Genomic DNA, 67,694 nt, shown 5'->3' with positions numbered 1-67,694 from the left:
GACCATCATCCCCGAGTCCACTGTCGTGGCCTCCCTCACCTGGGACGTGGAGAAGACCGTCCGGGAGGCCCTGGCAAGGAGCCCGGACCTGGGGACCGGCCCCAAGAACAGAATGTACGTCCCACCAGAGGCAAGAGCTGCCGTACTGGACTTCTGTCACGGGTCCAAGCTCTCCTGTCATCCCGGAGTGTGTAGGACCGTGGCAGTAGTCCAGCAGCGCTTCTGGTGGGCGTCCCTGGAAACCGACGTCCGGGACTACGTCCAGGCCTGTACCATCTGCGCCAGGGGCAAGGCAGACCATCGGAGGACCTCGGGACTCCTCCAACCCCTGCTGGTGCCTCACTGCCCCTGGTCTCACATCGGCCTGGACTTCATCAAGGGCCTCCCGCCGTCCCAGGGCAACACCATTATTCTCACGATAGTGGACCGGTTCTCCAAGGCGGCCCACTTCGTGGCCCTCCCGAAGCTCCCGACGGCCCAGGAGATGGCAGACCTCCTGGTCCACCACGTCATGCGGCTGCATGGGATACCATCGGACATTGTATCAGATCGTGGTCCCCAGTTCTCTTCGCAGGTGTGGAAGAGTTTCTGTAAGGAGCTGGGGGCCACCGTGAGTCTCTCGTCCGGGTACCACCCCCAGACAAACGGCCAGGCAGAGCGGGCTAACCAGGAGTTGGAACCGGCCCTTCGCTGCGTCACCTCCGCGCACCCGGCGGCCTGGAGTCACCATCTGGCCTGGATCGAGTATGCCCATAACAGCCAAGTCTCGTCTGCTACCGGCCTCTCCCCTTTTGAGGCATGTTTGGGGTACCAGCCCCCATTGTTCCCGCTGGTGGAGGGAGAGGTCGGTGTGCCCTCGGTCCAGGCCCACCTCAGGAGGTGCCGCCGGGTGTGGCGGACCGCCCGCTCTGCCCTGTTAAAGGCCCGGACGAGGGCTAAAACCCATGCGGACCGCCGGCGTTCCCCAGCCCCCACATACCAGCCCGGGCAGGAGGTGTGGCTCTCGACTAAGGACATCCCTCTCTGTGTGGACTCCCCAAAACTGAAGGACAGATTCATCGGACCCTTTCGTATCCTCAAGATCATCAACCCGGCCGCAGTGAAGCTCCAACTCCCAGCTTCACTGCGGATTCACCCTGTGTTTCATGTGTCCCATCTTAAACCACACCACACCTCGCCCCTCTGTGCTCCGGGACCTACGCCGCCTCCTGCCAGGCTCATTGACGGGGAGCCTGCCTGGACAGTCCGCAGGCTCCTGGACGTCCGTCGTAAGGGCCGGGGGTTCCAATATCTGGTGGACTGGGAGGGGTATGGACCTGAAGAACGCTCCTGAGTGAAGAGGAGCTTCATCCTGGACCCGGCCCTCCTGGCCGATTTTTACAAAAGTCATCCGGACAAGCCTGGTCGGACGCCAGGAGGCGCCCGTTGAGGGGGGGGTCCTGTTATGTGGGCCGCTGAAGAGGAGGTACTGCTGGCCCACAACCACCAGAGGGCGCCCTGCTTGGAGTGCGGGCTCCAAGCACGAGAGGGCGCCAGACCCAGAAGAAGTGACAGCTGTCATTCATCCTCTGCACCAGCTGTCACTCGTTCATCATCATCATCACCATAAAGGCCGGACTGCAACTCCACCTCCTCGCCGAGAAATCGACTACCGAAGAGGTAATTTTCTCTGCTGACTCATACGTTGAGTAATAATCTGAACTTCTGTTGCAGCCGTTTTCCTGGTGCTTTCCTTATCTGTGGGATTGCCGTTTGGTGTGACAGCGACGGCTTCGCCTCACACCCCAAACCAGATAAGTGGATTAAACAGGAGCTGCACGAGTGTGTGACTGGAGGTGGAGGTGCTCCCTCCTAACTGTGTGCAGACTGTGGATTACTGAGTGTGCAGACTCACACTCATTCATCTTGTCTTTGCTTTCTGCCAGCAGTACCAGGGTCGACAGCCGAAGACAGAGGCCACCTGGGGACTCGGGACTTGGCGGCTCCGGTGTTCTTCAGACCGTTGGTGGTGGAAGCCGTGTGGGACGCGGCTTCTCTCTCGTCGGGGGTCTTCTATCTTCGAGCCTGCCCACACGTCACCTGGTGTTAATTGACTTTGCAAATTTTGTGTATTTAGTTGTGTATTGTCACAACATTAAATTGTTACTTTTTGGCTTATTCATTGTCCGTTCATTTGCGCCCCCTGTTGTGGGTCCATGCTACGACACCTTCCCAACAGCAGATAGCCGATAAATCAGCCGATATATTTTTTTTAAATGAACAAAATGTTCTTTTTTGGACCCTTAACAAAAAAGGTATGAACTAAAAGCTGAAGCTTTGTCCTCATATTGATTAACTTATAACAGAAGAATTTTCAAGTTCAAAAAATACAAAAATGCAATTAGAGCAGTTAGGGGGCTATTCAAACGGGCCAACTAGTAAGATATCACTCCTGAAAACGATATATAACATGATATTGCCATATCACGTGAGGAAAATCTGCCCTACGATTGGATTTTGGAAAACCATGTGATGGAGAACCAATTCCGATTGGACACTCACATTGCGCACGTCATCACACATCTTCTAAGAGGTGTACAAAGATGGGCAATGGTGGATCAAAATTCTGCAGAGTTAACTTTTCAGCAAAAAAAAAAAGAGTAAGTTTCTATCTCATATCATTAAAAAGTTATTTACAATTTAGTAAAGCTTGGTCCCAGCCAGCATATACGACGGTGTCAGCCCCAGAGGGTTTATGGCGAACGGCAGTAGTTCCCAGAACCCTTCCGGACGACCAGTGAATCTGAATGTTTCAACCTCTTAGCAGTAAATGAAAGTTTTTCATGCTAGAAATAAGGTCTACACAACGTGGGCTTAATAAAAAGCGTAACTGACGCAATGAAGCACATTTGACACATTACTACATAAACTGAGTTAATCAAACTGAGTTTAACTGAAACGGGAGAAATGTGGGGTGAATGTATTCGCAAAGTTATTACAAACATCCTTATAAACTTACTTGTATGCTTTTGTCAGCCGATCAGTGCAGTGTGACAGCAAACTACGGGGGCCGGTGATGAACACATTTAAGCAGGGGTGTAAGCAGCTCTCAGTTGAATGGAGTCAGAGCTCCATCTACTGAACAAACGGTGCAAGGATATTTTACATTGCCGACACAAACATTATTTCAGTAACTGTTCTGTTTATGAAAAATTATCGGCGTTCTGTCGGCAAAATTTCGGCCGATAGTGAGTACTTTGAAAAGGGCTTATATCGGCTTATAATATCGGCTGGCCAATATATCAGCCGGGCTCGAACAAACAGGATGGCACTCTATGGTAAATCTGCATGGAGTAGACAGTTCACAAAAACTGAGTGACTGTGCAAGAAGGAGAAGAATGAGGAAAGCCACCAAGAAACCCAGACAACCCAGAAGAAGTCTTTATCCAAGGGGAGGTTGCTGCTGATGGTGGATGTGAGGTATTGAAGTGGTTCACAACCTGCAGTTCATAGTCATCAGTGGTGATGACCGGTGGTGTTTCTACACCCTGGCCCAGGATTTCCGTCTTCTCAAAGCTTATAGTCAGTCCAAATTCCTTGCATGACTGGGAGAAGCGGTCCATCAGGGACTGGAGTTACGGCTGTGTATGGGCTATCATCAGCAAACAGCATGTCTCTGATCACGACCTCCTGTACTTTTGTTTAGGCCTTGAGGCGGTCAAGGCTGAATAGTCTGCCACTGGCTCTTGTACAAAGGTAGATTCCTTCTGTTGTGGTGCCAAAGGCATGCTTCAGGAGCAAAGCAAAGGAGATCCCAAACAGCATGGGGGCGAGGATGCAGCCTTGTTTTATGCCGCTGCGTATGTCCAATGGCTCAGATATTTTTCTGTCATAGCACTGTCCTCTTCATGTTGGAAGGATTTATTTAAGGCTTTGCAGCTTTGGTGAACAACTTGGGTAGGATCTTGAAGAGGCCTTCTCACTGGGGAGAGGATTAATTGTGCATGAATTGAGTATACAAATTACAGGTGTTTGTTGTTGTGCAACAAAACTGGCCAAAAATGACAAATGTCTCAGTATGAATTCCGGATATATTAATAATGTATAGCGAATATATGACAAACAATCACAGATGTATACGCATGTATTGAGAATGCATTGCGCACGTGTGGCGGCAACAGCGGTTGTAATGCGCGTGCGCAGCATCTGCATTGCAGTCATAACAGAAGTGCACTCGGGCCCGTCGGCATCACTATTCACCAACACCACAGCACTGGAGCAATTACTGGACTTGAACACGTTGATTGGTGTGTTGTTGGATGGCAGCAACTATCACACTATGTCTTTGGGGATCCATAACTACATCTGTACGTCTCCACAGCTGGACTGGCAATGACTGGCAGGTATGTCAATTTCTGTTTGTTATGCATTCGCAAATTGTTCGCAAATCAGATGCAAAGCAGATGTAATACAAACGCTTTATTCTTGGCCAATCTGTATGCATTCGCCAGTTTGTGATGTGGACGTGATAAGCACGCTATATATCCGTTTTACACACTGTCCCAGTCCACTGCCAAGCTGCAAATCCCCGTCAGTTGCGGATAACGGCGGATATACAGCGCATAGATTATGTATTGAGTATGTAAGGCGGATGTCATCCTCAACCAAAATTTTGTGCAGCTCAAAAATCCTGGCAACGGAAAAACGTGCCTCTGTGGATACTTGCAGATGTGTGCGGATGTCGGCCGACTCATACAAGCATGTTTCACGGATATTGCGGATGTTTAGCGAATATGAACCAATTTTGTGCGAATTCCATACGCAAATCCTCCTAAATGCCAGTGGGACCGGGCCCTTAGTGAGGTCAATGAAGGCAACAGACAAGAAGAGCATGTTCTGTTCTCTGCATTTCTTCTAAAGGTGGCGAAGAGAGAATTCCATGTCTGTTGTTGATCTGTTAGCGTAAATACCACACTGTGACTCGGGGTATACACATTCAGTGAGTTCCTGTAATTGAACCAGGACAACTCGTCTGTAGACTTTGTCAGCTACACTGAGGAGTTATATGCCTCTGTAGTTGTTGCAGTCACTTCTCTCGCCCTTCTTGTTGTAGAGGGTGATGATCTTGGAATCCCTCGTGTCCTGTGGTACTGCACCTTCCTTCCAGCACTGACAGAGGACTTCATGCAGTGGAAGCAGTAGGGCCGTCTGCAGTGTTGGAGTCGAGTGGGATTTCATCACTGTCATCCAAGACTGGTTCAGTGTCGAGTTCATCCATGATTGGCAGACACTCAATGACATCAAGAGCTGAGGGGGACACAGTGTTCTGTCTGGAGTAGAGGTTGGAGTAGTGTTCCACCCATTCCTCCATCTGTTGGCCAACATACACACTTACACACACACATACATACATACATGCACACATGCATACGCACACACACATGCATACACACATACACGCATACATACACGCATGCATACACACATGCATGCATGCATACACACATGCACGCATGCATACGTACACACATACACGCATGCATACACACTGCATACACACATAGACACTGCATACACACATACACGCATGCATATACAGTGAGGAAAATAAATATTTGAACACCCTGCGATTTTACAAGTTCTCCCACTTAGAAATCACGGAGGGGTCTGAAATTTTCATCTTAGGTGCATGTCCACTGTGAGAGACATAATCTAAAAAAAAATCCGGAAATTACAATGTATGATTTTTTTAATAAAGTATTTGTGTTGTGAAATGCACAGACCCACATCAGGGGGCGTAAATGAACGGCCAATAGAGAATCCAATAAATACAATTTACTGCTGCAAATGTGCACAAACAGGTCAAAATATGCTTTTAGTCTGTCAATGTCAATATAACCAAAGATGATGCGTGGGCAGGCCCGAGGGTAGGAGACGCCTAACCAGAGAAGAGCCGGGACCCAAGATGTTCCACCGCCAATGGAGACCTGCAACACACCGGAGCCGCCAAGTCCTGAGACCCCAGGTGGCCACCGCTTCCAGCTGTCAGATCCGGTACTGCTGGCAGGAAAAGAGACAGGTTACGGGGTGGGTGTGTGAACACCCAGCAAACAAGTCAGCAGAGAAATACAGTTCCTTTCTGGGGGGAAAACCTCCACCTCCAAACACAGGAACACAGAGTACGTGCAGTGCCTTATGTATCACTTAATCAAGTCTGAAGTGAGGAGTGGAGACGCCAACTCCTCCAACTTCCACAAACTCGGCTTAAGCTGCAAGTGTACAAAAGGTTAATGACTGCAAAAAGCTCTGTTGCAAAAAACATGTGCGTACGGCACAGAACGGGTGAGTAAGTTTACCTTGAGGGTATACTGATAACTCGGCAGAGTTCTGATGTCTCTCCCAGGCTTTTATGGGTGGTGGTGATGATGTGATGAGTGACAGCTGTCAGCTCCGGACTCCTGGTGAACTCCTGCGGCAACTGCGCCCTCTGGTGCCTGAAACCCGACAACAGGCAGGGCGCCCTCTGGTGGTGAGCCAGCAGTACCTCCTCTTTGGGCGACCCACACAACAATTTGTATGTTACTGGTGCAAATAAGTATTTGAACACCTGCCAACCAGCAAGAATTCTGGCTCACACAGACCTGTTAGTTTTTTTTTAAGAAGCCCTCTTATTCTGCACTCTTTACCTGTATTAATTGCACCTGTTTGAACTTGTTACCTGTATAAAAGACACCTGTTCTCACACACAGTCAATCACACTCCAACCTGTCCACCATAGCCAAGACCAAAGAGCTGTCTAAGGACACCAGGGACAAAACTGTAGACCTGCACAAGACTGGGATGGACTACAGGACAACAGGCAAGCAGCTTGGTAGAAGACAACAACTGTTATGATTATTTATTAGAAAGTGAAAGAAACACAAGCTGACTGTTAATCTCCCTCGTTCTGGGATTTCATGCAAGATCTCACTTTGTGGGGTAAGGATGATTCTCAGAAAGCTCAGAACTACACAGGAGGACCTGGTCAATGACCTGAAGAGAGCTGGGACCACAGTCACAAAGATTACATTAGTAACACATGATGCTGTCATGGTTTAAAATCCTGCATGGCAGCAAGGTCCCCCTGCTCAAGCCAGCACATGTCCAGCACCGTTTGAAGTTCACCAGTGACCATCTGGATGATCCAGAGGAAGTATGGGAGAAGGTCATTTGGTCAGATGAGACCAGAATAGAGCTTTTTGGAATCAACTCCACTTACCATGTTTAGAGGATGAGAACAAGCCCAAGAAAACCATCCCAACCGTGAAGCATGGGGGTGGAAACATCATACTCTGGGGGTGCTCTTCTGCACAGGGGACAGGATGACTGCACCACATTGAAGGGAGGATGGATGGGGTCATGTATTGCGAGATTTTGGCAAACAACCTCCTTCCCTCAGTAAGAGCATTGAAGATGGGTCATGGCTGGGTCTTCCAGCATGACAATGACCCCAAACACACAGCCAGGGCAACTAAGGAGGGGCTCCGTAAGAAGCATTTCAAGGTCCTGGAGTGGCCTGGCCAGTCTCCAGCTCTGAACTCAATAGAAAATCTTTGGAGGGAGCTGAAACTCCAAACCTGAAAGATTTGGAGAACATCTATATGGAGGAGTGGACCAAAATCCCTGCTGCAGTGTGTGAAAACCTGGTGAAAAACTACAGGAAATGTTTGACCTCTGTAATTACAAACAAAGGCTACTGTACCAAATATTAACATTGATTTTCACAGGTGTTCAAATACTTATTTGCAGCAGTAACATACAAATAAATTATTAAAAAAATCATACATCGTGATTTCTGGATTTTTTTCTTTTAGATTATGTCTCTTACAGTGGACATGCACCTAAGATGAAAATTTCAGACCCCTCCATGATTTATAAGTGGAAGAACTTGCAAAATCGCAGGGTGTTCAAATACTTATTTTCCTCACTGTACATATACACATACACGCATGCATACACACATACACGCATGCATACACACATACTTGCATGCATACACACATACACGCATTCACACATACATACACAAATGTACGCATGCATACACACACGCATGCATACATGCATGCATACACACTGCATACACACATACTCGCATGCATAAACACATACACGCATGCACACATGCATGCACACATGCATACACGTATACATATACCCATGCATACACACATGCATACACACATACATGTATACACACACACATACACGCATGCACACACACATACACGCATGCATACATACTGCATACACAAATACTCACATGCATACACACATACACGCATGCATAGACACATGCATACACACATGCATACACACATACCCGCATGCATACACACATACACGCATGCATACACACTGCATACACACATACACGCATGCATACACACTGCATACACACATACATGCATGCATACATGCATGCACACATACATGCATGCATACACACATGCTTACACACATACACGCATACACTCATACATACATGCATGCATTCACACATACATACACACATGCATACACTCATGCACACATACATGCATGCATACACACATGCTTACACACACGCATGCATACACACTGCATACACACATACTCGCATGCATACACACATACACGCATGCATACACGCATGCACACATACATGCATGCATACACACATGCTTACACACATACATGCATGCATACACACATGCATACACATATACACGCATACATACACACATGCATACACGCATGCATACACACATACATACACGCATACATGCACACATACATACACACATACACTCATACATACATGCATGCATACACACATACATGCACACATGCATACACACATACACACATGCATACACACATACACACATACATACACACATACACGCATACATACACACATACACGCATGCATACACGCATGCATACATACACGCATGTATACATGCATACACACAAACACATGTAAATTCGCACATACACACATGCATACACACATACACACATGCATACACACATACACACATACATACACACATACACACATACATGCACACATGCATACACACATACACACATACATACACACATACACACATGCATACACACATACACGCATACATACACACATACACGCATGCATACATACATGCATGTATACATGCATACACACAAACACATGTAAATTCGCACATACACACATGCATACACACATGCATACTCTACAATTATTATGGTACAATATCCTCAGAAAATCCACCTTGCAGGATGACGTATTGGGGTAATATCAGACAAATACATTCTGGGAGTTATCCCGGAGAGCTTTGTGGACATGTATGATGTAAAAATGCAGTGCCAGGCCATGCTCTGATTCCGCCGCTGTTTCCTGCTCAGCTCCCTGCAGAAAGCTTGTCATCATTTTATCTGGACTCAGCTGTTTCTGCCTCTGGCTCCTCAGCAGTGTAATGACCTCTTTTATTCCAGCCTGACCAGAAGAGTCACTCGCCGTCCTCCACTGCAGCCTGAAAAATCCATCTACCAGAGCAGGATGTCATGTCACCCTCTGGTTTCCTCTGTGCAACTTCACGACATGCACTTCCTGTTCTGAGATGAACCTTTTCAATGACCAGCAATGAGTCATTGCTCTTCTATGGCTCTGTGAAGAAGATACAGCATCAGGAGAAATGTTTGAATTGTGCAATGTCATTCACAATCAAATATGTCGAAATATTAACATCTGATGTTGCTGCAGTCAATTAAAGTGCTGCAGACACACACACACACACACACACACACACACACACACACACACACACACACACACACACACACACACACACACACACACACACACACACACACACACACACACACACACACACAGTGTGTTTTGGTGGAAACGTTGGTTCCTGTGAGACTGGTGGTGACTTTTACTGAGTGCATCAGGTCAACAGTTGAACTCGAGAGTTTCCTTGTGTGAGTCAAATGTGCACAGCGGCATGCTGACTCACACACTGATGACATCATTTATTTAATGGTGCGCTGCATTAAACACCAGTGCATCAAAACATTAGATGTAAAAGTACCTGTGATCCTGGTGACCTTGACCTTCACCCAAATGATTGACCTCTTGGCGATCATGACAGAGCAATTCTGGAATCCACCTCTGTGTGTGTGTGTGTGTGTGTGTGTGTCAGGAAACGGACCCATGAGGACAAAAAAAAACCCCACTTTAAATCTTGATCTTTGACCCCAGTGGCTTGACCCCACTGATTTTGCTGTGGTACATTTGATTTTGCTTGGACAATTCCAGAACCCATTTACACGTGTGCCACACTTAGTGCAAATCAGAGAGAAACACTTGAAATGTTGACCTTGACCTCAATGATTGACCTTTTGCAAATTTGACCTTGTTTGGACAATTCCAAAACCCACTTCCCACATATGTGTGTGTGTGTGTGTGTGTTTGCTGCAAATCAGCGTGAAAACCCCCCCCAATTTGAACTGAAATTAAAAATGGGTAAAAAAAAAAAAAGCGAAAGGACCAGTAAAGAACAGAATTTAATGGTGAAATAAATTCTTGGAGATCAGCAGTAGTTAGCGCCGAGTTAACCTGGTGTCATTTCTGTCAATCAGTGTGTCTGTAGCTGAAGAGAAGTTTGTGAATATGGTTATGAAGAGATTAGATTAGACAGAACTTTATTCATCCCTTGGGAAGACTCCCTCAGGGAAACTGAGGTTCCAGCAGCATTGTATAGCATTAACGTCAGCAAATCATCAGACACAGCAGGCTTACTCCCATTCTAATCCAATTCCATTGTTTGCACGTTTTATTTTTCTGTAAGTAATTTGGTCGGTGAAGCTTACCATAGCAACAGCATCTTCATGCCAAATCTCGCTCTCAGCTGGCAGCGCCATTATTGACACCTGAACAGCAATGCATTCAGGGCACTGAGTAATACATCAAATGTGAAACGGTCGAATATTTTTCCACCATCTACTCGATATTTTATGGTCTGAAATCTCACACGATTAACCAATCACATTTGCAGAACAAATGTAATTGGATTTGAATATAGTTTTGACAATGTATTATACAACCCCTGGCAATAATTATGGAATCACCGGCCTCGGAGGATGTTCATTCAGTTGTTTAATTTTGTAGAAAAAAAGCAGATCACAGACATGACACAAAACTAAAGTCATTTCAAATGGCAACTTTCTGGCTTTAATTGTGGCAGTCAGTAATGGTTACTTTTTTAGACCAAGCAGAGGGAAAAAAAATATGGACTCACTCAATTCTGAGGAATAAATTATGGAATCACCCTGTAAATTTTCATCCCCAAAACTAACACCTGCATCAAATCAGAGCTGCTCGTTAGTCTGCATCTAAAAAGGAGTGATCACACCTTGGAGAGCTGTTGCACCAAATGGACTGACATGAATCATGGCTCCAACACAAGAGATGTCAATTGAAACAAAGGAGAGGATTATCAAACTCTTAAAAGAGGGTAAATCATCACGCAATGTTGCAAAAGATGTTGGTTGTTCACAGTCAGCTGTGTCTAAACTCTGGACCAAATACAAACAACATGGGAAGGTTGTTAAAGGCAAACATACTGGTAGACCAAGGAAGACATCAAAGCATCAAGACAGAAAACTTAAAGCAATATGTCTCAAAAATCAAAAATGCACAACAAAACAAATGAGGAACGAATGGGAGGAAACTGAAGTCAACGTCTGTGACCGAACTGTAAGAAACTGCCTAAAGGAAATGGGATTTACATACAGAAAAGCTAAACGAAAGCCATCATTAACACCTAAACAGAAAAACACAAGGTTACAATGGGCTAAGGAAAAGCAATCGTGGACTGTGGATGACTGGATGAAAGTCATATTCAGTGATGAATCTTGAATCTGCATTGGGCAAGGTGATGATACTGGAACTTTTGTTTGGTGCCGTTCCAATGAGATTTATAAAGATGACTGCCTGAAGAGAACATGTAAATTTCCACAGTCATTGATGATATGGGGCTGCATGTCAGGTAAAGGCACTGGGGAGATGGCTGTCATTACATCATCAATAAATGCACAAGTTTACGTTGATATTTTGGACACTTTTCTTATCCGATCAATTGAAAGGATGTTTGGGGATGATGAAATCATTTTTCAAGATGATAATGCATCTTGCCATAGAGCAAAAACTGTGAAAACATTCCTTGCAAAAAGACACATAGGGTCAATGTCATGGCCTGCAAATAGTCCGGATCTTAATCCAATTGAAAATCTTTGGTGGAAGTTGAAGAAAATGGTCCATGACAAGGCTCCAACCTGCAAAGCTGATCTGGCAACAGCAATCAGAGAAAGTTGGAGCCAGATTGATGAAGAGTACTGTTTGTCACTCATTAAGTCTATGCCTCAGAGACTGCAAGCTGTTATAAAAGCCAGAGGTGGTGCAACAAAATATTAGTGATGTATTGGAGCGTTCTTTTGTTTTTCATGATTCCATAATTTTTTCCTCAGAATTGAGTGATTCCATATTTTTTTCCCTCTCCTTGGTCTAAAAAAGTAACCGTTACTGACTGCCACAATTTTTTTTCCTGATTTCTTATAAAGTTTCTTAAAGCCAGAAAGTTGCCATTTGAAATGACCACCTGTACAGGAAAGGACAGAGCAGACTGCAGCTGTTTAACATCTGCAGGAAACTTCTGCGGATGTTCTACCAGTCCGCAGTAGCCAGCGTCCTCTTTTACACTGTGGTGTGCTGGAGGTCAGCACATCCAAGAAGGACACATCCAGGCTGGACAAACTGATCAGGTGGGCTGGCTCTGTGGTTGGCATGAAACTGGACTCTCTGGTGACGGTGGCAGAGAAGAAACCATTGGACAAACTGCTGGACATTATGGGCGATGCCAGTCAGCTTCCGCACAGTCATCAGCAACCAGCCACAGACTGCTCCTTCCCAAGTGCAGGACCAACAGACTGAAAAACTCCATCAAACTGTAGAACTCCTCACTCAGGGGGAGGAGGAGCAACAGGAAGACAGAGGACGGGAAGGAGAGGATGTAGCCAGTAAACCAGTAGCGAGCAGTATGTCTGGCATTTATATTGCAAAATGCTTTTCTTTTTACTTTCACTTTTGAAGGTCTGTGTGCTTCTTACCCTGTGTGCTGCTATACAATGCTGCTGGAACCTCAATTTCCCTGAGAGAGTCTTCCCAAGGGATCAGTAAACATCTATATAATGTAATAAAGTTTCTTTCAAATTACGACTATTAGCTGCAATGACCTGAAGTGTCCGTTAGATGGCACTAAAAGCACATGAAATAATTAAATGAAAGCCAGGGAATATTAAAAACATTTAAAAACCGTCTTATAGAAGGCAGAACAAGATACTAATGCAACTTTTTCCACTTCTAAAAACATATCTGGGCATAAACAAGTAAAAAAAAAAAAAAAAAAAGCCTGATCCAGATTATAGATTTTGTGGCCATTTAAGTTAATGTATATTTTACATTATATCTTTATCAAACGTGCTCCAATCACTCTCATATTTGAAAGTGAGGTGCAGAATGGCACTCACTGTCACCTGACAAAGCTTGATCCAGATCTGATCCGGATTGTGGATTTTGTGGACATTTTTATCATTGAAAAGCCCATTTGGTTTACATTTTGCATTATATCTCAAACAAAAGTGCTTCAATCACTCTTATTTTTCTGTTATGTATTTACCTACACCACCAAAATTGGATGGAGGTTCCAATTTTATGCCTATTTGTTTCCCAGTTATCAGTCAGTAACCAAGTGCCAAAAAGCAATGACAGATTGTGAACAAATTGAATTGTGACAAATTGCAAAGAGAGAACCAATATTCAAACACCAAGATTCCCTGGAAAGTAAGGTGACTTCCTGGAAAGACAGTGTACTTCCAATTCTAAGGAATGACCATTCAGAAAGACGACAACCACCTTGGACATGGGTTAGTCTCCCATGCCAATAACATTTGACTTCGGGTACAAGCACTGAGCCATGCCCTCAGGGTGACTGTAGTGGAGAGGGAGAAGATATCACCCAACAGACTGAACCAACTGTTGATGACTCAAACTCACCACAGGCTACAACATGCTGCTGCAGCAAGAAGTTCAACACTTTGCAGGGAATCCATATCCACCAGTCTAGGTAGTGCAACAAGCACAGGCAACGCAAGCCCCTCCCGGGAGCCAATAAGTCAAATAATGGGAGAGCTTGGACTTAAACCACAGTGCTCAGGAACTCCTCGCCAATGAACATCAACACCCAGGAACCATCCAGAGTAAAGTCAGAATCCACTGGCCTAAAGGCAACCAACAAGCAACCTGGTCTAAACTTGACCAAGTTCTAGCAACAACACTCCTCTGTCACTCATCATCATCACCATAAAGGCCGGACTGCAACTCTACCTCCTCGACTACCATTGGAAAGGTAATTTCTCTGCTGACTAACACTTTGTGTGTAATAACCTGAACTTCTATTGCAGCCATTTTCCTGGAGTGTTGCCTTATCTGGAGGATTGGCGTTTGGTGTGACAGCGACGGCTTCGCCTCACACCCCAACCCAGATAAGTGGTTGACCAGGAGCTGCACGAGTGTGTGTTTGGAGGTGGAGGTGCTCCCTCCTAACTGTGTTTGGGCTGTGGATTACTGAGTGTGCGGACTCACACTCATACATCTTATCTCTGCTTTCTGCCAGCAGTACCAGGGTTGACAGCCGAAGACAGAGGCCACCTGGGGACTCGGGACTTGGCGGCTCCAGTGTTCTTCAGACCGTTGGTGGTGGAAGCCGTGTGGGACGCGGCTTCTCTCTCGTCGGGGGTCTTCTATCTTCGAGCCTGCCCACACGTCACCTGGTGTTAATTGACTGTGCAAATTCTGTGAATTTAGTTGTGTATTGTCACAACATTAAATTGTTACTTTTTGGCTTACTCATTGTCCGTTCATTTGCGCCCCCTGTTGTGGGTCTGTGCTACGACACCTTCACAACAGGATTTCTCGGCCAATCGTCATGGACTCCGAGGGGCGTCAACCCGAGTTTGAACGGCCAATGGAAGAACCAGGAGCGCAGGTGTCAGCGGGAGGCGTGTTGAGTGAGCTGCAGCAAATCTTAACCGCCTTCACAGCTCGGCTGGATTTAGTGGCCGAGCAGAATGTTCTCCTTAACCGGAGGGTGGAGGCTCTCACTGCCAGGGTGGAAGCGCGCGATCAGGGCGCTGCTGCAGCCACTCCTCTGGCTGGTCCTGGGCCTGTAACAGACGTTCCACTGGTCGTTCAACGACCCCCCCCCACCGTCCTCTGAAGCATACATAAGCCCTCCGGAACTGTACGGAGGCTGTGTTGAGACGTGCGCAGATTTCCTCATGCAGTGTTCGCTCGTCTTTTCACAGCGTCCTGTCATGTACGAGTCAGACGCCAGCCGGGTGGCTTATGTTATTAGTCTGCTTCGAGGAGAGGCACGCGCCTGGGCTACGGCGCTTTGGGAGCAGAATTCACGGCTCCTAACGTCTTATGCTGAGTTTATACAGGAGTTCAAACAAGTTTTTGACCATCCCAACAGAGGCGAGACCGCTTCGAGCGTGCTGCTGTCAATGAGACAGGGGCGCCGCAGCGCAGCCGAGTATGCAGTTGAGTTCCGCATCGCGGCAGCGAGGTCCGGCTGGAATAACGTTGCGCTCCGCGCCGCCTTCGTAAATGGACTGTCTCTGGTCCTGAAGGAGCACCTGCTGGCTAAGGAGGAACCGCGGGATTTTGACGGGCTTATCAATTTGGTTATACGCTTAGACAACCGTTTGAATGAGCATAGTCGGGAGCAGGCCGGGGGGCGTGACCGGGCACGAGCCGTCCCTCCCCCTTCCGGTTCCGAAAGGGTGACGTCGTCCCCACGCTTCACTGCCAGAGAGCTCCGTGTGGCTACAGCTCCCCCTGCTGAGGAGGCTATGGACACGAGCAGGGCCAAAATAAAAACAAACGTCAGACAAAGGAGGCTGGCCCGCGGGGAATGTTTTGTCTGCAGCTCTTGTGAGCATATGCAGAAGGACTGCCCCAAAACGGTCAAACTACAACGCCCGTCCTTAGAAACTGGGCTAAGGGTGGGTCATAACACGCACGCGGGGAAACCCCGCAAATCTGCACGAATCCCAGTAACGATCCTTTGTGGGGATTTAACCCTTCACGCCCCAGCACTGGTAGACACGGGGTCGGAAGGGAATCTGCTGGATAGCGGATGGGCAAAGGAAGTAGGGCTCCCCCTGGTGGCTCTGCCGGCACCATTGCAGGTGCAAGCACTAGATGGCACCCTGCTTCCATTAATTACACATCAGACACAGCCAGTGACCTTGGTTGTGTCTGGAAATCACAGGGAGGAGATCGTGTTCCATGTAACACCTTCTACCTCCCGAGTGATTTTGGGATTTCCATGGATGGTGAAGCACAATCCCCGGATAGATTGACCGTCTGGGGTTGTGACGCAGTGGAGCGAAACCTGCCACCGGGAGTGTTTAGGATCCTCGGTTCCTCCCGGCACGACGGCTAATGAGGAGGTTAAAGTCCCCCCCAATCTATCGGCGGTGCCAAAGGAGTACCACGATCTTGCTGACGTTTTCAGCAAAGATCTGGCGCTCACTCTTCCCCCGCACCGACCGTACGACTGTGCCATTGATTTGGTCCCGGGCGCTGAGTACCCGTCCAGCAGGCTGTACAACCTCTCACGTCCGGAATCAATGGAGACCTACATCCGGGACTCTTTAGCTGCCGGGCTGATCCAGAACTCCACCTCCCCGATGGGTGCTGGTTTCTTTTTTGTGGGCAAAAAGGACGGCGGACTCCGTCCATGCATTGATTACAGAGGGCTGAACGAGATCACGGTTCGCAACCGATACCCGTTACCTCTGTTGGATTCAGTGTTCACGCCCCTGCATGGAGCCCAAATTTTCACTAAATTGGATCTTAGAAACGCGTACCACCTGGCTCGGATCCGGAAGGGAGACGAATGGAAGATGGCATTTAACACCCCATTAGGTCACTTTGAGTACCCGGTCATGCTGTTCGGCCTCACTAACGCCCCCGCGACGTTCCAAGCTTTGGTAAATGACGTCTTGCGGGACTTCCTGCATCGGGTCGTCTTCGTATATCTGGACAATATACTCATCTTTTCCCCGGACCCTGAGACCCATGTCCAGCATGTACGTCAGGTCCTACAGCGGTTGTTGGAGAACCGGCTGTTTGTGAAGGGTGAGAAGTGCGAGTTCCACCGCACTTCTTTGTCCTTCCTGGGGTTCATCATCTCCTCCAACTGCGTCGCCCCTGATCCGGCCAAGGTTGCGGCGGTGAGAGATTGGCCCCAACCAACAAGCCGCAGGAAACTACAGCAGTTCCTCGGCTTTGCAAATTTCTACAGGAGGTTCATTAAAGGTTACAGTCAGGTAGTTAGCCCCCTGACTGCCCTGACCTCCACCAAGGTCCCCTTCGCCTGGTCGGATCGGTGCGAAGCCGCGTTCCAGGAGTTGAAACGCCGGTTCTCGACTGCACCACTTCTGGTGCAGCCTGATCCTGATCGCCAGTATATAGTAGAAGTGGACGCCTCTGACTCAGGGATAGGAGCCGTGCTGTCCCAGAGCGTGGAGGCTGATAAGGTTCTCCATCCTTGTGCCTATTTTTCTCGCAGGTTGACCCCAGCTGAACGGAACTATGATGTCGGCAATCGGGAGCTCCTCGCGGTGAAGGAGGCTCTTGAAGAGTGGAGACACCTGCTGGAAGGGGCATCGTTGCCCTTCACGGTTTTCACGGACCATCGGAACCTGGAGTACATCCGGACCGCCAAGCGGCTGAACCCCAGGCAAGCCCGCTGGTCTCTGTTCTTCGGGCGCTTTGACTTCCGGATCACGTACCGCCCCGGGACCAAGAACCAAAAATCAGATGCATTGTCCCGGGTGCACGAAGAAGAAGCCAAAGCGGGGCTGTCGAACCCCACCGAGACCATCATCCCCGAGTCCACTGTCGTGGCCACCCTCACCTGGGACGTGGAGAAGACCGTCCGGGAGGCCCTGGCAAGGAGCCCGGACCCGGGGACCGGCCCCAAGAACAGACTGTACGTCCCACCAGAGGCAAGAGCTGCCGTATTGGACTTCTGTCACGGGTCCAAGCTGTCCTGTCATCCCGGAGTGCGTAGGACCGTGGCAGTAGTCCAGCAGCGCTTCTGGTAGGCGTCCCTGGAAACCGACGTCCGGGACTACGTCCAGGCCTGTACCATCTGCGCCAGGGGCAAGGCAGACCATCGGAGGACTTCGGGACTCCTCCAACCCCTGCCGGTGCCTCATCGCCCCTGGTCTCACATCGGCCTGGACTTCATCACGGGCCTCCCGCCGTCCCAGGGCAACACCGTAATTCTCACGATAGTGGACCGGTTCTCCAAGGCGGCCCACTTCGTGGCCCTCCCGAAGCTCCCGACGGCCCAGGAGACGGCAGACCTCCTGGTCCACCACGTCATGCGGCTGCATGGGATACCATCGGACATCGTTTCAGATCGTGGTCCCCAGTTCTCTTCGCAGGTGTGGAAGAGTTTCTGTAAGGAGCTGGGGGCCACCGTGAGTCTCTCGTCCGGGTACCACCCCCAGACAAACGGCCAGGCAGAGCGGGTCAACCAGGAGCTGGAGCAGGCCCTTCGATGCATCACCTCCGCACACCCAGCGGCCTGGAGTCACCATCTGGCCTGGATCGAGTATGCCCATAACAGCCAAGTTTCGTCTGCTACCGGCCTCTCCCCTTTTGAGGCATGTTTGGGGTACCAGCCCCCATTGTTCCCGCTGGTGGAGGGAGAGGTCGGTGTGCCCTCGGTCCAGGCCCACCTCAGGAGGTGCCGCCGGGTGTGGCGGAGCGCCCGCTCTGCCCTGTTGAAGGCCCGGGCGAGGGTCAAGACCCATGCGGACCGCCGGCGTTCCCCGGCCCCCACATACCAGCCCGGGCAGGAGGTGTGGCTTCAGACAAAGGACATCCCTCTCTGTGTGGACTCCCCAAAGTTGAAAGACAGATACATTGGACCATTTACAATCCTCAAAATCATCAACCCGGCCGCAGTGAAGCTCCAACTCCCAGCTTCACTGCGGATCCACCCTGTATTCCACGTGTCCCGTATCAAGCCACACCACACCTCGCCCCTCTGTGCACCTGGACCTACGCCGCCTCCTGCCCGGCTAATCGACGGGGAGCCTGCTTGGACAGTCCGCAGGCTCCTGGACGTCCGTCGTAAGGGCCGGGGGTTCCAATATCTGGTGGACTGGGAGGGATATGGACCTGAAGAACGCTCCTGGGTGAAGAGGAGCTTCATCTTGGACCTGGCCCTCCTGGCCGATTTCTACAAAAGACACCCGGACAAGCCAGGTCGGGCGCCAGGAGGCGCCCGTTGAGGGGGGGGTCCTGTTATGTGGGCCGCTGAAGAGGAGGTACTGCTGGCCCACCACCACCAGAGGGCGCCCTGCTTGGAGTGCGGGCTCCAAGCATGAGAGGGCGCCAGACCCAGAAGAAGTGACAGCTGTCACTCATCGCACCAGCTGTCACTCATCATCATCACCATAAAGGCCGGACTGCAACTCCACCTCCTCGCCGAGAAATCGACTACCATTGGAAAGGTAATTTCTCTGCTGACTAACACTTTGTGTGTAATAACCTGAACTTCTATTGCAGCCGTTTTCCTGGAGTGTTGCCTTATCTGGAGGATTGGCGTTTGGTGTGACAGCGACAGCTTCGCCTCACACCCCAACCCAGATAAGTGGTTGACCAGGAGCTGCACGAGTGTGTGTGATTGGAGGTGGAGGTGCTCCCTCCTAACTGTGTTTGGGCTGTGGATTACTGAGTGTGCGGACTCACACTCATACATCTTATCTCTGCTTTCTGCCAGCAGTACCAGGGTCGACAGCCGAAGACAGAGGCCACCTGGGGACTCGGGACATGGCAGCTCCGGTGTTCTTCAGACCATTGTTGGTGGAAGCCGTGTGGGACGCGGCTTCTCTCTCGTCGGGGGTCTTCTATCTTCGAGCCTGCCCACACGTCACCTGGTGTTAATTGACTGTGCAAATTCTGTGAATTTAGTTGTGTATTGTCACAACATTAAATTGTTACTTTTTGGCTTACTCATTGTCCATTCATTTGCGCCCCCTGTTGTGGGTCCGTGCTACGACACCTTCACAACACCTCCTACAGAGAAGACAGAGATCCTTGAAATGCCAGTTCAAAGAAGCACCAGCGCATGAACGGGCAGGCATTCAAAATCTGCTTGATGACATCAAAAAGCAGATTCTCATTCTTTCTCGAGCTGAAAACCAGTGGAAACAGAAGAGACAGACAAGAGGCATTCTATAAGAACCCCTATGCCTTTATAAGAAGCATAGGGGTTCTATAAGAACCCCTATGCTTTTGCCAAGAAACTCTTCACAGAGCCAAAAAGTGGAACCCTAGATGTACACCAACAGGAGCTGGAGTCCCACCTAGGGCAGGTACACTCTGACCCCCTGAGAATTACACCAATCCCTAACATGGAGGGCATCCAGCAGCCGACTGAACTGGGCGTCCCATTTGACACGTCCTGTTTCCGGATCAGAGAAATTAGAGAATTTGTCCAAAGAGCTCGTGCTAAAAGTGCACCTGGCTGGGATGAATGGGTTCTCCTCTAAGATCTACAAGAAATACCCTCTGGTGCTGGACCTCTTGGCTGTCCTGCTTCAAAGATCCTGGAAGTCCACTGAGATGTGTGACCAAGGTCGGGTGGGAACGGGTAACGTTTGACACCACAGTCTGTGAAGGAGGATTGGGTGAGGTCTCACGCTCTTCAGCACACTTCCTGAGGTAATTTGGTTTTGGTGACTTTTATGAAGTAATGACAGTGGATTTGGTGTCCCTCACACCTTGTGTTAGTGAGCTGTCATGTTATGCTAATTGTCTAATCAGCTTCTGCTGCAGTGGAGATTTGAACTGAGTTGTTTCGTGCCTGCAGGGTAAGAAGCTGATGTATAGATTTAAGCCAGGAAGTGTTTGCTGATTGCGTGCACCTTTGAGTTGTGTCTCTCTGTGTGGAGTTGGACTCACCTCCATGTTTTCTTTCTTCACAGACTTGGTTTGTCGCGGCCACCTGGGGGGTGTCGGCGGGGTCCCTGGGTCCGAACTGCTGTGGCTCCGGACCGTTTGCGCTGTTGAGAGCGCGCCGTGTTTCCACCTCACCAGACCGCTGACTTTTTAGTTGTTTAGCACTTCACCCACTGTTATGTTTATTAAATTCTGTTACCTTTTGAACCGTGCTCTGCTTATTTTATGCTGGGTCCTTTCAAACGCTGGGTCGGTGCTCCGACCGCGTCCGAAACATGACATTAAGGGAACTAGTGATCCTCGCGGACGTCACGACACAGCGCCCCGCACAGGTGGAGCCCTAGGAAATGATTCGTCCGTCAGACCAGTTTATTTGTGGACAATGTTTTTTTAACCAGGGATGCCCCAAAATGGCGGAGTGAGTCATTTTATCAAATACATGAAAGCTTATCTTTCCGAGTGAGTACCGGCTATGATCAACTGAACAGACTGAGTGCGGTGGGTGATGTGACCAAGCACATGACCATCAACGGCATGCATTAGTAGCGGACGTGAGAGACGGTACAGCTTAAGGTGTAAAGACCTGGCGAGGGAAGATTGCACTAAATTAGCGTCTGAACCTGAATCAATAAATACCGGAACAAAGCATGATGAATGATCAGAAATTAAGCTGGCCGTGATCACGTTTTGAGGAGTAACAGAAGTAATAGAATTTTGACTCACCCGTCGTACCCGTTGTGACCACGCGGGGCACCCCTGGCTTGGCACTCAGTGACCACATGATCCGCCTGACCACAATAGAAACACAAGCCGTGGTGGTGTCTCCGGCACTGCCGCTCCTCAGTGGTCAGCTGGGTACGTCCCAGCTGCATGGGTTCTTCTGAAGCTGCATGAGACGAGTTGGAGCCGGAGGAGGAGGACCCGGCGTGATGAGCGGACAAAGTTTCCGAGTGCTGGGACGAGGCATGCACGTCTCGTCGGGGCCAGTCGGCCAGCCAGTAATCAGTGCGGATGGCTAGTGTGATTAGCTCGTCCAGTTGTTCCTGGAGATCGACCGCTATCAGCTGATCCTGGATCTGCGTCGAAAGGCCTTGGAAGAAAACGTCATGGAGTGCGGCTGGGTTCTACTCACTCTTCGCTGCTAGAATACAGAAATCAATGGCGTAGTCTGCGACACGTCTGTTTCCCTGCCGAAGACGCATCAGGGAACGGGCTGCCTCATGGCCCGGTGACGTATGCTGGAAGGCCTGGAGGAGCGCGGTCTTGAACGCCTGGAGTGATCCACACGCCGGAGACTACCTGCTCCACTCTGCCGAGGCCCACGCCGCTGCCCGGCCGGTGAGGTGAGTTATGATGAATGCTATCTTTGTCCTGTCGGACAGAAATATTGCTGACATTAACTCGAAATGTAGGTCGCATTGGGTAAGAAAGGGCTTGACGTCTCCGGGTTCTCCGGAGAAATGCTCAGGTCGAGACAGCTGGTTACACACAACAGGGGCAGCTGTAGGTACCGGCGGGGCAGCACTCGGTCCTGGAAGTGGCTGGCTGGTGGAAGCCGAGGCGGACGGAGCCTGATGTGTCAGGGTGGTAATAAGCTGGTCGATCTGTGTGCTCACTGAGGACATGAAGGCGTCCTGTCTGTTGGCCAGGTCAGAGATTCCGGCGCTTAAAGCAGTGATGCGATCCTCTTGTTCTGCCAGCTGGCAGCTATGGTGATGAACTGCCAACTGGAATGGGTTCGAGTCCGCTGACTCCATTGTTGGCCTGATCGTTCTGTCAGGGCTGTCAGACAAAGAAGGCTGGAGACAAATGCAGGACTCGATAATGTAGCTCTGGTTCAAGGAGGCGTTTACTGAAAGGCTCAGCTGGGTTCGGTACACAGAGAGGCAGTCCAAGAGAAGCAAACAGATCCAAAACATCAGGCAATGTGTGGTCAATAAAACAGGCAGGTGGTCAAAACACAACGTGGAAGCAGGACTTAGAATGAACAAGGTACAGAGCTAGAAGCGATGGCACAGGGCACAACGATCAGGCGAAAAACCAGTGTAACCAGTGGTGTTTAAATACTCCCACTGATAAGTGCAGAAAGATCCAGAACAAGGCATGACCCAACCAGAGTGAAACGCCCCCCACAAAGCTCAAAGAAACAATCATCAATCAACAATCAGCTTCTTTGGAACTTGTCAACAGCCATGTTGACTTTTCAGCCAATGGCTGTGCTGGAGCTTTAATAATTTGATCAGATGAACAAATCTAACAGAATTTTTTTTTAACTGAAGAAATTCAAGGAAGTTTTTTTTTTTAAATCCAAAAATTCAGACAACAAATGTAATTTTTTGATCTACATTTACTTGGTAAGAAGTAGGAGTCAGTCGGTCCTATGTCGGGCCTGAGGCCAGTTGGATTCCATCTCTGGATTCCATCAGGTCAAGAAAACGAGAGTCTATGACTCCCCCTGGAGGGGACACCAGCTTGACCTAGGTTACTTCCCCAGCAGAAGATGGTACCCGTTTACAGCTGAGTGGACTGAGACAGTGTAAATGAAGTGTCTTGATCAAGGACAGAGATGACTAACACAAGTGGGATTCAAACCCAGACCATCTCCTTACCCATTCACCTACCTGCTCGCGTTTTTCTTTTTCTTTCTGTATATCTCAATCTTTAGTTATAAACTAAAATTTGTTTTGTTACTTCTGTGTGTCTGGTTTTGCTTCAGGAAGGGCAGCCGGTATAAAACTTCTGCCAAATCAACATGTGGCTCTGTACTGGATCCACTGTGATGACCGACATTAGTCTTGGCATCATCAACAAAAAGGCCAACAAATGCAGAAGACCTTCAAAAGTGACCGAAAGTGCCCAAAACGACGACGTGAAATGGAAACGGACACAAACAATAAACACAGACCACCGAAGAACTCGACAAATCTCACATCAAAGTTTTGCTGGATATCTGCTGGACAAAGAAGACGAAGCTCACACACGTGTCCCTCATTAAAACCAACATCAGTGGCAGTTACATCGTTTTTTACTTTGTTACAGCGACTCACTGTGGACACTGTTTTATCACCACCAGACCAGATGAGGGCAGCACTGAGTCTTGGTGGTTCACACTGTTTCCTCACAACCAGAAGGAGTTTGCATGTTCTCCCCGTGTTCCCGCCAACTTCTAAAGACATGCAAGAGGTCCATGTGGCCCTCCAGTGGACTTTCATCCTGTCCAAGCTGAACCCTGCTGAGATACCCCCCCGCCCATGACCCCCTTAACTGGAATAAGTGGGTTAGAAAATGGAGGGACATATTAGATGTATTGTTCCTTGTTTTAAGTCAGAACTTCTGACTTCCCAGTTTTCATCAAAGGCAACATGAACTTTTGACGTTGTGTGTGGACTTCCTCCTTTCACCACCTGTAAAGTCTCATGGAATAAAACTCACTGTGTTTGCTGTAGAATTGTCCAGAAACCATCATCAGTAATAACATTAGCTGTGATTTTACAATTTTACCAGAAAATAAACAGTAAATTTTGCAGCTTTTATGACAAATTGAAATCGACATCCGGCTTTCCAGAATGATTCAGTCTTCTCGTGTTTTGTTTTGTAATTTTTTTTATAATTATTTTTCACTTTTGTCCTCTTAGAACTTTATTTCACACCGTTAACAATCACAAACACTTTCAAAGATTTTGTTTTTATCATCAAAAAGATTCTCCAAAGATTTGACTCAATAAACTTCACAGCAGAAAAGAAGCCAAAGATGATTTTTCTCAAATAATCGGCAGGTGGAAGTCACATGACTTGAAGCTGGTGCGAGAAAAAGAAGCAGGTTTGTATTTGATGATAAAGGTGACAGAGTCATTTTCACAGTGGACAGCGAGAAACTGATCTTTACTCAGACGAATCGCAACGTGTCGACGCTGCTGCCGGTCGGAGACGTTAGCAGGTGAACGGGTCCTTGGAGCAGAAGAAGGGACGAGAGGAAGCGCAGTTGGTGTTACCGCCTTTAGCTGAAAAACAAAACACAAAGGTCAGAATATTTAAACTGATAAATGGGCTGAATTTATACCACACTTTTCCATCTGAACACTTTACAACGATGCCTCACATTCACACAGCCACACTGTTGTCATCGTGTTGCTGGGCAACAAACTCAATGGAAGCAAACTGTGGATTAAGGATCTTGTCCGAGTGTCCTTGGGGATTTTTCCAGTCTAACAAGGATTTGGACTGAGGACCCTCTAGTTCCAGATGTAACAGCTGCACTCTGCATTGTTGTTTGACTCCGCACATTCACTCCTCCGTTCAGACTGGGGTCGGCAATCCGGCTCGAACCAGATTTGGTGCTTTCAAGCCGGATAGTGTTCAGACCTGTTTTTCAAATCTACTTGACAAAGCTCGGTCCAGCTCAAGCCAAAAAAGATGAGCCTGGATGTGAGAACGTGGGTGTGTGTGTGTGAGACACATGGAAGGGGATGCGACCGGCACAGTGCTTTGACTCCTCTAAAAGCAGGCTGAGGGTCACTAGACCACAGATTCTGTGTCACCTGCTCACAGATTCTTCAGACAAACGCCTACTTGTCTGCCCTTACCATCCTCACAGACCAAAATTTCCAACAAGCCAAATACCCAGACTCGTCTGGGTGATGTTCAGAGTGGTCTTTAAGACGAAACCCCTCCTGTGACCGTTGGTGACTCCAACACATTCACTGTCAACATTCACAAACCACTCCCAGATTCCATTATGATCACTGTTTGTGTCCGAGTTCAGTCTGATCTTGACGTCTAGTCCGGCTACTGAATATCAACTCTAAAAACTCTTAACATTAACTCCCGTTGCGTGGACAAAATGAACTTACAGTTGGCGGACAGGTAGGTGCAGGCACAGCCGGTGGGAGAGGACAGAGTAAACCAGGTGCCGGTGGCATCAAAATCTAAACGGTCGAGCCACATCCACTTGCTCTGAAAGAGAGAGAGAAAAGGGATCATGGAATCCTCCTTTGATTCACATCTTCAGTTTTTGAGTCGTGTGGTCTCGACTACTCAAACTCATGTAGGGCGTCTCAGAACACAGACATAATAAAGAGCAGACGCCACATTGGTTGTTAAGGCGCAAGAAATGTGGCCACCATCTTGGACTGGTCATTGTAGTGATTCCATCACAAGCCTCAGTGAAGGTTTGATTTTATGATCTTGTCTAGTTTTTTTTTTTTAAATCTCTCTATATTAAAGTTGCTTTGTTTTTCTGTTCTGTAAAGTGTCTTTTAGCACTGTGTGAAGTGCTATAGAAATATAATGTATAAGGTGCTGAGAGCTGCAGAGGGTGAAGCTTCAACAAAACAGCTCCAAAGGTGACAACAGTCTCTCTCTCTCTCTCTCTCTCTCTCTCTCTCTCTCTCTCTCTCTCTCTCAACACACACACACACACACACACACACACACACACACACACACACACACACACACACACACACACACACACACACACGGTCCAGGAGGAGATCGGAACGGAGGAGGTTTTTCTGCACCACATTAACAAACTCACCTCTCTTGACCTGCAGAAAGAACGAGGAAGAAGCTCTGCAGAATAGTCCTCTCTCAGAGCTTTTAGCTGGAAAAGTTTCACAAGCAAGTTTGTACATGTGTAAATATGGTTTATGGCGGGACGGCATGTTCTTGTGTTAATTTGGCAATTTACATTTGCATTTTATTCTCTTTCTGCTTTGTACAGCCTTGGAACTCTCTCTTTCTCTCTCTGACCTGATATGAATGTGATTTATATATATTATCATTTTCTGAAATACTGACTATATCGATACTCCATATATATATATGTGTGTGTGTGTGTGTGTGTATGAATGTTATTGATACTCCATATATGATTTATGTATTCATTTTCTCTGATATATAACTATATAACAATATCTGATGTATAACTTATCTATTATATATGTATGTATGAATGATATTGCTACACTATATATGATTTATATATATTTTCAATTTCTCTAATAATCTGTATATGTGTGTGTGTGTGTGTGTGTGTGTGTGTGTGTGTAGTGATTTTCTCTGATATATAACGTTTATCTACTATATATATATATATATATATATATATATATATATATATATGAATGTTATTGATACTCTATATATGATTTATGTATTCATTTTCTCTTATACGAGGTCTGTCAATAAAGTATAGGTCCTTTTTATTTTTTTCAAAAACTATATGGATTTCATTCATATTTTTTTACGTCAGACATGCTTGAACCCTCGTGCGCATGCGTGAGTTTTTCCACGCCTGTCGGTGACGTTATTCGCCTGTGAGCACTCCTTGTGGGAGGAGTCGTCCAGCCCCTCGTCGGAATTCCTTTGTCTGAGAAGTTGCTGAGAGACTGGCGCTTTGTTTGATCAAAATTTTTTCTAAACCTGTGAGGCACATCGAAGTGGACACGGTTCGAAAAATTAAGCTGGTTTTCGGTGAAAATTTTAGCGGCTGATGAGAGATTTTGAGGTGATTCTGTCGCTTTAAGGACTTCCCACGCAGCAGGACGTCGCGCAGCGCTCCCAGGCGCCGTCGTCAGCCTGTTTCAAGCTGAAAACCTCCACATTTCAGGCTCTATTGATCCAGGACGTCGTGAGAGAACAGAGAAGTTTCAGAAGAAGTCAGTTTCAGCATTTTATCTGGATAGTCCACCGTTAAAGGAGATTTTTTTAATGAAAGACGTGCGGACGGGTCAGCGGTGCGGCGGCACAGGAAAAACACCTCCGTGTTGATAACCATTTGTAAAATCCAGGCGGCTTTTGATGGCTTTCAGTGGAGTGAGTATATGAGAAATTGTTTAACAGCTGGACATGTTCCAACTTGTCCTTAAGTCTTCCAACAGAGGTGTTTTTCCTGTGGCGGAGCGTCACGGCAGCTGCGAGCCGACGCTGCAATCCACCCGCACGTCTTTCATTAAAAAAATCTCCTTTAACAGTGGAATATCCGGATAAAATGCTGAAAACGACTTCTTCTGAAACTTCTCTGTTCTCTCACGACGTCCTGGATCAATAGAGCCTGAAATGTGGAGGTTTTCAGCTTGAACAGGCTGACGACGGCGCCTGAGAGCGCTGCGCAACGTCTCACACCGTGGGAAGTCCTTAAAGCGACAGTATCACCTCAAAATCTCTCATCAACCGAAAACCAGCTTAATTTTTTGAACTGTGTCCACTTCGATGTGTCTCACAGGTTTAGAAAAAATTTTGATCAAACAAAGCGCCAGTCTCTCAACAACTTCTCAGACAAAGGAATTCCGACGAGGGGCTGGACGACTCCTCCCACAAGGAGTGCTCACAGGCAAATGACGTCACCGACAGGCGTGGAAAAACTCACGCATGCACACGAGGGTTCAAGCATGTCTGACGTAAAAACATATGAATGAAATCCATATAGTTTTTGAAAAAAATAAAAAGGACCTATACTTTATGGACAGCCCTCGTATATAACTATATAACAATATCTGATATATAACCTATCTATTATATATATGTATGTATGAATGATATTGCTACACTATACATGATTTATATATATTCATTTTCTCTAATAATTTGTGTATATATAGATAGACAGATACTCTGATTTATATATTTTCATTTTCTCTGATATATAACTTCTATCTATTGCTATGTTTTATATAGAAATATAATGTATTCATTAGTCAGTATTTGATGTAAATATTTATATATAGCCTAATCATATATTGTCTCTTCAAATTACTAAAACAGTTACTGCCACAATCTTCTTCAAGTTCTCCCACTTAGAAATCATGGAGGGGTCTGAAATTTTCATGTCCACTGTGAGAGACATAATCTAAAAAAAAAAAAAAAAAATCCCGGAAATCACAATGTATGATTTTTTTTAATAATTTATTTGTATGTTACTGCTGCAAATAAGTATTAAAAGACCTGCCAACCAGCAATAATTCTGTCTCACACAAACCTGTTAATTTTTTTTAAAGAAGCCCTCTTATTCTGCACTCTTTACCTGTATTAATTGCACCTGTTTTGAACTTGATACCTGTATAAAAGACACCTGTTCACACACTCAATCAATCACACTCCAACATGTCCACCATAGCCAAGACCAAAGAGCTGTCTAAGGACACCAGGGACAAAACTGTAGACCTGCACAAGGTTAGGATTGACTACAGGACAACAGGCAAGCAGCTTGGTAGAAGACAACTGTTATGATTATTTATTAGAAAGTGGAAGAAACACAAGATGACTGTCAGTCTCTCTCGGTCTGGGATTCCATGTAAGATCTCATTTTGTGGGGTAAGGATGATTCTGAGAAAGCTCAGAACTACACAGGAGGACCTGGTCAATGACCTGAAGAGAGCTGGGACCACAGTCACAAAGATTACATTAGTAACACATGATGCTGTCATAGTTTAAAATCCTGCATGGCAACAAGGTCCCCCTGCTCAAGCCAACACATGTCCAGGCCCGATGAAGTTCACCAGTGATCATCTGGATGATCCAGAGGAGGCATGGGAGAAGGTCATGTGGTCAGATGAGACCAGAATAGAGCTTTTTGGAATCAACTCCACTTACCATGTTTAGAGGATGAGAACAACCCCAAGAAAACCATCCCAACCGTGAAGCATGGGGGTGGAAACATCATACTCTGGGGGTGCTCTTCTGCACAGGGGACAGGATGACTGCACCACATTGAAGGGAGGATGGATGGGGTCATGTATTGTGAGATTTTGGCAAACACCTCCTTCCCTCAGTAAGAGCATTGAAGATGGGTCATGGCGGGGTCTTCCAGCATGACAATGACCCCAACACACAGCCAGGGCACTAAGGAGGGGCTCTGTAAGAGCATTTCAAGGTCCTGGAGTGGCCCTGGCCAGTCTCCAGCTCTGAACTCAATAGAAAATCTTTGGAGGGAGCTGAAACTCCAAACCTGAAGATCTAGAGAAGATCTGTATGGAGGAGTGGACCAAAATCCCTGCTGCAGTGTGTGGAAAACCTGGTGAAAAACTACAGAAATGTTGGACCCTGTAAATGCAAACAAGGCTACTGTATCAAATATTAACATTGATTTCACAGGTGTTCAAATACTTATTTGCAGCAGTAACATACAAATAAATTATTAAAAAAATCATACATTGTGATTCCGTATTTTTATTTTTTTTAAGATTATGTCTCTCACAGTGGACATGCACCTAAGATGAAAATTTCAGACCCCTCCATGATTCTAAGTGGGAGAACCTGCAAATCGCAGGGTGGTCAAATACTTATTTCCTCACTGTATATATGAATAATGTGTGTGTTTATAGTATTTGCAAAACACCTGTCTACAGTCTAGGCCAGTGGTACCCAAAATATTCCAGAAAGGTCTGAGAGGGTGCAGGTTTTCTTTGGGTACCACTGGTCTAGACTATATCCAAATATTCTATTACTGTTATCCCTCTATGAATATTAAAATACAATGAACCATTTGTTCTGTATCATAGCTATGTGTATGATGTTTGCAGAAAAAAAAACCTGCGTGAAAATCAGTTTAGTATTCAGAGAGTTTTAATGGATTAAATGTGCTGCGCCTGTTGAACAGCACTGAGTGGAGCGAGCCGGATGATCGGTCCAAGATGGCGACCCCACGGCTCGTGAGCGCCAATAGGCAGCGGCGGTCGATGCGGCGTTACTCTTTATAATGATATGGTCCTCCAAAGAGCAAAGTGGATTTGGAGAGACCCTAAATGAAGGTCACAGACCTCTGGCATTGCATGAGCCCCTCTGCTTGTTTTACCTCCGCCAAGAAGGTTATGTTTTTGGTCGCGTTTGTTTGTCTGTCTGTCTGTCTGTCAGCAGGATAACTCAAAACATTTTGAACGGATTTTGATGAAATTTTGTGGAGTGGTTGGAAATGACAAGAGGAACAAGTGATTCAATTTTAGTGGTGATCCGGATCACGATCCGGATCACGATGCTAACGCGTTAGCATGTCTATGGCATTTTCAATGTTAAAAGTTAGCATTAAGCAGTTGCAGCTGTCATCACGTTCGGGTGAATTTGTTTTCAAATTGTAATATTTCTTAAATTTATTTTTGTTGAAATTTTGTGGAGTGGTTGGAAATGACAAGAGGAACAAGTGATTAAATTTTAGTGATGATCTGGATCATGATCCGGGTCCCGATGCTAATGCGTTAGCATGTCTATGGCATTTTCAATGTTAAAAGTTAGCATTAAGCAGTTGCAGCTGTCATCATGTTCGGGTGCATTTGTTTTCAAATTGTAATATTTCTTAAATTTCTTTTTGTTGAAATTTTGTGGAGCGGTTGGAAATGACAGGAGGAACAAGTGATTAAATTTTAGTGGTGATCCGGATCCCGATTCGGATCCCAATGGTAATGCGTTAGCATGTCTATGGCATTTTCAATGTTAAAAGTTAGCATTAAGCAGTTGCAGCTGTCATCACATTCAGGTGCATTTGTTTTCAAATTGTAATATTTCTTAAATTTATTTTTGTTTATATATTAATAATCTAATGATTATTATATACAATTTTAGAGAAAGAGACAAAAAGAAATAGATCACTGTGCCAAGGAGGGAATCTCTTTAGGGTCAGTGACCCTATGGCCTTGTTTAGAGAAGTGTTTCATAAATGTTAAAAAATTCATATATTTGCAGTTTAGCTGAATAATAAATTGAATTTTGTCTCATTTGTTTTTGTCTATAAGCACATTCAATATCAATATCAGTGCTCAGATGACAGTAGCTTCTGGGAAAGGTGCAAGTTGCAATAAACTGTGATGCCAAGCGCTAAGGATACATGCTATCCAGTCACAGCAGATGAAACTTTTCATCATTGTTAGACTTTTTTAGGTTCCATGATTCCACGGCGTGTAGATGTTATGGCGTCAGTGACCCCATGGCCTTGGCGGAGGTTTGCACTCTCTGAGTGCTTTTAGTTTCCTCATAGAATCAGTGTGAAGTGTAATTGCCTGTAGGTGGCGCTGTGTTTCCTTGTGTTTGTGTTCAGACCTGTGGGTTGAAGCCTCCCAGCCAGGCTGTGTTCCCCGAGTAACTCAGCGCCACCTGCTGCAGGAAGGTGTACTCCTGGAAGTTCTGCACTGAAGCCAGGTAGCCTCCCATGATATGGCAGTGGTCCTAGAGGACAGAGGACAGAAGATGCAACACAACAACATGTCACATTTTGGAAAACGTCTCTGTTCACACACTTTCTGGAATTTCTTTTCACAGATTAAGATTAAAAGTAGATCTTGGACATGTTGCTTTTACTGGTCTTATTGTGTTCACTTTAGATCCAGGTTTCTTTCAGTTTGCAGCTCTTTAAACCCTTTTCTGTCGGTCTGAACCAACAATCACAACGGCTACAAAAGAGGGAAACACACTGATGGCGTTTGTAGCTTGGTGGGTGTTTCGGGGGCATGGCTTGCTCATGGTACCTTAGCGATAATGTGCACAATGAAAGGATGCGAAACCCGACGCTATCACTGTGAGTTTTTACTTCATGCGCGGCTGTTTAACTGAACCAAAGTTTGCTCAACTTGTTTCAGTTCAACATCTTTCACAGTGACGTTCCTGTACCACTAGTAGGCATGCTAACATCTCCATAAGATGTCTTGTAAATCAGTTCAGAAGTGTTTTCTGCTTACAAAATAGTTTTAAATTGTGTTTAAAAAGTGTTCATTATTACAGTATATATGACAGACATATTAGATTTATAAAGAAATAAAATGTTTTTTCTGCCATATTAGATTATCAAAATCAATTATTTCTGTCCCAGTCATCACCATGGTTACGGCCTGCAGGCGTGGATGCTCATTCTGACAGACTTAACGTGCACATTGAGGTCACGTGACAGTGGTCGTACCTTGGCACTGTACCAGTTCAAGTTTCTGTTGACAAACAGGAAGCAGCGAGATCCGTAACGGACCCAGCCGGTTGGGCAGAAGTTCATGAGAACTGCAGAGGACATGGAATCATGATTGTTTTTTATTTTTTTTAGTGCAGATCAAATTAAAAATGGATGTAAATATAAAAATGTTGGATCTCGACCTGCTGCATCAGGCGATTGATTGGTCGGGGCCTTGGCTGGTGTTTCTGTGGACCAATCAGAGCAGTGCTGATGTCACATTAATGTTCTTTATTTCCACGTCTGCATGCATGAAATCAAAAACACTCACCAGCGACCTTCAGGTCTTTATCTTCAGCAGGAGCTGCAGACAAAATCACAACACTGTCACAGTCGTGTCATATTGTATTTGTGCACCGACTGAAGTGTCCAGGAATTAGACCTGCAAAGGCAGCACCCAGGAGGAGGCAGAGGAAGGCGGCGGTCGTCATGGTGACCATGATGATGTGTTCCTGTGTGGAGGAGATGGAGGCAGGTGTGTCTCAGTGATGATGTCCTGAGGTGTCTCAGTGATGAGTCCAGACTGAGCTGCTGCTCTTTATACACCTGAGCCACGCCCACTCACCTGGATCACGTAACCACACCCACAAACAAACAGCTGAACCTTGATTTGTGCTGAGAAATGACACGTCACTGTTTTCTCGGCTCTGAGGAGTTTTCCTGAGCTCGCTGCTTTGCTGTGTGACCGGATGGTTCAGGGGTCAACACAATTCAAAGGGATGTGCACCAACATTATCCTGCTTCACCTTCACTCAGCTTTTATGGCTTTTTACTGCTTTATGTTTATTTCTCAACAGACAGCAGCAATCACGAGTGTTCATTTGTTCCACTGACAGTCCACTTTGCAGCCCCACAGACTGGATCAAGAAGAAAAAAACCACTGAGACACTTTAGGACACTTTACACAGACAAACACTAAATCATCTTCTCGTCTTGCTGAAATTGTTCTTTACATATTCATTAAAAATAGTTATATAAGAGCAGAACGTGAATGTGACACATTGAAGTCACAAGTAGAAGGAAAAAAGTAACTGCAAGTAAAAGAAGAAATGTAACACAATGCTAAAATACCCTAGAAGTGTTTATTTCTCAATAGCTTTTACATAATATATGAGAAAGGTGTTATATTTACACAGAAACAAAGTGGTGTTAGCAACTAGCGAGATCAGCCAGTGACGTCACCATGCTAACGTCCGCGAGATGTCTTGTAAATCACTCTGGAGGTGTTATCAGGTTACAAAAACAGCATTTTCCATTCTAGAAGTGTTTTATTTCTCAATAGCTTTACATAATATATGAGAAAGGTGTTATATTTACACAGAAACAAAGTGGCGTTAGCAACTAGCGAGATCAGCCCAGTGACGTCACCATGCTAACGTCCGCGAGATGTCTTGTAAATCACTCTGGAGGTGTTATCAGGTTACAAAAACAGCATTTTCCATTCTAGAAGTGTTTATTTCTCAATAGCTTTTACATAATATATGAGAAAGGTGTTATATTTACACAGAAACAAAGTGGCGTTAGCAACTAGCGAGATCAGCCAGTGACGTCACCATGCTAACGTCCGCGAGGATGTCTGTAAATCACTCTGGAGGTGTTATCAGGTTACAAAAACAGCATTTTCCATTCTAGAAGTGTTTATTTCTCAATAGCCTTTACATAATATATGAGAAATGTGTTATATTTACACAGAAACAAAGTGGAGTTAGCAGCTAGCTGGATCAGCAAGTGACGTCACCACGCTAACGTCCGCGAGTTGTCTTGTAAATCACTCCAGAGATGTTAGGTTCTAAAAACCGCGTTTTCAGTTTTAGAAGTGTTTGTTTCTCACTAGATTTTACATAATACATGAAAAACATATTATATTTAGTCAGAAAGGAAGCAGTTTTGGGATGCCAGAGAGATGCTAGCCAGTGTGGCTAGCAAGTCATGGTGTTCTACTGTGATTGGCTGTCATGCCCTCCCCCTTCAAACAAAAAATGGATTTGCGTGATTCATAGCATAAAAATAGGAAACAGAATGTGACTTTTTAACCTCTTAAAATAGGTCAAGGGTTAGCCATCTCTGAACTTGTCCAAGGACTGTTTCCCAAGAATGTTCCCTATGATTTGAAGACCCTGGCCATAACAGGACTGGACTTATGCTGAGCACAGACAGATGGACACAAAGCCTTCACAATACCAGGATGGCCATATTTTGATGGCCTTTTGATGGTAAGAATCTGTTTAAACTTCATTTTGTGTTCATGTATTCAGACTAGTAAGTTGTCCAAACCGTCAACAAGAAGTTAACTTTTCAAAATGAATAAACAGTCGAGACCTTGCCATACATTTCAGTAGCTTTTGTCACCATCCTAGTGGGCCGATGTGAGGCATGTCAGGGTTGCTTGTACATTTCCTACTTGAAACTCACAATTCATTAAAAAAAGTGATTTATAAATGTCAGAAATCCATGGTTTCTTTTGTTTGTTTCTTTTCTTGACATGTCAGACCCTTGACTTCAAATTGAATTGAATTGAAATGGTTAAAAATTTCAGTTTTGAGAGTTTTACGGTTCTTGAGATTTTAAGATATGAAAGTTTGCTTGAAGGACGGAATATCTTGTGATGAGCACAACTTACAGTTCTGAATAATTACTACTTTATACTTTATGTTTTGTTTCACTTTAAATTTTCTCCACATCTAAAATTACTTTCACCTCAGTGTGCATGTGAGAAAATAAATTATTTATACACACAGAAACACAAAAAATAAAATATTCTCTAATTAAATTTTACACATTTTGTCCCCATCTGACTTGTACTGTTTGGTTTTTTTGGAACAGTGTTTTGTGGGGTTTGATTAGGTTTTGTTTTAAAACTGAAAAAATTTGTTCAATAAAATGCTCATTTGAATTCCACAGATGCAGATCAGCAAATCAACATCAGGATCATTAATGGAAGAAAAAGAAGGTGAAGCTGCTTCGACTGTTTGGATACAAAGTGAGGAAACATCACATGACAATCAGATATCATCATAGTATCAGCACTAGTATCGTTATTATTATCATCATTATTATCATCACACACATTATTATTATTAGTATTATATTATCAGTATTGCTGTGACGTGAAACATTGTAGGACACTGACAAATGACTGATTTACGATCTGTGGGGCGTGTCTTCCATCCAAGTTATTCCCATCATCCTTCTGAGTTTTATCTACAAAATCAATAAATCTATAGTAGCTTTCTTTCTATCAAGGAATCATAAAACTATAAACACATGAGATTAGTTTCAGATTTATTTCTTTGCTTTGAAGTTATAAAACAACTTTTATATCCCCACATTAAAAAAGGTTCAGCGTTTCAGAGATGTCGTTCAACTGAGGTTCAGTCTTGAAACTATTTATTTTAGTTTTAAGAACTAAAAACAAACAAGCAAACAAATGTTAAGATGTTTTCGTATTTTTCTTTTGAACAATATTAATCTTTTTAAAAAGGACTGTCTGATTTCCTGCATAACATGGAAATTTAATGTACGAGGTCTATTAGAAAAGAAACCGACCGTTTTATTTTTTTTAAAAACTATATGGATTTGATTCATATGTTTTTACGTCAGCTAAGCTTGAACCTTCGTGCGCATGCGTGAGTTTTTGCACGCCTGTCGGTGACGTCATTCGCCTGTGAGCACGCCTTGTGGGAGAGTGGTGCAGCCCCCTCATTGGATTTTCATTGTCTGAGAAGTTGCTGAGAGACTGGCGCTGTGCTTGATCAAAATTTTTCCAAAACTGTGAGGCACATCCGAGTGGACACCATTCGACAAATTAAGCTGGTTTTCGGTGAAATTTTAACGGCTGATGAGAGATTTTGGATTGTTTCTATCGCTGTAAGGACGTCCCATGGAGCGGGACGTCGCCCAGCGCTCCGAGGCGACGTCGTCATCCTGTTTCAAGCTGAAAACCTCCAAATGTAAGCCTCTGTAGACCCAGGACGTCGTGAGAGAACAGAGAACTTTCAGAAGAGGTCGGAATCAGCAGTTTATCCGGACATTCCACTGTTAAAGGAGATTTTTTTAATGAAAGATGTGCGGACGGATTGGCGCATCGGCTCGCAGCCGGCGCGGTGCGGCGGCACAGGAAAAACACCTCTGTGTTGTTAACCATTTGTAAAATCCAGGCGGCTTTTGATGGCTTTCAGTGGAGTGAGTATCTGAGAAATTGTTTAACAGCAGGGCATGTTCCAACTTGTCCTTAAGGCTTCCAACGGAGGTGTTTTTCCTGTGGCGGGCGCGCCACGCCGGCTGCAAGCCGACGCACCAATCCGTTCGCACGTCTTTCATTAAAAAAAATCTCCATTAACAGTGGAATGTCCGGATAAACTGCTGATTCCGACCTCTTCTGAAAGTTCTCTGTTCTCTCACGATGTCCTGGGTCAACAGAGGGTTAAATTTGGAGGTTTTCAGCTTGAAACAGGATGACGACGTCGCCTCGGAGTGCTGCACAACGTCCCGCTATGTGGGAAGTCCTTACAGCAATAGAAACAATCCAAAATCTCTCATCAGCCGTTAAAATTTTCACCGAAAACCAGCTTAATTTTTCAAATGGTGTCCACTCGGATGTGCCTCACAGTTTTGGAAAAAATTTTGATCAAACAAAGCGCCAGTCTCTCAGCAACTTCTCAGACAAAGGAATTCCAACGAGGGGCTGGACCACTCCTCCCACAAGGCATGCTCACAGGCGAATGACGTCACCGACAGGCGTGGAAAAACTCACGCATGCGCACGAGGGTTCAAGCTTGGCTGATGTAATCACACGTGATTCAAATCCATACGGTTTAAAAAAAATAATAAGGTCGGATACTTTTCTAATAGACCTCGTAAATCAGAGAGGCTGTACGCTGATTAAGGGCTCACAAGTCTGTCAGTAATTAAATATTGTAATACATTTTGAGTAAATTGTTGGAGTTGTAATTGGAGCAGCCGATCTGCTCTGTGTAAGTCTGATCCCATCAGATCTCAGAAGCTAAGCAGTGTGGGATCTGGTAGTACTTGGATGGGAGACCTCTTTGGAACACCAGCGGCTGTGTGTGTTTCTCCATGTAAAACTGGAGTTGCGTCAGGAAGGGCATCCAGCGTAAAACTTGTTCCAACTACCTGTGCAGATCTAGCTGTATCCGCTGTGGCGACCCCAAATGCAAAACGGGAGCAGCCAAATGGACAACTATAAAACGTGTGTTTTCTGGTGTTAAAAGCTGTTTGAATACATAGTCTATAAATAAACTGTCTGTGGAATCTTTTAACATTTATACAAAAAAAACATTAAGTGTGTGTGTGTGTGTGTGTGTGTGTGCGCGCATGTGTTTGTTTTCAGATGACTGAAAGCCTTCATTCAGACATTTGTCTTTCGTATATTCTGTTATACAACAAAGACACGCACATCCAAAACACATAAAAAGGCATGCAGGACCAAAAAAAACATACCAAAAACAAAAACCAAAATGATCCGCACAGCCCAGCGCTCCGACACAAAAAGAGGCTGCATTTAACAAAAACTAAATGTAACGTTTCGGGCACAGCCCTTCATCAGACAGTCTGCTCAATGTGGCACACCTGTTGTGGGAGAAACAGGTGTGCCACCATACGAGGTCTGTGAGAAACTATCCAACCTTTTTATTTTTTTCAAAAACTATATAGATTTGAATCATGTGCGCTTGCATCAGACAAGCTTGAACCTTCGTGTGCATGCGTGAGTTTTTTCACGCCCGTCGGTTGCATCATTTACCTGTGGGCAGGCTTTGAGTGAGCACTGGTCCACCCCCCTCGTCGGATTTTTATTGTTTAGGAATGGCGGAGTGACTGCCGCTTTGTTCCATGAAAATTTTTTCAGAAACTCTGCCAGACAGCCAGATGGAAACCATTTGGAAGATTCTGTAGAAGAATTTTAGGTCCATATTTGAACTGTGATGAACTATCAAGTGTCCTGATCCGAACTGTATGTCCTCTGGTTGAACTAGCAGGTGTTCAACCCCAAAAAAAAGGGCTCTATTAGTCATTCAGTCTGTCAGGGGCTTTCCAAGGCCTTTTAGGTGCTTTCCCGCAGGCCACGTGCAGGGGCCTCAGGCCAGCTGCACGTGTGACTGAGGCCACGTGCGGGGGGGCCTCAGGCCAGCTGCACCTGTGGCTGAAGGTCTTTTAAAAAAATCAGTTGTAAATCCTTCACGTTTTAATGGGAGCGTTTGTCACATTGAAATAATGGCCTAACACCTGCTTAGGGTTCACTAGAGGACGCTTCCAATAGAAAACCATGTCTTGGGAATGAAATAAATAAAAAAGTCGAAGGAGGAGCGATGCCCGCGGGTCTCCAATAAATAGATGAGCGCGGTTGTCATATGTTCAGTCTCTCTAGAGGACTCAGTTTGTCTAAGCTCTGTGTCGAAGGCTTAAATAAACTTAAAAACTCTGTGCATTTTATCTTGCTTAAGGCTGAATTATTCTAAAGTGTTGTGTCCTTTTAGCATATCACTTGCAATTAGTTTGTGTCATCTAAAGACGACATCCTGAGAAGACTAAAGACGAGCCACGACGCAACTTGGCGAGCCAGCTTCAGGAGGGTCCAGGGGCATTCCGGCAGCCTGGGGCAGTCCAGCTCATCCCTCCAGACCGTAATAACAGTGATCACGACTAAAAGGTAAGCAGAAACCTTTTGTAACTTCTGCACGATCTGGAGGAGTGAGTCGGGATTTCCGCCCAAGTTGACAGGTGATATTTTTTAATTGCCTCTTACCCAAAAGAACCTGGACTAAGAAAATTGATAAGAGACTAAAAAAAGATAAGATTGAAAATTATCAGGCCTTGTAGATAAAATGCTCAGAAGGTGTGTGTGTCCCGGGAAAAAGAATGTCTGTGTGAGTGAAAGGTCAGGATGTTCATGAACTCTGGTGCGGAAAAGAGTGCATGGAGAATTAACCTGGATGCTTGGAGAATAATTGGTGTTGAAATTCGTTACTAACGTGCCGGCTGATAGCATGCGCTGTAGGGGTTAATTTAGGGGAGTATACTGACAAATAGATACAAGGTAATACAAGGTTATTTAAAGAGTTTAACAGAGACTGAAGTGAAATAAGTGAGAAAAACAGTTTAACAGAGAATACGTGCAGAGGAAGCACAAGATAAGCGCCTGAGGGGGCGCAGTAGAAATACCGTACGTGATAAAGAGATTTAAAGAGAAAAGTGCAAAGTAGCACAGCTGACAGTAAGTAAAAGAGCTCAATAAAGGACGTCATTTTTAAGAAAAGAGAAAAACTATAAAAAAAATGAAAAAAAATGAATGAAGAGTTAGTGCAGAATAAATGAGAATTAATGAAGCAGAAAATAGTGCAGTAAGGCACCAAATACACGCTTGTGGGGCGTGGGAGAAGAATAAGTAATTAAGTACACAGTAATATGAGTTTTTTATAAGAAAAGAAAAAGAGAATATTTTCAGTGCAAAGGCACATTAAGCTCACGAGGAGCTCAGTAAGTGAAAAAAAAGTAGAAGAAAGTGCAGAAAGGCACAGGATACGCACGCGAGGCGCGGTAAGGCGTAGAAATAAATGAATATTGTATGCTCAGAAAGGAGCTTGTGAAAATAATATAGTAAGCACAGGATACGCACGCGAGGCGCGGTAAGGCGTAGAAGTAAATGAAATATTGTACGCTCAAAGAGTAGCTTGTTAAGAAAAAAAAAAAGTAATATATGAGTTGCTGGCAGCACCGGAGAAGCTGTCTAACGTGAAGAAGAGATACATACTTAAACAGAACACATTGGTGTTAAGTGAAAAAAGGTTGTTTAAAGCCGCGGAGTAAAGGGTGGCAGAAGTCTAGATAGAGATATATAGAAAGTTGTTTTTAATAATTTTTGTGTATAAAGCTTTTGAAGATTGGTGTGTGGAGAGCGGAGTTGCAGGCAAAGCTGTGAGGGCTTGCAGGCTGGCTGACATACAAGATTAATGTGAAAGGGTACGAGGAGGAGGTGTTTAGACCCACAGAAGGACTTGGGAGGTGCATGACAGGCAGAGGGAAAGTGTGAAACAGAGACAGTGAAGAAAAGACAGGAGAAGAGACTGCTATGTAATACAGAGAAGGTAGATATTATTTCAAAGAAAGAAAACTAATAAACAAACATGCAGAAAAAGACGAGAAGCAGAAGTTAAAAATTAGAAGGAAAATAGAAAGTCGGAGCAAAGACATTAGGAAGTGTTAGGGTTGTAAGAGGAGTAAAGAAATAAATTGGTTATAATTAAAGAGTTAAAGCTTAGATTATAGTGAAAAAGCTGACAGACTGATCAATGCTTGGGACAGTCTTTGATGGAGACTTAAGTGATGATGAAATAATACTCCCAGAACATTACTTGACTGATGGGACATCGAAACCCAGGGAATCAGGACACATTTTTGGCTGGAAAGGACCTATTTTGACAGTGTAGGAGCAGAACATTGGCAGGACGAACAAGAGATCAATCAGAAATTATGGCAGATTACTAAGGTAATCATCTGAAGCAAAAGAAAGAACAATTCCCTCTAATTAATTGGGAGCTGCTGATAAGATGTCTGTGGCATCAGGGTTTAACCCCGTGGCTGGAGCTGCTTTGTGCTGATCCTAATAAAGAAATTAGCATACCATTAAATCATTTAATAACACTGCCAACCGATCCAGGTGAAGAACTGTTTCCTAGGTTGACTCTGACTGTGGTCCCAAGGAAGGTTTGGGGAAACAGGTAAATTTTCGTATTTAGTTAAAGAAAAGAAGACGGGCATAACAGTTGGAAATTTAATCCTTTTAAGGGTTTAAAATACAAAACAGGTGTTACAGCCAGCAAGTTATTGGTCTGGATCAGGACAGCCCCTGAGGGACTACCAGAACACCATAGAAACACCTCACATAGCGTTTGTCAGGGTTACATGGGTAACTCTCAGGTCAAGGTCGGAAAGTACCCCGCTAGACTAGTACTAAGAAAATATCCAGAAAACGCACTAAGGCCAACCAATGTATGAGAAGTGGCACAAAAGGTCACATGGGGGCAGGCAATGGCCTTTGGTGGGATCATTTGATCCGGTGATGTGTGAAGCAGTTGTGGTAGAAATACAGAAAAAAGAAATTAAAGATCAGCAGAAGAACGTAAATAACAACAAAAACGCACTGAAGAAAAAGAAGTTTTGGCCTTGTTCAAGCAGGAAGCACAGAGGCTACAGCAGAAAAGAGAAAAAATGACAGAGGAAAGATCCAAAGACACTAAAGCCAGTGCACCGAGCTGGGAAGCAGAGCCACCCCCATATAAACGTCATGATATGGGAAAGACAGCTGGACAATTTGTATTAGGAACTCGTGAAGAGGACCAAGGCATGGATGTGGAGGGCAAATTCACACTGACACTAAAAGCTCGAGCCACAAGGAGACAGGTCTTCAGTCTGTCAAGGATCATACAAGGTCTCCAAGTCCGAAAGTAGGTGGTCGCTCACCACGACCAGCAGGGGGGCCAAAATAACAGTGACAGAGGCAGACGAGGATAAAGAGAGACCTGAAGGCTCCGCCTGCACATCGAGGTCCACTGAAAACCGTCCCCTCCCACCAAGTCAGCCGACTGGACCTTCACAGGCTATAGAGGCTCCGAAGAGTGGCACAAGAGCTTCTGTGACATACTGGATCTGGCCAGAAGAGATAATGAAGAACTAGCTGAGCAGCTTCGGCTAGCGAAGGAAAGAAACAAAGACATAGGGCCGCGAGGAAGAAGAATATTACAACAATCGACGCCCAATCAAGGGAATCACATTATAGAGCCACCCAAAAGATTTCTGGTGAGATCATCATTGAGAGTGCAAAGAGGCCCGACTCAGGCAAAGACAACAATGTGTAGCCAAAGACATAGCGGCTTTAGAACAGAATATAACCAACTGGATGGACTGCCTGGAACCAGTCAGTCGCACTCGATCTGGAAGACAGTATGGAGCCCCCACAGAAGAAGAGGAGGACGAAGACCTCATATTACATCTTATCTCTGCTTCTGCAGCAGTACCAGGGTTGACAGCCGAAGACGAGCCACCTGGGGATCGGGACTTGGCGGCTCCAGTGTCTTCAGACGTTGGTGGTGGGAAGCGTGTGGGACGCGGTTCTCTCTCGTCGGGGGTCTCTATATTCGAGCCTGCCCACACGTCACCTGGTGTTAATTGACTGTGCAATTCTGTGAATTTAGTGTGTATTGTCAACATTAAATTGTTACTTTTTGGCTACTCAGTCCGTTCATTTGCGCCCCCTGTGGGTCTGTGCTACGACCTTCACAACAGGATTTCTCGGCCAATCGTCATGGACTCCGAGGGGCGTCAACCCGAGTTTGAACGGCCAATGGGAAGAACAGGAGCGCGTGTCAGCGGGAGGCGTGTTGAGTGAGCTGCAGCAAATCTTAACGCCTTCACAGCTCGGCTGGATTTAGTGGCCGAGCGAAATGTTCTCCTTAACCGGAGGGTGGAGGCTCTCACTGCCAGGGTGAAGCGCGCGATCAGGGCGCTGCTGCAGCCACTCCTCTGGTGGTGGGGCCTGTAACAGACGTTCCATGGTGTCAACGACCCCCCCCACCGTCCTCTGAAGCATACATAAGCCTCCGGAACTGTACGGAGGCGTGTTGAGACGTGCGCAGATTTCCTCATGCAGTGTTCGCTCGTCTTTTCACAGCGTCCTGTCATGTACGAGTCAGACGCCAGCCGGGTGGCTTATGTTGATTAGTCTGCTTCGAGGAGAGGCAGCGCCTGGGCTACGGCGCTTGGGAGCAGAATTCAGGCTCCTAAGTCTTATGAGTTTATACAGGAGTTCAAACAAGTTTTTGACCATCCCAACAGAGGCGAGACCGCTCGAGCGTGCTGCTGTCAATGAGACAGGGGCGCCGCAGCGCAGCGAGTATGCAGTTGAGTTCCGCATCGCGGGCAGGAGGTCCGGCTGGAATAACGTTGCGCTCCGCGCCGCCTTCGTAAATGGACTGTCTCTGGTCCTGAAGGAGCACCTGCTGGCTAAGGAGGAACCGCGGGATTTTGACGGGCTTATCAATTTGGTTATACGCTTAGACAACCGTTTGAATGAGCATAGTCGGGAGCAGGCCGGGGGGCGTGACGGGCACGAGCCGTCCCTCCCCTTCCGGTTCCGAAAGGGTGACGTCGTCCCCACGCTTCACTGCCAGAGAGCTCCGTGTGGCTACAGCTCCCCCTGCTGAGGAGGCTATGGACACGAGCAGGGCCAAAATAAAAACAAACGTCAGACAAAGGAGGCTGGCCCGCGGGGAATGTTTTGTCTGCAGCTCTTGTGAGCATATGCAGAAGGACTGCCCCAAAACGGTCAAACTACAACGCCGTCCTTAGAAACTGGGCTAAGGGTGGGTCATAACACGCACGCGGGGAAACCCCGCAAATCTGCACGAATCCCAGTAACGATCCTTTGTGGGGATTTAACCCTTCACGCCCCAGCACTGGTAGACACGGGGTCGGAAGGGAATCTGCTGGATAGCGGATGGGCAAAGGAAGTAGGGCTCCCCCTGGTGGCTCTGCCGGCACCATTGCAGGTGCAAGCACTAGATGGCACCCTGCTTCCATTAATTACACATCAGACACAGCCAGTGACCTTGGTTGTGTCTGGAAATCACAGAGGAGGAGATCGTGTTCCATGTAACACCTTCTACCTCCCGAGTGATTTTGGGATTTCCATGGTGGTGAAGCACAATCCCCGGATAGATTGACCGTCTGGGGTTGTGACGCAGTGGAGCGAAACCTGCCACCGGGAGTGTTTAGGATCCTCGGTTCCTCCCGGCACGACGGCTAATGAGGAGGTTAAAGTCCCCCCCAATCTATCGGCGGTGCCAAAGGAGTACCACGATCTTGCTGACGTTTTCAGCAAAGATCTGGCGCTCACTCTTCCCCCGCACCGACCGTACGACTGTGCCATTGATTTGGTCCCGGGCGCTGAGTACCGTCCAGCAGGCTGTACAACCTCTCACGTCCGGAATCAATGGAGACCTACATCCGGGACTCTTTAGCTGCCGGGCTGATCCAGAACTCCACCTCCCCGATGGGTGCTGGTTTCTTTTTGTGGGCAAAAAGGACGGCGGACTCCGTCCATGCATTGATTACAGAGGGCTGAACGAGATCACGGTTCGCAACCGATACCCGTTACCTCTGTTGGATTCAGTGTTCACGCCCCTGCATGGAGCCCAAATTTTCACTAAATTGGATCTTAGAAACGCGTACCACCTGGCTCGGATCCGGAAGGGAGACGAATGGAAGATGGCATTTAACACCCCATTAGGTCACTTTGAGTACCCGGTCATGCTGTTCGGCCTCACTAACGCCCCCGCGACGTTCCAAGCTTTGGTAAATGACGTCTTGCGGGACTTCCTGCATCGGGTCGTCTTCGTATATCTGGACAATATACTCATCTTTTCCCCGGACCCTGAGACCCATGTCCAGCATGTACGTCAGGTCCTACAGCGGTTGTGGAGAACCGGCTGTTTGTGAAGGGTGAGAAGTGCGAGTTCCACCGCACTTCTTTGTCCTTCCTGGGGTTCATCATCTCCTCCAACTGGTCGCCCCTGATCCGGCCAAGGTTGCGGCGGTGAGAGATTGGCCCCAACCAACAAGCCGCAGGAAACTACAGCAGTTCCTCGGCTTTGCAAATTTCTACAGGAGGTTCATTAAAGGTTACAGTCAGGTAGTTAGCCCCTGACTGCCCTGACCTCCACCAAGGTCCCCTTCGCCTGGTCGGATCGGTGCGAAGCCGCGTTCCAGGAGTTGAAACGCCGGTTCTCGACTGCACCACTTCTGGTGCAGCCTGATCCTGATCGCCAGTATATAGTAGAAGTGGACGCCTCTGACTCAGGGATAGGAGCCGTGCTGTCCCAGAGCGTGGAGGCTGATAAGGTTCTCCATCCTTGTGCCTATTTTTCTCGCAGGTTGACCCCAGCTGAACGGAACTATGATGTCGGCAATCGGGAGCTCCTCGCGGTGAAGGAGGCTCTTGAAGAGTGGAGACACCTGCTGGAAGGGGCATCGTTGCCCTTCACGGTTTTCACGGACCATCGGAACCTGGAGTACATCCGGACCGCCAAGCGGCTGAACCCAGGCAAGCCCGCTGGTCTCTGTTCTTCGGGCGCTTTGACTTCCGGATCACGTACCGCCCGGGACCAAGAACCAAAATCAGATGCATTGTCCCGGGTGCACGAAGAAGAAGCCAAAGCGGGGCTGTCGAACCCCACCGGACCATCATCCCCGAGTCCACTGTCGTGGCCACCCTCACTGGGACGTGGAGAAGACCGTCCGGGAGGCCCTGGCAAGGAGCCCGGACCCGGGGACCGGCCCCAAGAACAGACTGTACGTCCCACCAGAGGCAAGAGCTGCCGTATTGGACTTCTGTCACGGGTCCAAGCTGTCCTGTCATCCCGGAGTGTGTAGGACCGTGGCAGTAGTCCAGCAGCGCTTCTGGTAGGCGTCCCTGGAAACCGACGTCCGGGACTACGTCCAGGCCTGTACCATCTGCGCCAGGGGCAAGGCAGACCATCGGAGGACTTCGGGACTCCTCCAACCCCTGCCGGTGCCTCATCGCCCCTGGTCTCACATCGGCCTGGACTTCATCACGGGCCTCCCGCCGTCCCAGGGCAACACCGTAATTCTCACGATAGTGGACCGGTTCTCCAAGGCGGCCCACTTCGTGGCCCTCCCGAAGCTCCCGACGGCCCAGGAGACGGCAGACCTCCTGGTCCACCACGTCATGCGGCTGCATGGGATACCATCGGACATCGTTTCAGATCGTGGTCCCCAGTTCTCTTCGCAGGTGTGGAAGAGTTTCTGTAAGGAGCGGGGGCCACCGTGAGTCTCTCGTCCGGGTACCACCCCCAGACAAACGGCCAGGCAGAGCGGGTCAACCAGGAGCTGGAGCAGGCCCTTCGATGCATCACCTCCGCACACCCAGCGGCCTGGAGTCACCATCTGGCCTGGATCGAGTATGCCCATAACAGCCAAGTTTCGTCTGCTACCGGCCTCTCCCCTTTTGAGGCATGTTTGGGGTACCAGCCCCCATTGTTCCCGCTGGTGGAGGGAGAGGTCGGTGTGCCCTCGGTCCAGGCCCACCTCAGGAGGTGCCGCCGGTGTGGGGACCGCCCGCTCTGCCCTGTTAAGGCCCGGACGAGGGCTAAAACCCATGCGGACCGCCGGCGTTCCCCAGCCCCCACATACCAGCCGGGCAGGAGGTGTGGCTCTCGACTAAGGACATCCCTCTCTGTGTGGACTCCCCAAAACTGAAGACAGATTCACGGACCCTTTCGTATCCTCAAGATCATCAACCCGGCCGCAGTGAAGCTCCAACTCCCAGCTTCACTGCGGATCCACCCTGTATTCCACGTGTCCCGTATCAAGCCACACCACACCTCGCCCCTCTGTGCACCTGGACCTACGCCGCCTCCTGCCGGCTAATCGACGGGGAGCCTGCTTGGACAGTCCGCAGGCTCCTGGACGTCCGTCGTAAGGGCCGGGGGTTCCAATATCTGGTGGACTGGGAGGGATATGGACCTGAAGAACGCTCCTGGGTGAAGAGGAGCTTCATCTTGGACCGGCCCTCCTGGCCGATTTCTACAAAAGACACCCGGACAAGCCAGGTCGGGCGCCAGGAGGCGCCCGTTGAGGGGGGGGTCCTGTTATGTGGGCCGCTGAAGAGGAGGTACTGCTGGCCCACCACCACCAGAGGGCGCCCTGCTTGGAGTGCGGGCTCCAAGCATGAGAGGGCGCCAGACCCAGAAGAAGTGACAGCTGTCACATCATCGCACCAGCTGTCACTCATCATCATCACCATAAAGGCCGGACTGCAACTCCACCTCCTCGCCGAGAAATCGACTACCATTGGAAAGGTAATTTCTCTGCTGACTAACACTTTGTGTGTAATAACCTGAACTTCTATTGCAGCCGTTTTCCTGGAGTGTTGCCTTATCTGGAGGATTGGCGTTTGGTGTGACAGCGACAGCTTCGCCTCAACCCCAACCCAGATAAGTGGTTGACCAGGAGCTGCACGAGTGTGTGTGATTGGAGGTGGAGGTGCTCCCTCCTAACTGTGTTTGGGCTGTGGATTACTGAGTGTGCGGACTCACACTCATACATTATCTCTGCTTTCTGCCAGCAGTACCAGGGTCGACAGCCGAAGACAGAGGCCACCTGGGGACTCGGGACATGGCAGCTCCGGTGTTCTTCAGACCATTGTTGGTGGAAGCCGTGTGGGACGCGGCTTCTCTCTCGTCGGGGGTCTTCTATCTTCGAGCCTGCCCACACGTCACCTGGTGTTAATTGACTGTGCAAATTCTGTGAATTTAGTTGTGTATGTCACAACATTAAATTGTTACTTTTGGCTTACTCATTGTCCATTCATTTGCGCCCTCGTTGTGGGTCCGTGCTACGACACCTTCACAACACCTCCTACAGAGAAGACAGAGATCCTTGAAATGCCAGTTCAAAGAAGCACCAGCGCATGAACGGGCAGGCATTCAAAATCTGCTTGAGACATCAAAAGCAGATTCTCATTCTTTCTCGAGCTGAAAACCAGTGGAAACAGAAGAGACAGACAAGAGGCATTCTATAAGAACCCCTATGCCTTTATAAGAAGCATAGGGGTTCTATAAGAACCCCTATGCTTTTGCCAAGAAACTCTTCACAGAGCCAAAAAGTGGAACCCTAGATGTACACCAACAGGAGCTGGAGTCCCACCTAGGGCAGGTACACTCTGACCCCCTGAGAATTACACCAATCCCTAACATGGAGGGCATCCAGCAGCCGACTGAACTGGGCGTCCCATTTGACACGTCCTGTTTCCGGATCAGAGAAATTAGAGAATTTGTCCAAAGAGCTCGTGCTAAAAGTGCACCTGGCTGGGATGAATGGGTTCTCCTCTAAGATCTACAAGAAATACCCTCTGGTGCTGGACCTCTTGGCTGTCCTGCTTCAAAGATCCTGGAAGTCCACTGAGATGTGTGACCAAGGTCGGGTGGGAACGGGTAACGTTTGACACCACAGTCTGTGAAGGAGGATTGGGTGAGGTCTCACGCTCTTCAGCACACTTCCTGAGGTAATTTGGTTTTGGTGACTTTTATGAAGTAATGACAGTGGATTTGGTGTCCCTCACACCTTGTGTTAGTGAGCTGTCATGTTATGCTAATTGTCTAATCAGCTTCTGCTGCAGTGGAGATTTGAACTGAGTTGTTTCGTGCCTGCAGGGTAAGAAGCTGATGTATAGATTTAAGCCAGGAAGTGTTTGCTGATTGCGTGCACCTTTGAGTTGTGTCTCTCTGTGTGGAGTTGGACTCACCTCCATGTTTTCTTTCTTCACAGACTTGGTTTGTCGCGGCCACCTGGGGGGTGTCGGCGGGGTCCCTGGGTCCGAACTGCTGTGGCTCCGGACCGTTTGCGCTGTTGAGAGCGCGCCGTGTTTCCACCTCACCAGACCGCGGACTTTTTAGTTGTTTAGCACTTCACCCACTGTTATGTTTATTAAATTCTGTTACCTTTTGAACCGTGCTCTGCTTATTTTATGCTGGGTCCTTTCAAACGCTGGGTCGGTGCTCCGACCGCGTCCGAAACATGACATTAAGGGAACTAGTGATCCTCGCGGACGTCACGACACAGCGCCCCGCACAGGTGGAGCCCTAGGAAATGATTCGTCCGTCAGACCAGTTTATTTGTGGACAATGTTTTTTTAACCAGGGATGCCCCAAAATGGCGGAGTGAGTCATTTTATCAAATACATGAAAGCTTATCTTTCCGAGTGAGTACCGGCTATGATCAACTGAACAGACTGAGTGCGGTGGGTGATGTGACCAAGCACATGACCATCAACGGCATGCATTAGTAGCGGACGTGAGAGACGGTACAGCTTAAGGTGTAAAGACCTGGCGAGGGAAGATTGCACTAAATTAGCGTCTGAACCTGAATCAATAAATACCGGAACAAAGCATGATGAATGATCAGAAATTAAGCTGGCCGTGATCACGTTTGAGGAGTAACAGAAGTAATAGAATTTTGACTCACCCGTCGTACCCGTTGTGACCACGCGGGGCACCCCTGGCTTGGCACTCAGTGACCACATGATCCGCCTGACCACAATAGAAACACAAGCCGTGGTGTCTCCGGCACTGCCGCTCCTCAGTGGTCAGCTGGGTACGTCCCAGCTGCATGGGTTCTTCTGAAGCTGCATGAGACGAGTTGGAGCCGGAGGAGGAGGACCCGGCGTGATGAGCGGACAAAGTTTCCGAGTGCTGGGACGAGGCATGCACGTCTCGTCGGGGCCAGTCGGCCAGCCAGTAATCAGTGCGGATGGCTAGTGTGATTAGCTCGTCCAGTTTCCTGGAGATCGACCGCTATCAGCTGATCCTGGATCTGCGTCGAAAGGCCTTGGAAGAAAACGTCATGGAGTGCGGCTGGGTTCTACTCACTCTTCGCTGCTAGAATACAGAAATCAATGGCGTAGTCTGCGACACGTCTGTTTCCCTGCCGAAGACGCATCAGGGAACGGGCTGCCTCATGGCCCGGTGACGTATGCTGGAAGGCCTGGAGGAGCGCGGTCTTGAACGCCTGGAGTGATCCACACGCCGGAGACTACCTGCTCCACTCTGCCGAGGCCCACGCCGCTGCCCGGCCGGTGAGGTGAGTTATGATGAATGCTATCTTTGTCCTGTCGGACAGAAATATTGCTGACATTAACTCGAAATGTAGGTCGCATTGGGTAAGAAAGGGCTTGACGTCTCCGGGTTCTCCGGAGAAATGCTCAGGTCGAGACAGCTGGTTACACACAACAGGGGCAGCTGTAGGTACCGGCGGGGCAGCACTCGGTCCTGGAAGTGGCTGGCTGGTGGAAGCCGAGGCGGACGGAGCCTGATGTGTCAGGGTGGTAATAAGCTGGTCGATCTGTGTGCTCACTGAGGACATGAAGGCGTCCTGTCTGTTGGCCAGGTCAGAGATTCCGGCGCTTAAAGCAGTGATGCGATCCTCTTGTTCTGCCAGCTGGCAGCTATGGTGATGAACTGCCAACTGGAATGGGTTCGAGTCCGCTGACTCCATTGTTGGCCTGATCGTTCTGTCAGGGCTGTCAGACAAAGAAGGCTGGAGACAAATGCAGGACTCGATAATGTAGCTCTGGTTCAAGGAGGCGTTACTGAAAGGCTCAGCTGGGTTCGGTACACAGAGAGGCAGTCCAAGAGAAGCAAACAGATCCAAAACATCAGGCAATGTGTGGTCAATAAAACAGGCAGGTGGTCAAAACACAACGTGGAAGCAGGACTTAGAATGAACAAGGTACAGAGCTAGAAGCGATGGCACAGGGCACAACGATCAGGCGAAAAACCAGTGTAACCAGTGGTGTTTAAATACTCCCACTGATAAGTGCAGAAAGATCCAGAACAAGGCATGACCCAACCAGAGTGAAACGCCCCCCACAAAGCTCAAAGAAACAATCATCAATCAACAATCAGCTTCTTTGGAACTTGTCAACAGCCATGTTGACTTTTCAGCCAATGGCTGTGCTGGAGCTTTAATAATTTGATCAGATGAACAAATCTAACAGATTTTTTTTTAACTGAAGAAATTCAAGGAAGTTTTTTTTTTAATCCAAAAATTCAGACAACAAATGTAATTTTTTGATCTACATTTACTTGGTAAGAAGTAGGAGTCAGTCGGTCCTATGTCGGGCCTGAGGCCAGTTGGATTCCATCTCTGGATTCCATCAGGTCAAGAAAACGAGAGTCTATGACTCCCCCTGGAGGGGACACCAGCTTGACCTAGGTTACTTCCCCAGCAGAAGATGGTACCCGTTTACAGCTGAGTGGACTGAGACAGTGTAAATGAAGTGTCTTGATCAAGGACAGAGATGACTAACACAAGTGGGATTCAAACCCAGACCATCTCCTTACCCATTCACCTACCTGCTCGCGTTTTTCTTTTTCTTTCTGTATATCTCAATCTTTAGTTATAAACTAAAATTTGTTTTGTTACTTCTGTGTGTCTGGTTTTGCTTCAGGAAGGGCAGCCGGTATAAAACTTCTGCCAAATCAACATGTGGCTCTGTACTGGATCCACTGTGATGACCGACATTAGTCTTGGCATCATCAACAAAAAGGCCAACAAATGCAGAAGACCTTCAAAAGTGACCGAAAGTGCCCAAAACGACGACGTGAAATGGAAACGGACACAAACAATAAACACAGACCACCGAAGAACTCGACAAATCTCACATCAAAGTTTTGCTGGATATCTGCTGGACAAAGAAGACGAAGCTCACACACGTGTCCCTCATTAAAACCAACATCAGTGGCAGTTACATCGTTTTTACTTTGTTACAGCGACTCACTGTGGACACTGTTTTATCACCACCAGACCAGATGAGGGCAGCACTGAGTCTTGGTGGTTCACACTGTTTCCTCACAACCAGAAGGAGTTTGCATGTTCTCCCCGTGTTCCCGCCAACTTCTAAAGACATGCAAGAGGTCCATGTGGCCCTCCAGTGGACTTTCATCCTGTCCAAGCTGAACCCTGCTGAGATACCCCCCCGCCCATGACCCCCTTAACTGGAATAAGTGGGTTAGAAAATGGAGGGACATATTAGATGTATTGTTCCTTGTTTTAAGTCAGAACTTCTGACTTCCCAGTTTTCATCAAAGGCAACATGAACTTTTGACGTTGTGTGTGGACTTCCTCCTTTCACCACCTGTAAAGTCTCATGGAATAAAACTCACTGTGTTTGCTGTAGAATTGTCCAGAAACCATCATCAGTAATAACATTAGCTGTGATTTTACAATTTTACCAGAAAATAAACAGTAAATTTTGCAGCTTTTATGACAAATTGAAATCGACATCCGGCTTTCCAGAATGATTCAGTCTTCTCGTGTTTTGTTTTGTAATTTTTTTATAATTATTTTCACTTTTGTCCTCTTAGAACTTTATTTCACACCGTTAACAATCACAAACACTTTCAAAGATTTTGTTTTATCATCAAAAAGATTCTCCAAAGATTTGACTCAATAAACTTCACAGCAGAAAAGAAGCCAAAGATGATTTTTCTCAAATAATCGGCAGGTGGAAGTCACATGACTTGAAGCTGGTGCGAGAAAAAGAAGCAGGTTTGTATTTGATGATAAAGGTGACAGAGTCATTTTCACAGTGGACAGCGAGAAACTGATCTTTACTCAGACGAATCGCAACGTGTCGACCGCTGCCGGTCGGAGACGTTAGCAGGTGAACGGGTCCTTGGAGCAGAAGAAGGGACGAGAGGAAGCGCAGTTGGTGTTACCGCCTTTAGCTGAAAAACAAAACACAAAGGTCAGAATATTTAAACTGATAAATGGGCTGAATTTATACCACACTTTTCCATCTGAACACTTTACAACGATGCCTCACATTCACACAGCCACACTGTTGTCATCGTGTTGCTGGGCAACAAACTCAATGGAAGCAAACTGTGGATTAAGGATCTTGTCCGAGTGTCCTTGGGGATTTTTCCAGTCTAACAAGGATTTGGACTGAGGACCCTCTAGTTCCAGATGTAACAGCTGCACTCTGCATTGTTGTTTGACTCCGCACATTCACTCCTCCGTTCAGACTGGGGTCGGCAATCCGGCTCGAACCAGATTTGGTGCTTTCAAGCCGGATAGTGTTCAGACCTGTTTTTCAAATCTACTTGACAAAGCTCGGTCCAGCTCAAGCCAAAAAGATGAGCCTGGATGTGAGAACGTGGGTGTGTGTGTGTGAGACACATGGAAGGGGATGCGACCGGCACAGTGCTTTGACTCCTCTAAAAGCAGGCTGAGGGTCACTAGACCACAGATTCTGTGTCACCTGCTCACAGATTCTTCAGACAAACGCCTACTTGTCTGCCCTTACCATCCTCACAGACCAAAATTTCCAACAAGCCAAATACCCAGACTCGTCTGGGTGATGTTCAGAGTGGTCTTTAAGACGAAACCCCTCCTGTGACCGTTGGTGACTCCAACACATTCACTGTCAACATTCACAAACCACTCCCAGATTCCATTATGATCACTGTTTGTGTCCGAGTTCAGTCTGATCTTGACGTCTAGTCCGGCTACTGAATATCAACTCTAAAAACTCTTAACATTAACTCCCGTTGCGTGGACAAAATGAACTTACAGTTGGCGGACAGGTAGGTGCAGGCACAGCCGGTGGGAGAGGACAGAGTAAACCAGGTGCCGGTGGCATCAAAATCTAAACGGTCGAGCCACATCCACTTGCTCTGAAAGAGAGAGAGAAAAGGGATCATGGAATCCTCCTTTGATTCACATCTTCAGTTTTTGAGTCGTGTGGTCTCGACTACTCAAACTCATGTAGGGCGTCTCAGAACACAGACATAATAAAGAGCAGACGCCACATTGGTTGTTAAGGCGCAAGAAATGTGGCCACCATCTTGGACTGGTCATTGTAGTGATTCCATCACAAGCCTCAGTGAAGGTTTGATTTTATGATCTTGTCTAGTTTTTTTTTTTAAATCTCTCTATAAAGTTGCTTTGTTTTTCTGTTCTGTAAAGTGTTTTAGCACTGTGTGAAGTGCTATAGAAATATAATGTATAAGGTGCTGAGAGCTGCAGAGGGTGAAGCTTCAACAAAACAGCTCCAAAGGTGACAACAGTCTCTCTCTCTCTCTCTCTCTCTCTCTCTCTCTCTCTCTCTCTCTCACACACACACACACACACACACACACACACACACACACACACACACACACACACACACACACACACACACACACACACACACACACGGTCCAGGAGGAGATCGGAACGGAGGAGGTTTTTCTGCACCACATTAACAAACTCACCTCTCTTGACCTGCAGAAAGAACGAGGAAGAAGCTCTGCAGAATAGTCCTCTCTCAGAGCTTTTAGCTGGAAAAGTTTCACAAGCAAGTTTGTACATGTGTAAATATGGTTTATGGCGGGACGGCATGTTCTTGTGTTAATTTGGCAATTTACATTTGCATTTTATTCTCTTTCTGCTTTGTACAGCCTTGGAACTCTCTCTTTCTCTCTCTGACCTGATATGAATGTGATTATATATTATCATTTTCTGAAATACTGACTATATCGATACTCCATATATAATATGTGTGTGTGTGTGTGTGTGTGTTGGATGAATGTTATTGATACTCCATATATGATTTATGTATTCATTTTCTCTGATATATAACTATATAACAATATCTGATGTATAACTTATCTATTATATATGTATGTATGAATGATATTGCTACACTATATATGATTATATATATTTTCAATTTCTCTAATAATCTGTATATGTGTGTGTGTGTGTGTGTGTGTGTGTGTGTGTGTAGTGATTTTCCTCTGATATATAAGTTTATCTACTATATATATATATATATATATATATATATATATATATATATATGAATGTTATTGATACTCTATATATGATTTATGTATTCATTTTCTCTTATACGAGGTCTGTCAATAAAGTATAGGCCTTTTTATTTTTTCAAAAACTATATGGATTCATTCATATTTTTTTACGTCAGACATGCTTGAACCCTCGTGCGCATGCGTGAGTTTTTCCACGCCTGTCGGTGACGTTATTGCCTGTGAGCCACTCCTTGTGGGAGGAGTCGTCCAGCCCCTCGTCGGAATTCCTTTGTCTGAGAAGTTGCTGAGAGACTGGCGCTTTGTTTGATCAAAATTTTTTCTAAACCTGTGAGGCACTCGAACGGGACACGGTCTCGAAAATTAAGCTGGTTTTCGGTGAAAATTTTTAGCGGCTGATGAGAGATTTTGAGGTGATTCTGTCGCTTAAGGACCTTCCCACGCAGCAGGACGTCGCGCAGCGCTCCCAGCGCCGTCGTCAGCTGTTTCAAGCTGAAAACCTCCACATTTCAGGATCTATTGATCCAGGACGTCGTGACGAGAACAGAGAAGTTTTCAGAAGAAGTCCCGTTTTCAGCATTTATCTGGATAGTCCACCGTTAAAGGAGATTTTTTTAATGAAAGCCGTGCGGGACGGTCAGCGGGCGGCGCACAGGAAAAACACCTCCGTGTTGATAACCATTTGTAAAATCCAGGGGCTTTTGATGGCTTTTCAGTGGACGTGAGTATATGAGAAATTGTTGAACAGCTGGACATGTTCCAAACTTGTCCTTAAGTCTCCAACAGAGGTGTTTTTCCTGTGGCGGAGCGTCACCGGCAGCTGCGAGCCGACGCTGCAATCCACCCGCACGTCTTCATTAAAAAAATCTCCTTTAACAGTGGAATATCCGGATTAAAATGCTGAAAACGACTTCTTCTGAAACTCTCTTGTCTCTCACGACGTCCTGGATCAATAGAGCCTGAAATGTGGAGGTTTCAGCTTGAAAGGCTGACGACGGCGCCTGAGAGCGCTGCGCAACGTCTCACACCGTGGGAAGTCCTTAAAGCGGCACCAGTATCACCTCAAAATCCTCTCATCAACCGAAAACCAGCTTAATTTTTTGAACTGTGTTCCACCCTTCGATGGTCTCACAGGTTTAGAAAAAATTTTGATCAAACAAAGCGCCGTCTCTCAACAACTCTTTTCAGACAAAGGAATTCCGACGAGGGGCTGGCGACTCTCCCACAAGGAGTGCTCCAGGCAAATGACGTCACCGACAGGGTGGAAAAACTCACGCATGCACACGAGGGTTCAAGCATGTCTGACGTAACAACATATGAATGAATCCATATAGTTTTGAAAAAAATACAAAAGGACCTATACTTTATGGACAGCCCTCGTATATACTATATAACAATATCTGATATATAACCTATCTATTATATATATGTATGTATGAATGATATTGCTACACTATACATGATTTATATATATTCATTTTCTCTAATAATTGTGTATATTAGATAGACAGATACTCTGATTTATATATTTTCATTTTCTCTGATATATAACTTCTATCTATTGCTATGTTTTATATAGAATATAATGTATTCATTAGTCAGTATTGATGTAAATATTTATATATAGCCTAATCATATATTGTCTCTTCAAATTACTAAAACAGTTACTGCCACAATCTTCTTCAAGTTCTCCCACTTAGAAATCATGGAGGGGTCTGAAATTTTCATGTCCACTGTGAGAGACATAATCTAAAAAAAAAAAAAAAAATCCCGGAAATCACAATGTATGATTTTTTTAATAATTTATTTGTATGTTACTGCTGCAAATAAGTATTAAAAGACCTGCCAACCAGCAATAATTCTGTCTCACACAAACCTGTTAATTTTTTTTAAGAAGCCCTCTTATTCTGCACTCTTTACCTGTATTAATTGCACCTGTTTTGAACTTGATACCTGTATAAAAAGACACCTGTTCACACACTCAATCAATCACACTCCACATGTCCACCATAGCCAAGACCAAGAGCTGTCTAAGGACACCAGGGACAAAACTGTAGACCTGCACAAGGTTAGGATTGACTACAGGACAACAGGGCAAGCAGCTTGGTAGAAGACAACTGTTATGATTATTTATTAGAAAGTGGAAGAAACACAAGATGACTGTCAGCTCTCTCGGTCTGGGATTCCATGTAAGATCTCATTTTGTGGGGTAAGGATGATTCTGAGAAAGCTCAGAACTACACAGGAGGACCTGGTCAATGACCTGAAGAGAGCTGGGACCACAGTCACAAGATTACATTAGTAACACATGATGCTGTCATAGTTTAAAATCCTGCATGGCAACAAGGTCCCCCTGCTCAAGCCAACACATGTCCAGGCCCGATGAAGTTCACCAGTGATCATCTGGATGATCCAGAGGAGGCATGGGAGAAGGTCATGTGGTCAGATGAGACCAGAATAGAGCTTTTTGGAATCAACTCCACTTACCATGTTTAGAGGATGAGAACAACCCCAAGAAAACCATCCCAACCGTGAAGCATGGGGGTGGAAACATCATACTCTGGGGGTGCTCTTCTGCACAGGGGACAGGATGACTGCACCACATTGAAGGGAGGATGGATGGGGTCATGTATTGTGAGATTTTGGCAAACAACCTCCTTCCCTCAGTAAGAGCATTGAAGATGGGTCATGGCTGGGTCTTCCAGCATGACAATGACCCCAAACACACAGCCAGGGCAACTAAGGAGGGGCTCTGTAAGAAGCATTTCAAGGTCCTGGAGTGGCCTGGCCAGTCTCCAGCTCTGAACTCAATAGAAAATCTTTGGAGGGAGCTGAAACTCCAAACCTGAAAGATCTAGAGAAGATCTGTATGGAGGAGTGGACCAAAATCCCTGCTGCAGTGTGTGAAAACCTGGTGAAAAACTACAGGAAATGTTTGACCTCTGTAAATGCAAACAAAGGCTACTGTATCAAATATTAACATTGATTTTCACAGGTGTTCAAATACTTATTTGCAGCAGTAACATACAAATAAATTATTAAAAAAATCATACATTGTGATTTCCGTATTTTTATTTTTTTTTAAGATTATGTCTCTCACAGTGGACATGCACCTAAGATGAAATTTCAGGACCCTCCATGATTTCTAAGTGGGAGAACCTGCCAAATCGCAGGGTGGTCAAATACTTATTTTCCTCACTGTATATATGAATAATGTGTGTGTTTATAGTATTTGCAAAACACCTGTCTACAGTCTAGGCCAGTGGTACCAAAATATTCCAGAAAGGTCTGAGAGGTGCAGGTTTTCTTTGGGTACCACTGGTCTAGACTATATCCAAATATTCTATTACTGTTAATCCCTCTATGAATATTAAAATACAATGAACCATTTGTTCTGTATCATAGCTATGTGTATGATGTTTGCAGAAAAAAAAACCTGCGTGAAAATCAGTTTAGTATTCAGAGAGTTTTAATGGATTAATGTGCTGCGCCTGTTGAACAGCACTGAGTGGAGCGAGCCGGATGATCGGTCCAAGATGGCGACCCCACGGCTCGTGAGCGCCAATAGGCAGCGGCGGTCGATGCGGCGTCTACTCTTTATAATGTATATGGTCTCCAAAGAGCAAAGTGGATTTGGAGAGACCCTAAATGAAGGTCACAGACCTCTGGCATTGCATGAGCCCCTCTGCTTGTTTTTACCTCCGCCAAGAAGGTTATGTTTTTGGTCGCGTTTGTTTGTCTGTCTGTCTGTCTGTCAGCAGGATAACTCAAAACATTTTGAACGGATTTTGATGAAATTTTGTGGAGTGGTTGGAAATGACAAGAGGAACAAGTGATTCAATTTTAGTGGTGATCCGGATCACGATCCGGATCACGATGCTAACGCGTTAGCATGTCTATGGCATTTTCAATGTTAAAAGTTAGCATTAAGCAGTTGCAGCTGTCATCACGTTCGGGTGAATTTGTTTCAAATTGTAATATTTCTTAAATTTATTTTTGTGAAATTTTGTGGAGTGGTTGGAAATGACAAGAGGAACAAGTGATTAAATTTTAGTGATGATCTGGATCATGATCCGGTCCCGATGCTAATGCGTTAGCATGTCTATGGCATTTTCAATGTTAAAAGTTAGCATTAAGCAGTTGCAGCTGTCATCATGTTCGGGTGCATTTGTTTTCAAATTGTAATATTTCTTAAATTTCTTTTTGTTGAAATTTTGTGGAGCGGTTGGAAATGACAGGAGGAACAAGTGATTAAATTTTAGTGGTGATCCGGATCCCGATTCGGATCCCAATGGTAATGCGTTAGCATGTCTATGGCATTTTCAATGTTAAAAGTTAGCATTAAGCAGTTGCAGCTGTCATCACATTCAGGTGCATTTGTTTTCAAATTGTAATATTTCTTAAATTTATTTTTGTTTATATATTAATAATCTAATGATTATTATATACAATTTTAGAGAAAGAGACAAAAAGAAATAGATCACGTGCCAAGGGAGGGAATCTCTTTAGGGTCAGTGACCCTATGGCCTTGTTTAGAGAAGTGTTTCATAAATGTTAAAAAATTCATATATTTGCAGTTTAGCTGAATAATAAATTGAATTTTGTCTCATTTGTTTTTGTCTATAAGCACATTCAATATCAATATCAGTGCTCAGATGACAGTAGCTTCTGGGAAAGGTGCAAGTTGCAATAAACTGTGATGCCAAGCGCTAAGGATACATGCTATCCAGTCACAGCAGATGAAACTTTTCATCATTGTTAGACTTTTTAGGTCCATGATTCCACGGCGTGTAGATGTTATTGGCGTCAGTGACCCCATGGCCTTGGCGGAGGTTCTGCACTCTCTGAGTGCTTTTAGTTTCCTCATAGAATCAGTGTGAAGTGTAATTGCCTGTAGGTGGCGCTGTGTTTCCTTGTGTTTGTGTTCAGACCTGTGGGTTGAAGCCTCCCAGCCAGGCTGTGTTCCCCGAGTAACTCAGCGCCACCTGCTGCAGGAAGGTGTACTCCTGGAAGTTCTGCACTGAAGCCAGGTAGCCTCCCTGATATGGCAGTGGTCCTAGAGGACAGAGGACAGAGATGCAACACAACAACATGTCACATTTTGGAAAACGTCTCTGTTCACACACTTCTGGAATTTCTTTTCACAGATTAAGATTAAAAGTAGATCTTGGACATGTTGCTTTTACTGGTCTTATTGTGTTCACTTTAGATCCAGGTTTCTTTCAGTTTGCAGCTCTTTAACCCTTTTCTGTCGGTCTGAACCAACAATCACAACGGCTACAAAAGAGGGAAACACACTGATGGCGTTTGTAGCTTGGTGGGTGTTTCGGGGGCATGGCTTGCTCATGGTAGCTTAGCGATAATGTGCACAATGAAAGGATGCGAAACCCGACGCTATCACTGTGAGTTTTTACTTCATGCGCGGCTGTTTAACTGAACCAAAGTTTGCTCAACTTGTTTCAGTTCAACATCTTTCACAGTGACGTTCCTGTACCACTAGTAGGCATGCTAACATCTCCATAAGATGTCTTGTAAATCAGTTCAGAAGTGTTTTCTGCTTACAAAAATAGTTTTAAATTGTGTTTAAAAAGTGTTCATTATTACAGTATATATGACAGACATATTAGATTTATAAGAAATAAATGTTTTTTCTGCCATATTAGATTATCAAAATCAATTATTTCTGTCCCAGTCATCACCATGGTTACGGCCTGCAGGCGTGGATGCTCATTCTGACAGACTTAACGTGCACATTGAGGTCACGTGACAGTGGTCGTACCTTGGCACTGTACCAGTTCAAGTTTCTGTTGACAAACAGGAAGCAGCGAGATCCGTAACGGACCCAGCCGGTTGGGCAGAAGTTCATGAGAACTGCAGAGGACATGGAATCATGATTGTTTTTTATTTTTTTTTAGTGCAGATCAAATTAAAAATGGATGTAAATATAAAAATGTTGGATCTCGACCTGCTGCATCAGGCGATTGATTGGTCGGGGCCTTGGCTGGTGTTTCTGTGGACCAATCAGAGCAGTGCTGATGTCACATTAATGTTCTTTATTTCCACGTCTGCATGCATGAAATCAAAAACACTCACCAGCGACCTTCAGGTCTTTATCTTCAGCAGGAGCTGCAGACAAAATCACAACACTGTCACAGTCGTGTCATATTGTATTTGTGCACCGACTGAAGTGTCCAGGAATTAGACCTGCAAAGGCAGCACCCAGGAGGAGGCAGAGGAAGGCGGCGGTCGTCATGGTGACCATGATGATGTGTTCCTGTGTGGAGGAGATGGAGGCAGGTGTGTCTCAGTGATGATGTCCTGAGGTGTCTCAGTGATGAGTCCAGACTGAGCTGCTGCTCTTTATACACCTGAGCCACGCCCACTCACCTGGATCACGTAACCACACCCACAAACAAACAGCTGAACCTTGATTTGTGCTGAGAAATGACACGTCACTGTTTTCTCGGCTCTGAGGAGTTTCCTGAGCTCGCTGCTTTGCTGTGTGACCGGATGGTTCAGGGGTCAACACAATTCAAAGGGATGTGCACCAACATTATCCTGCTTCACCTTCACTCAGCTTTTATGGCTTTTTACTGCTTTATGTTTATTTCTCAACAGACAGCAGCAATCACGAGTGTTCATTTGTTCCACTGACAGTCACTTTGCAGCCCCACAGACTGGATCAAGAAGAAAAAACCACTGAGACACTTTAGGACACTTTACACAGACAAACACTAAATCATCTTCTCGTCTTGCTGAAATTGTTCTTTACATATTCATTAAAAAATAGTTATATAAGAGCAGAACGTGAATGTGACACATTGAAGTCACAAGTAGAAGGAAAAAAGTAACTGCAAGTAAAAGAAGAAATGTAACACAATGCTAAAATACCCTAGAAGTGTTTATTTCTCAATAGCTTTTACATAATATATGAGAAAGGTGTTATATTTACACAGAAACAAAGTGGTGTTAGCAACTAGCGAGATCAGCCAGTGACGTCACCATGCTAACGTCCGCGAGATGTCTTGTAAATCACTCTGGAGGTGTTATCAGGTTACAAAAACAGCATTTTCCATTCTAGAAGTGTTTATTTCTCAATAGCTTTTACATAATATATGAGAAAGGTGTTATATTTACACAGAAACAAAGTGGCGTTAGCAACTAGCGAGATCAGCCAGTGACGTCACCATGCTAACGTCCGCGAGATGTCTTGTAAATCACTCTGGAGGTGTTATCAGGTTACAAAAACAGCATTTTCCATTCTAGAAGTGTTTATTTCTCAATAGCTTTTACATAATATATGAGAAAGGTGTTATATTTACACAGAAACAAAGTGGCGTTAGCAACTAGCGAGATCAGCCAGTGACGTCACCATGCTAACGTCCGCGAGATGTCTTGTAAATCACTCTGGAGGTGTTATCAGGTTACAAAAACAGCATTTTCCATTCTAGAAGTGTTTATTTCTCAATAGCCTTTACATAATATATGAGAAATGTGTTATATTTACACAGAAACAAAGTGGAGTTAGCAGCTAGCTGGATCAGCAAGTGACGTCACCACGCTAACGTCCGCGAGTTGTCTTGTAAATCACTCCAGAGATGTTAGGTTCTAAAAACCGCGTTTTCAGTTTTAGAAGTGTTTGTTTCTCACTAGATTTTACATAATACATGAAAAACATATTATATTTAGTCAGAAAGGAAGCAGTTTTGGGATGCCAGAGAGATGCTAGCCAGTGTGGCTAGCAAGTCATGGTGTTCTACTGTGATTGGCTGTCATGCCCTCCCCCTTCAAACAAAAAATGGATTTGCGTGATTCATAGCATAAAAATAGGAAACAGAATGTGACTTTTTAACCTCTTAAAATAGGTCAAGGTTAGCCATCTCTGAACTTGTCCAAGGACTGTTTCCCAAGAATGTTCCCTATGATTTTGAAGACCCTGGCCATAACAGGACTGGACTTATGCTGAGCACAGACAGATGGACACAAAGCCTTCACAATACCAGATGGCCATATTTTGATGGCCTTTTGATGGTAAGAATCTGTTTAAACTTCATTTTGTGTTCATGTATTCAGACTAGTAAGTTGTCCAAACCGTCAACAAGAAGTTAACTTTTCAAATGAATAAACAGTCGAGACCTTGCCATACATTTCAGTAGCTTTTGTCACCATCTAGTGGCCGATGTGAGCATGTCAGGGTTTCTTGTACATTTCCTACTTGAAACTCACAATTCATTAAAAAAAGTGATTTATAAATGTCAGAAATCCATGGTTTCTTTTGTTTGTTTCTTTTCTTGACATGTCAGACCCTTGACTTCAAATTGAATTGAATTGAAATGGTTAAAAATTTCAGTTTTGAGAGTTTTACGGTTCTTGAGATTTTAAGATATGAAAGTTTGCTTGAAGGACGGAATATCTTGTGATGAGCACAACTTACAGTTCTGAATAATTACTACTTTATACTTTATGTTTTGTTTCACTTTAAATTTTCTCCACATCTAAAATTACTTTCACCTCAGTGTGCATGTGAGAAAATAAATTATTTATACACACAGAAACACAAAAAATAAAATATTCTCTAATTAAATTTTACACATTTTTGTCCCCATCTTGACTTGTACTGTTTGGTTTTTTTGGAACAGTGTTTGTGGGGTTTGATTAGGTTTTGTTTTAAAACTGAAAAAATTTGTTCAATAAAATGCTCATTTGAATTCCACAGATGCAGATCAGCAAATCAACATCAGGATCATTAATGGAAGAAAAAGAAGGTGAAGCTGCTTCGACTGTTTGGATACAAAGTGAGGAAACATCACATGACAAGTCAGAATATCATCATTAGTATCATCACTAGTATCGTTATTATTATCATCATTATTATCATCACACACATTATTATTATTATTATTATTATTATCATTATTGCTGTGACGTGAAACATTTGTAGGACACTGACAAATTACTGATTTACGATCTGTGGGCGTGTCTTCCATCCAAGTTATTCCCATCATCCTTCTGAGTTTTATCTACAAAAATCAATAAATCTATCAGTAGCTTTCTTTCTATCAAGGAATCATAAAACTATAAACACATGAGATTAGTTTCAGATTTATTTCTTTGCTTTGAAGTTATAAAACAACTTTTATATCCCCACATTAAAAAAGGTTCAGCGTTTCAGAGATGTCGTTCAACTGAGGTTCAGTCTTGAAACTATTTATTTTAGTTTTAAGAACTAAAAACAAACAAGCAAACAAATGTTAAGATGTTTTCGTATTTTCTTTTGAACAATATTAATCTTTTTAAAAAGGACTGTCTGATTTCCTGCATAACATGGAAATTTAATGTACGAGGTCTATTAGAAAAGAAACCGACCGTTTTATTTTTTTTAAAAACTATATGGATTTGATTCATATGTTTTTACGTCAGCTAAGCTTGAACCTTCGTGCGCATGCGTGAGTTTTTGCACGCCTGTCGGTGACGTCATTCGCCTGTGAGCACGCCTTGTGGGAGGAGTGGTGCAGCCCCCTCATTGGATTTTCATTGTCTGAGAAGTTGCTGAGAGACTGGCGCTGTGCTTGATCAAAATTTTTTCCAAAACTGTGAGGCACATCCGAGTGGACACCATTCGACAAATTAAGCTGGTTTTCGGTGAAAATTTTAACGGCTGATGAGAGATTTTGGATTGTTTCTATCGCTGTAAGGACGTCCCATGGAGCGGGACGTCGCCCAGCGCTCCGAGGCGACGTCGTCATCCTGTTTCAAGCTGAAAACCTCCAAATGTAAGCCTCTGTAGACCCAGGACGTCGTGAGAGAACAGAGAACTTTCAGAAGAGGTCGGAATCAGCAGTTTATCCGGACATTCCACTGTTAAAGGAGATTTTTTTAATGAAAGATGTGCGGACGGATTGGCGCATCGGCTCGCAGCCGGCGCGGTGCGGCGGCACAGGAAAAACACCTCTGTGTTGTTAACCATTTGTAAAATCCAGGCGGCTTTTGATGGCTTTCAGTGGAGTGAGTATCTGAGAAATTGTTTAACAGCAGGGCATGTTCCAACTTGTCCTTAAGGCTTCCAACGGAGGTGTTTTTCCTGTGGCGGGCGCGCCACGCCGGCTGCAAGCCGACGCACCAATCCGTTCGCACGTCTTTCATTAAAAAAAATCTCCATTAACAGTGGAATGTCCGGATAAACTGCTGATTCCGACCTCTTCTGAAAGTTCTCTGTTCTCTCACGATGTCCTGGGTCAACAGAGGGTTAAATTTGGAGGTTTTCAGCTTGAAACAGGATGACGACGTCGCCTCGGAGTGCTGCACAACGTCCCGCTATGTGGGAAGTCCTTACAGCAATAGAAACAATCCAAAATCTCTCATCAGCCGTTAAAATTTTCACCGAAAACCAGCTTAATTTTTCAAATGGTGTCCACTCGGATGTGCCTCACAGTTTTGGAAAAAATTTTGATCAAACAAAGCGCCAGTCTCTCAGCAACTTCTCAGACAAAGGAATTCCAACGAGGGGCTGGACCACTCCTCCCACAAGGCATGCTCACAGGCGAATGACGTCACCGACAGGCGTGGAAAAACTCACGCATGCGCACGAGGGTTCAAGCTTGGCTGATGTAATCACACGTGATTCAAATCCATACGGTTTAAAAAAAATAATAAGGTCGGATACTTTTCTAATAGACCTCGTAAATCAGAGAGGCTGTACGCTGATTAAGGGCTCACAAGTCTGTCAGTAATTAAATATTGTAATACATTTTGAGTAAATTGTTGGAGTTGTAATTGGAGCAGCCGATCTGCTCTGTGTAAGTCTGATCCCATCAGATCTCAGAAGCTAAGCAGTGTGGGATCTGGTAGTACTTGGATGGGAGACCTCTTTGGAACACCAGCGGCTGTGTGTGTTTCTCCATGTAAAACTGGAGTTGCGTCAGGAAGGGCATCCAGCGTAAAACTTGTTCCAACTACCTGTGCAGATCTAGCTGTATCCGCTGTGGCGACCCCAAATGCAAAACGGGAGCAGCCAAATGGACAACTATAAAACGTGTGTTTTCTGGTGTTAAAAGCTGTTTGAATACATAGTCTATAAATAAACTGTCTGTGGAATCTTTTAACATTTATACAAAAAAAACATTAAGTGTGTGTGTGTGTGTGTGTGTGTGTGCGCGCATGTGTTTGTTTTCAGATGACTGAAAGCCTTCATTCAGACATTTGTCTTTCGTATATTCTGTTATACAACAAAGACACGCACATCCAAAACACATAAAAAGGCATGCAGGACCAAAAAAAACATACCAAAAACAAAAACCAAAATGATCCGCACAGCCACAGCGCTCCGACACAAAAAGAGGCTGCATTTAACAAAAACTAAATGTAACGTTTCGGGCACAGCCCTTCATCAGACAGTCTGCTCAATGTGGCACACCTGTTGTGGGAGAAACAGGTGTGCCACCATATACGAGGTCTGTGAGAAAACTATCCAACCTTTTTATTTTTTTCAAAAACTATATAGATTTGAATCATGTGCGCTTGCATCAGACAAGCTTGAACCTTCGTGTGCATGCGTGAGTTTTTTCACGCCCGTCGGTTGCATCATTTACCTGTGGGCAGGCTTTGAGTGAGCACTGGTCCACCCCCCTCGTCGGATTTTTATTGTTTAGGAATGGCGGAGTGACTGCCGCTTTGTTCCATGAAAATTTTTTCAGAAACTCTGCCAGACAGCCAGATGGAAACCATTTGGAAGATTCTGTAGAAGAATTTTTAGGTCCATATTTGAACTGTGATGAACTATCAAGTGTCCTGATCCGAACTGTATGTCCTCTGGTTGAACTAGCAGGTGTTCAACCCCCAAAAAAAGGGCTCTATTAGTCATTCAGTCTGTCAGGGGCTTTCCAAGGCCTTTTAGGTGCTTTCCCGCAGGCCACGTGCAGGGGCCTCAGGCCAGCTGCACGTGTGACTGAGGCCACGTGCGGGGGGGCCTCAGGCCAGCTGCACCTGTGGCTGAAGGTCTTTTAAAAAAATCAGTTGTAAATCCTTCACGTTTTAATGGGAGCGTTTGTCACATTGAAATAATGGCCTAACACCTGCTTAGGGTTCACTAGAGGACGCTTCCAATAGAAAACCATGTCTTGGGAATGAAATAAATAAAAAAGTCGAAGGAGGAGCGATGCCCGCGGGTCTCCAATAAATAGATGAGCGCGGTTGTCATATGTTCAGTCTCTCTAGAGGACTCAGTTTGTCTAAGCTCTGTGTC

The 67,694-nt window shown here is 45.7% G+C and overlaps 1 protein-coding gene and 1 long non-coding RNA gene across 2 annotated transcripts; one reads left to right on the top strand and one right to left on the bottom strand.

Annotated features, from left to right (window-relative positions):
- Positions 1 to 24,730: 24,730 nt before the first annotated feature.
- Positions 24,731 to 57,458, bottom strand: LOC117516833 (ladderlectin-like). The gene is made up of 11 exons (XM_034177700.1): positions 57,454 to 57,458; positions 57,198 to 57,202; positions 41,906 to 41,915; positions 39,193 to 39,198; positions 33,427 to 33,504; positions 33,316 to 33,348; positions 33,188 to 33,232; positions 33,003 to 33,094; positions 32,150 to 32,275; positions 25,972 to 26,074; positions 24,731 to 25,122 (listed from the first exon to the last, which is right to left on the bottom strand). The coding sequence occupies exons 5-11, from the start codon at positions 33,482 to 33,484 to the stop codon at positions 25,052 to 25,054; spliced, it is 528 nt and encodes a 175-aa protein (XP_034033591.1). The 5' UTR covers positions 33,485 to 33,504; positions 39,193 to 39,198; positions 41,906 to 41,915; positions 57,198 to 57,202; positions 57,454 to 57,458; the 3' UTR covers positions 24,731 to 25,051.
- Positions 33,433 to 42,586, top strand: LOC117516834. The gene is made up of 3 exons (XR_004562552.1): positions 33,433 to 33,529; positions 36,855 to 36,857; positions 42,575 to 42,586. It is a non-coding gene; the product is annotated as an uncharacterized LOC117516834 (long non-coding RNA).
- Positions 57,459 to 67,694: the final 10,236 nt, after the last annotated feature.

The sequence above is a fragment of the Thalassophryne amazonica genome, chromosome 9 (genome assembly GCF_902500255.1).
Source record: "Thalassophryne amazonica chromosome 9, fThaAma1.1, whole genome shotgun sequence".
Lineage (NCBI taxonomy): Eukaryota > Metazoa > Chordata > Actinopteri > Batrachoidiformes > Batrachoididae > Thalassophryne > Thalassophryne amazonica.
The sequence above is the reverse complement of the archived record's forward strand: the minus strand, read 5'-3'. Positions and strand labels throughout refer to the sequence as shown.

Excerpts from the sequence above, each read along its gene's own strand:
- LOC117516833 (XM_034177700.1), bottom strand. The coding sequence starts at position 33,484 with ATGGTCACCATGACGACCGCCGCCTTCCTCTGCCTCCTCCTGGGTGCT. Across the intron at positions 32,276-33,002 it reads TGAACTGGTACAGTGCCAAG|GACCACTGCCATATCATGGG; the intron begins GTACGACCACTG and ends TCTGTCCTCTAG. Across the intron at positions 25,123-25,971 it reads CACCTACCTGTCCGCCAACT|CTAAAGGCGGTAACACCAAC; the intron begins GTAAGTTCATTT and ends TTTGTTTTTCAG.